General features: G+C 45.9%; 1 protein-coding gene across 2 annotated transcripts; it reads left to right on the forward strand.

The window, feature by feature from the left end:
• Positions 1-5,060: 5,060 nt before the first annotated feature.
• Positions 5,061-43,608, forward strand: LOC121272295 (polyunsaturated fatty acid 5-lipoxygenase-like). 2 transcript variants are annotated; one of them, XM_041178872.1, is made up of 14 exons: positions 5,061-5,279; positions 7,390-7,585; positions 12,234-12,315; positions 13,754-13,876; positions 19,474-19,580; positions 20,189-20,358; positions 34,055-34,198; positions 35,046-35,249; positions 36,445-36,531; positions 36,692-36,861; positions 38,148-38,269; positions 39,806-39,906; positions 41,570-41,740; positions 42,690-43,608. In XM_041178872.1, the coding sequence occupies exons 1-14, from the start codon at positions 5,130-5,132 to the stop codon at positions 42,864-42,866; spliced, it is 2,004 nt and encodes a 667-aa protein (XP_041034806.1). In that variant the 5' UTR covers positions 5,061-5,129; the 3' UTR covers positions 42,867-43,608. The 2 variants fall into 2 exon arrangements, with proteins under 2 accessions (XP_041034806.1, XP_041034807.1); XM_041178873.1 differs by lacking the exons at positions 5,061-5,279; positions 7,390-7,585; positions 12,234-12,315 and adding an exon at positions 12,821-12,927.
• The last annotated feature ends 8,866 nt before the right edge of the window (positions 43,609-52,474 follow it).

Here is a 52,474-nt window from a genome sequence, read left to right on the forward strand (position 1 = left end):
AGTGAGGGGGAGAGGGTTTAGGGTGAAGTACCTGGACAAGAGAGTTAAGGGGCAGGATGATGTATCTGGACAGGTGAGTGAGTGAGGGGTAATATCACACACACACTCAGACTCGCATCCGCAGAAATTCATTCTTTATTTCATATTTATTTTGCTCTATATCCTCGTGACAAAATCTGTATTGCCATTAACCATTATCATGGACAATTTACTCAGTCAAGTTGTAGTTTTACAGGAATATTGAAACAGGCACCCCTTCCCCAACACACAATAAATAAACAGAGGCTCAATCATACCCCAGTTATGTTTGGAAGTGTTAACTTCCAGAGAACACAAGGTGGTTAAAATGATTCTGTTGCCAAGGTGAAATGTGTTGCTGCTTTATAATCTCAATCTCACTCCAGTCAGCCAGGGAGTACATTAGTAAAATAACACAAGGAAAGTTAAAAGTCTTTGCAGGTTTCATTTTGAAATTAGAAAATGTAACTATATCACCATAGCACAGAGTCGAATTGCAATTGTTGACCCCAAAACAAATATTACATTTGACATATTATTTGGTTTTATTTTAGTATATAATGGTGTAAAGTATCTCACACCACAGTTGATGTGACAAAGGTGGAATACAGACTGGGAATGAGAGTGAAGCTGCCCTGCAGACTGAATGGTTCTTGTTGGTGAATTTAGAAGCTGAAGGTTACATTTGAAGAGGCTCCAAGAGCCTCTAACAACTGAACTGGCCTTTGGGAAGAGACTGTTCCTGCAGCTGTTTCCCCGCCTGTCCGCTAGGGGCTGCTCTAACTATCCTCAGAGCCTCCTCTCCCTCTGGTCCACCCAGATCACCTCTTGCCCATCCCCTACATTACCTGGAAAAACTTAGTGAATGAGAGGTAATCTAATTCAACAGGGTCATGAGGACTCGAAACGTCAACTCTTTTATTCTCCGCCGATGCTGTCAGACCTGCTGAGTTTTTCCAGGTAACTTTGTCTTTGTTTTGGATTTCCAACATCCGCAGTTTTTTGGTTTTTATCTTGCCCAGCTGCGGGTGAAGCTGCGCATGTGCGGAGGGTTCCCCATCCCAGAGTGCAGCGGGGCCCGTGTCATTGATAGAGTTTTTTCCAGCCGCGGGGGATTGTGGGAAACGGGGCCCGCCATTACTCCCTCGCCAATTGGGCCAACTGGGTTGCAGCCTGCAGGGGGAGTAATGAATGACATAAATGGGAGTTTGAGTTGGTTATTCGGCCCTTCGAGCCTGTCTGTCATTTAACAAAATCATTGCTGATCTTCTACCTCAACTCCACTTTCCTGAACTCTGCACCCAAATCCTTGGTTCCCTCAGTACCCAAACAGCACTGGATCTAGCATATAGTCAATAGCAGAGCATCCACAGCAAGGAACTTCAAAGACTCGTCACTCGTTGAGTGAAGAAATTTCTCCTCAGCTCAGTCCGAAATGGCCAACTCCTTATTCTGAGACTGTGACCCCCGCATTAGCTTCCCAGCTATAGGGGGGAAACATTCACCTAGCACCAACCTCGTCAAGCACCTTGAGAATTTTTAATATCTTGACTAGATTACCTCTCATTCACTAAACTTTAAAGAATTGAGGTCCATTCCACTCAACCTCTCATCATAGGATAATTCTCTCATCCCAGGAATCAGCTCTGTGAACCTTTATTACACTCCCTCTAAGGCATTTATATCCTCCATTAGGAAAGAAGACCAAAATTGTACACAGTACCCAAGATGTCATCTGAGCCAGACCCTATATAATTTCAATAAGACTTCTTTACTCTTGTACTCTAATCCTTCATAATGAAGGCTAAGATACAATTTGCTTTCCTACTTGCTTGCTGTACCTGCATGTTAACACATTGCAATTCATGCACCATAAGCTCCAAGACCTTCTAAATGACAACAATAAACAGTCTCTCAATTTTTACAAAATGTCCTGATTTTCCATTTTTCTCACAAAAATGGATGACTTCACATTTCCATACATTATCTATTCCATCTGCTACATTCTTCCCCACTCACTTAGCTTGGTCCATATCCCTTTGCAGCCTCTATGTATCTTCCTCACAGCTTACTTCTCTGACTTTGTATCAGCAGCAAACCTGGATATGTTACACTTAATCACGCCCCTCATCAAAGTCATTGATATAGTTTTTAAATAACTGAAGCCCCAGCACTGATCTATGTGGGATTCCACTCGTTGCAGCCTGCCAATCCAAAAATGATCCATTAATTCCTACTTTCTGTTCACCAAGCCCCAATGCCATGACCCCTAATTTTGTGTAACAGCCTCTTGTGTGGCAGCTTATCAAATACTTTCTGGAAATGTAAACGTGCTGCAACCCCTAGTTACCCTGCGAGTTATAACCTCAAAAAATCCCTAACAGAATTGTCAAGGTAAGTTTCCCTTTTATAAATCGCAGTTGACTTGGCCCAATCATATTATAAGTGCCCAGTTATCACAGCCATAATATTGGATCCTCACATCATCTCTACGACTGATGTTATGCTCACTGGCCTAGAACTCCCTGTTTTCTCTCTTTCTCCTTTCTTAACTAGCCCTCCATCCCATCAATATCTGTGTCCAGTGACAGTGTGGTCCTGAAAGGTTCAGCTCACAATGAATGCCATAGGATCAGGGAGAAGTTAAATGTTCCCCCCTGCATCTCCATGATATGACCTTGTTCACAGAGCGCAAGTGAAGTGCCATCAGCCAGACAGGAGTGAGACATTCACATTAGCTATGTGAGGATCTATGGTGTCTCCTCACTGCATGTTGTCATCATCCTCCAAAAATCTAACAGTTATGAGGGCCTGGTGTGGTGCTGTAGGTCAGATCTACCTTCAGGCAGAGAACTGAAGAAGAAGCCACTTGGTTATGGGTAATACCTTTGGGTCAAGGAACAGGTTGAGACTATTATGCTTCCTAATATTGTGAGACAATCAATTATTCAGAATGTGTAACAAGAAACTTTTTTTTAATCATGAGAAGTGATAGCCAAGCAAATTGTCTTATTTCTAAGCATCTTAGGTTAGTTAGTTTGAAAGATGACTTTACTGACACAATTATAGTTTAAAAAGGCAAAAAAACACGATAATTCAAAAATAGGTCCATGTTAATTTTGATTTTTTTTCTACTGATACAGAATTCAATACATATATTTCACTGATTATATATGCAAATTATGCATTCTACCAGAGACAATTGGCAACTTTTGTTTTAGAAATATTGAATTTTTATTTTGAGGTTCCCAATAGAATGTTTGTGGATGGGGTGCCAATCAAGTGGGCTGCTTTGTTCTGGATGGTGTCAAGCTGTCAAGTGTTGTTGGAGCTGCACTCATCCAGGCTAGTGGAGAGTGTTCCATCACACTCCTGACTTGTGCCTTGTAGGTGGTGGACACAAGTTTTGGGGAGTCAGGAGCCACAGGGCTCCTAGCTTCTGACCTGCTCTTGTAGCCACAGTATTTATATGGCTGGTCCAATTCAGTTACTGATCAATGGTAACCCCCAGGATGTTGATAGTGGGGGATTCAGCAATAGTAATGCCATTGAATGTCAAGGGGCACTGGTTAGATTCTCTCTTATTGGAGATGGCCATTTCCTGGTAGTTGTGTGGTGGGAATGTTACTTGCCACTTGTCAGCCCAAGTTTGGATATTATCCAGGTTTTGCTGCATTTGGACATGGATTCTCACCTCACTCCTGAAGTTCAGCTCTTTTGTCCATGTTTGAACGAAGGCTGTAATACGATCAGGGACAGCTGGGACATTGTTGTGTGCGAAGACAGCTGTGAGACTGAACAAAGTCGATAAACCTTCTCAGTAAAGAAAATCTCTGTGCCTTGGTCTTTGCTTCACCCACCAGCTTGGATTCTACTAACAATTAACATTTTGTAACCTTCTTTGGAAAACGGATCAGGTAAAGATTTGCTCTGACAAAATGTTCGCCGTGCTGACTGCTTCATTTTCACTGGTCGGAAACTCTTCAATCAACACACATCAACAACAACCATGATACCAACTAAGATAAGATGCTGCAGACAATGAGCCTCAATAATCAAAATACAATGTTTCCCCTGGACCATCCTTCAGGTGGGAGGTGTCTCCTGGGATCTGTCGCTTGGCTGGTGATGGAGTCATTGGAGCACAAATGAAACACAAGACTAGGTGATGCTGAACATCTGCCGCACCACTAACAACTGTAGAGCATCTCCATTACCCAAGAAATGAATGCCAGTCCCACCATTTGATGCATATGCAGAATCAGTTCATTTCTGAGACAGAGGGGGTTATCCTAAGGACATTAGAAATAGGAGTAGGAGTGGACCATTTGCCCTCTTGAGCCTGTTCCATCATTCAATACGATCATGGCCGATCACTAAGCTTAACTCCACTTTCTCGGCCTGTTCCCCAAATCCCTTAATTCCCTGAGAGACCAACAATCTGTCTATCCCAGCCTTAAATGTGTTCAACAACTGATCTTCCACAACCCTCTGGGGTAGAGAGTTCCAAAGATTCACAACCCTTTGAGTGAAGAAATTTATCCTCTCAGTCCTAAATGATCGTCCCTTTATCTTGAAACTATGGCCCCCATGTTTTAGATTCCCCAGCCAGATTCTCCATCATCACGGTACAAAATCCTTTCACGTGGGATGAGCGAGGCCTGACCCGGTGTAGAAAAGACAAAATGGCCTCTTTGGGGATTACCAGATAGGAACCCTGACATCAACAAACTTTATCGTTGGCTAGAGAATCACATAAGTGGCAAGTTTGGATGAAATTATTGGCAGGAGTTCAAGTTTCATTTCTCTATCTCATGCACCTTGTTATGCATGTAACCTTTGTATTTTAATTTAGTTTCTTTTAATAAGCATATATACATCAGACTGAGGTTACCTCTGGTCTCTAACTGGATTTACGATGAATTACTCAGACCTGTTTTAAACTCTAGATGTGTATTATAATCAGAATTTCCATCTGATTATGTGTCACCTGATTTCACAACAACTCCTCCCTTTTTTTAAAAATGTATATATCCTGCATCTGTGTTCCTGGACACTCAGTGTGTCAAGTGTTGCTACAGTTGGAGATCTACATTTCTCCCACCATCAAAATGACTACCTACAAAGTCACTATCAAGACTGGGGAAGCTCTGTTTGCGGGAGCCTGGAGTTATGTGTACTGTACCCTGATTGGAGAGAGGGGAAACAGCCACAAAACCAAAGTGAACAGATGGTTCTTTGGTGCCCTGGGCCAGGGATCTGTAAGTATATATATTGGCAGAGACATTGATTGAGGGAGGACTCGCTGCTCTTCTTCAAAATAGTGCCCTGGGATCTTTTAATTTCACCTGAGCAGGGAGATGGGGGCTTTGGTTTAACATCTCACCTGAAAGACAGCACTCCCTCAGTCCTGTAGTGAACCCGGATCCTTGATGTCACTCACTCAGCCAGCTGCAACATATGCTACAGTACTGAGAAAGACCAATTAAAAATCTACTTTCTTCTCTTACAATGCTAAACATAATTCATATTAATGATTGTGGCAATTCAATCTTAGTAACCTATTCCAATATGTATGCTAATCCTGAACTTTTGCCTTTGATTCTCTCGCCTATTTCTCCTCTCAAATTTTGTTCAGTGTTGGAAAGTCCGATCTCCTTTGAAGAATTGTGATCTGCATCAGTGGTTTTCAAACTTTAACTGTCAGAAGGAACCTGTAAACATGAACAATCACCAGGAGCTTTCTTGCCCCAGCTTATATGGTGTGAGCTACCCATAAGAAAGCTTGCAGAAATCATGTTTCTTTTCTTTTTAAATATACCAGCATCAAGTAAAACATGCTTGTAATTCAATAAATATCGAAATCTGGTGATCCCAGAGATCTCGGGAGATCCCCTTACAGAGCCAGTAACAGGACCAAAATTTCAAGGCCAGTATTCTGTCAAACACTGTTGTCTGTTTACTGATATCTATCTCTAATAATTACAGCTGAGTTTCTTAGTTAGTAAAGCACATCCCAAAGAAAGTTTGAACTGTGGAAAACAGTGAGGAGGTTAGTAACAGACTTCTGGAGGACGTCGTCTGGAGAAATGGCCAGACACATGACAGATTCAATTTAATGCAGAGAATTATGAAGTGAAGCTATTTGGAAGGATAAGTGGCAAGTTAAGTTCACCTCAGGCAATGACCATTTACAATAAGAGAGAATCTAACCATGTTCCCTTGATATTCAACAGCATTTCTATCTCTGAACCCCCACACCATCAACATCCTGGGGGTTACCATTGACCAGAAACTGGATATAAATACTGTGGCTACAAGAGCAGGTCAGAGGCTGGGAATTCTGCGGAGAGTAACTCACCTCCTGACTCTCCAAAGCCTGCCCACCATCTTCAAGGCACAAGTCAGGAATATGATGCAATACTCACCACTTGCCTGGATGAGTTCAACTCCAGCAATACTCAAGAAGCTTGACACCATACAGAACAAAGTAGGCTTTTGACTGACATCACAGTCACTACCTAAAATGTTCATTCCCTTCACCACCAAAGCACAGTGGCAGCAGTGTGTACCTCACACAAGATACACTGCAGCAACTGGCCAAGGTTCCTTCAACAGCACCTTCCAATCTCGCAACCTCTACCACCTCAGGAGGCGAGATCCACATTTAAATATTTTAATGAGATCATGTGTTGTTATAAAAATAAATATTTTGTTGCTTTCTTGAGTAGAAATGAAGTCAGCCAATGATTCAATCACTTTATTCCTGAACTTTAGCATGAGGACCAATTTACAGCAATACAGGATGCTGTATTGCAACTGCATACAACCAGACTTTACACACTGTCAATGGATCCTGTAAGTGGCAGTGTCCTTTTGGAGCATTTTATGTTTTCAAATTTCATCCTGACAGCTTAATTCTCAAACACACCAACAGTTGCCAGCCTGATCTCTCTACCTCTCTTTTTCTCTCTCTTTCTCTCTGACTGTTGCTAAGCAAGGTCACTTCTTTCTCATGAATCAACAGCTTGCTTCAGACTTTATCTCCATTTAACATCCAACCCTGGCTAGTCAGGTTTCTTCCCAGGAAACCCAGCAGATAAAGGTAGACAAGGACTGCTGAATGGATGAGGTAAATACCTTTCCAGCACTGCTTGTGGGCCAAGAGAAGCAGCCACCCAAGCTAATCTACTTCTCTCTCCTGTAATCAGAGCCAAACTCATGATTGGATACCAGCCCCATGATCAGAACCCTCTGCCCTGAGATTGTAGCCTCCCAGCCCCCACAACAGAACCCCTCACCTCAATTCCCCTGAATTCTTCTTTACCCATTGCAGTTTAACAAACCTTCATGATCTAATTTAATTTCCAGGTGATTCAGCATGAAATCACCAGTGACCAGGACCTTGGAACCATTCATTTTGTAGAGCTGACAGTATCTCCATTCTTCGTAAAAGATTACTGGTTCTGCTGTTCCGTGACAGTGGAGAACCCCGAGGGAAACTCTTTCCAATTCCCCTGCTATAAGTGGCTGGCTGACTGCACCATACGCCTCCGGGAAGGAACAGGTAAAATGGCAAAGCCAAGGGTCACTGAGGAATAGCAAAGCTGACCTGCAGCATTAACTTGTATTCATGCAGAGCCTTCACCCAAAGCACGTTAGAGTCAATGAAGCAATTTTGGAGTGTAATGTTGGAATGTAAGAAATAGGGCAGCCATTTTACACAGAATAAGTTCCCACAAACGCCAATGAGAGAATGAGCAGATAAGCTTTCATTTATCGATTCAGATCAAGGGATAAATAACGGCCAGGTTACCAGGGAGAGCTGCCCTGCTTTCCTTCAAAATAGTGCCATGGGATCTCTCACACCGTCATGCCACAGCTTTGGTTTAATGGGGGGCCTGGGGGATGGGTGCAGATGGTGCCAGCACCAGAGTCCAGGGGTTGGTAGGGATGGGGCCCAGGCTCGGTGTTTTAAACCGAGTTTCTCATTGTCCTTCAGACAAGCTTCAGACCTGAAGACCAGCTTTAAATCAAACTCAAAACTGTCAGTTCCAATTTTTTTTAAAGCCAGTCTGTCAGGTTAATTTCACTGGGTTGCTGTGCTGCTGCTGCTTCTGAACTTTGAAAAACCCGCTAGAGAACCACGAAGCTGCCTGAATGTCAACAGCAGCAGTGCAGCAACTGAGAGTGTTCCTGGTTAAAAAAATGATACGTGAAATCTCAGATTATTTTAGAACCAATTGGATGCTGGCAGGGGAGGGGGTTGGGGTTGTGGGAGGAGGGAGGGGGTGTATTGGAGGGGTTTGGGGGTGTGGTTGGGAGGAGGTTGGAAAAGTTGGGGGGAGTTGGTAGGGAAGTTGGAGATGTGGGCTGGGGAAAGTTTGGGGGATGTTGGTGGGGAAGTTGGGGATGCGAGGTGGGGTAGATGGGGGAGAGGTTGGCCGGGTGGAGTTGGTGGGGGGGAGTTTGGGGAAATCAGTTAGGGGTGGGATGGGGGGGAGTTAGAAGTGGTTGTGGGCCAGGGTGGGTGTGGGTGTGGGTAGGCTGGGGGAGTGTGGTGGAGAGAGGTTGGTGTTGGGTGGGATAGAAAATTTTAATACAAAACAAAAACAGAATTACCTGGAAAAACTCAGCAGGTCTGGCAGCATCGGCGGAGAAGAAAAGAGTTGACGTTTCGAGTCCTCATGACCCTTCGACAGAACTTGAGTTCGAGTCCAAGAAAGAGTTGAAATATAAGCTGGTTTAAGGTGTGTGTGTGGGTTTTTTAGACAATTTTAATGTTTGGAACCACAAAATTAAATACGTTACACTTCTCAAAATTCTCTTTTGAAATTAAACCAGCATATAAATAGCATTCTGACTTGTCATTATACCCTAAAGCAGACACAATTCTGATGAAATGCCATGTTGACTTGAGAACCTTGGGTCTCTGAAAAATAAATGTATGAAACTAAAAACGAGGAGTGATGCAAAGCAGGGTGTTGACTCATTGGGAACATAGGAACAGGAGTGGGCCATTCAGCCCATCGAGCCTGCTCCGCCATTCAATTAGATCATGGCTGATCATCTACCTCAATGCCACCTGCCTGCACTATCTCCATATCCCATTATGTCATTAGTCTCCAGCAATCTACTGATTTCTGTCTTGAACATGCTCAATGATTGAACTTAATTGTGATATTTGTAATATAGAATTGCAATATTTCCAAATTTGCTGATGACACCAAACTGGGTGGAAATGTAAGTTGTGTGGGGGATGCAAGGAGGCTTCAAGAGGACTTGAACAGGCTAAGTGAATGGGCTAGAACATGGCCGGTGGAATATAATGTGAATAAGTGTGGAGTTATTCACTTTGGTGGGGAAAACAGAAAAGCAGACTATTTCTTAAATGGTGAGAGGTTGGGATGTGCGAGTGCCCAAAGGGACCTGGGTGTCCTTGTTTATGAGTCGCTAAAAACTAGCAGGCAGGTGCAACAAGCAATTATGGAGGAAAATGATATGTTAGCCTTCCTCATGTGGGAATTTGAATGCAGGAGTAAGGAAGTCTTGTTGCAGTTATATAGAGCTTTGGTGAGACCTCCCCTGGAGTATTGACTCACTATTGCCTATTTGTTTAGTTTTGCAAAGTCTGGAAATGAAATCACTATTTGTCACTGAGAGATTACTTAAAGAAAGGTTTTACAAATCTCTGCTCCATCCTAGGTTCACCCCACCCTGCACCATCCTGTTTAAAATCTAGCAGAAGGTGGGATGAAAATTTCTCTGAGGACGGGGATTCCTGATCATCCATTGTAACTTGTCCTTCTGTCTGCTTACCTATTATCCCACTCTCTCTTGGTGCTTTTATGAGTTTTTTGAGGAATGAAATATCATGATGAAGTTGCACTGCATTGTAGATATTGAAAATATATTGTAGTGAGAAGCTACAACCAGTAGGGTGTTCAGACTTGGTGATCAAAAAAACACAGATACAATTGTGAACCATTCAGTCTTTATCCTCTGGCCTCTTAAAAGTTGTTACACAGAGACACCTGAGGGCTCCAATACTTCTCACAACAGTGAAGACCTATTTTGTTCAATCATTCCACTTTGTTGCTCATGAGTCATTTGATTTTTATACCCTTTAAGATTATTGATGAAATAGAATCCAATTACACTCCTTCTATGAAATAATTATATTCTTTAATATCTTGCACCCAGGCAGGAGAAAGTCTTCTAATTCTTCTATAGAGTGGAAACAATCTTGTGCAGTTTATCTGGGTTGCAAGTATTGAATCTTCCCGAAAAATGAAGTTACTGATACCATGTCCATATGGTGCAATGTGCAGAACATTTAATGAGGCAGAGGCAGCCACCGAAATCAGTGCTATCCCCTGCACAGTGTTATAAATAACTAATGGGATATTTTCCTGGCAAATTAACAGTATTGCATGATGCTGTTATGGTCAAATTTGTGCTTTCTGGTTTGTGTTATGATACGGTAGGAGATATTTGCCAGTCTTACCAAAGGGTAACTTGGCCAGGCTATCACAATAATTTTGCAATTTGTATTTATTACGAGAAAATATGTACATTGAAGTCAGAAGTAAAGAGCCCACGATTACCGTTAAACATTTTAAATATTAAATTAAAACATTTATTAATAAAAGGCAAAGTAAAGTTACACACACAAGATTACAGTTACATAGTTAAACTTAGTCTTATAATAATTCCCAAATGATTTCTATTTAATTAGACTCCTAACTACATACAGTTTTAGGCAACAGTCCAAATAGATTCTTAATCTATAAAACATCCAGCAAGATTACCACAAGCACTCACTGTCAATATAAGGGAGGTATTTCACAGCTTCTCTCTCCCTCTCACTCAACAATAGAACTCCAAGGCTTTTAACAAAACCTCGCACTCTGGGCCAGTTGTAAAATATCGTATCATGTCCCTTTGAAAATAAAACAACCTCTTTGATGATGCAAACCTCGCAGTCTGACCATCTTTAGTTTAATTAAATTAGTCACACATACACAAATATACACACACAAGTCTGCTTCAGTATCCCACAGTAATTTTAGAAAAAAAGTGAAATTTCCTTTACATTTGTTTAATAGTCATGGTGGGATCACCTATCAGGTGCTCACAAACTAATACTGCATTATATTGTTGCTGCTCTTAATATTAATGACTCATGCTACATATATATCAGGCAAAATTTGTAACCAGATGCCAACAATGGGCATTATTCTTTTACTAGGACCTTTTGGTGATTTTTTTTATTTGTTCATGGAATGTGGGCATTACTGGGTAGGCCAACATTTGTTGCCCATCCCTCGTTGCAGTTGTTCAGTGGGCACTTAAGAGTCAACCACATTGTTGTGGGTCAGGGAGTCACCAGCAGATTTCCTTCCCAAAAGACATTAGTGAACCAGATGGGTTTTTACAACAATTGACATTAGTTCCATGGTCATCATTAGACATTTCCACCATCTGCTGTGGTGGGATTTGAACCCAGGTCCCCAGAGAATTACCCTAGGTCTCTGGATTACTTATCCAGCAACAATACCACTATGCCATCATCTTCACATGCTTGCTTAGTGATTGATTAGTGAATCATGAAAGGTGAAAAATTATCATGCATGATTGAGGGGGTGGGGTTAAAGTGGGGGGAGGGGTGTGGAAGAAGGGCCCAGAAACAGGAGCAGCACCCCAGCCCATGATTTCTCTCCCTGGCCCTGGTTTAATGTCTTATGTGATAGGTGGCACCTTTCAGGCCAAATCTTCAATTTTGAGCACATTACTGGACATTTTCTTCACACCAGCCAAGGCTACAGGTTAAGCTCCTGTGCCCAAAGTGTAATCTAAAAAATGGATCAGCATTGCCTGTCAAAATTCAGTGCTGTCAATCCCCTCAGGTAGCAGTATGGATGCACTTGTACATTTAGTTAGTGTTCCATTGTTTGACTGAATCACAAAATCAGCGTTTATAAATACAGCCCATTCTGAACCCGTGATTAGATTCAGCCTGTGTTCATTCTCAGTATCTAATTATTCTTTCCATAATCAATCTAAACCCCTGGTTTAGATTTCAATTTGTAACTCGATCCCAGGTATCTATGATTCTAAATATATAAACCTTCAAAGTCCTCGATCAGATTCCAACCTGTAACTCAACCTCAGACATCACATTCTGTACTCAATTCTGGAATGTTCTGTTGCAGCTAAAAGAGCCTGTGATGATTGGTTGCCCATATTTCAGTCCCAACGCCAGGATGAACTGCGGGAGAGACAGCAGCTCTACAGGTAATCCCAGATACCTCAGCTTTCTGTATGGAGAGGCTCTGGGTCACACAGCTATGGCAGTGAGACTGTTAGCTAATATTCTGACCAGGTGTCTACCTGATGAAGCCGTGGAACATGAATGTCCCAAGGGGACTGTGGGTGCTCCACATGCACCTCTCTTTGTCCAGACTGAAGGAAAAGTCACTTTTCACAGTTAACAAACAGACAAGTTCCAAAAGACATTCAGCACTCAAAAAGTTAATTCTGTACCCTTTCATTTCGATGATGTCTGCCAGAAACAGTGACAGTGACCTGTTTTGCTGTGATTTATTGCAGTTCTTTCCAGAATCTTCACAAGTTAATCGACATTTTTGAAAAACTGCCAAGTATCACATGAGATTCACGGCACAGAAACCAGCCTAACTGGTTTCTGCTGATCATGCTTCATACAAACCTCCTCTCACCCACCAATTAACCCCATCAACATATCCTTTTATTCCTTTCTCTCTCATGTGTTTGTCCAACCTTCCCCTTAAATGCATCCAGGCTATTCACCTCAACTGTTCAACAACAACTTATGTTAATTTGGCGCCTCTAATGTAATGAAACGTCCTTAATGACTCCACTCTCTGGGTGAGCAAGTTTCTCTTGGTTCCTCAATTGGATTTATCATGACTGTCTTACATTTGTGGGCCTGTAGTTATGGTCTCCTCTACGGGTGAAAACAACCTCTGCCCTAGCTATCAAACCCTTTTATAATCTTAAAAACCTTTATCAGGTCATCCCTCAATCTTCTCTTTTCTAGAGAAAAGTGTCCCAGGTTAAACATCAGATTAACCCTCTCATTCATTTATTCTACCTGCTATTTTCTGTTTCCAACCTTGGAGGTGTCCTGCACTCTCAGTCTTAACTCAATATTAAACCAATCTTGTGAGTGTATTCATTCAAATTTGGTGAAGTGCATTCATATAAGGATCTCTTGTCATAAGCCATGTTCTCTGAAGCTCTTTCCTTAGAAAAGCAGTCTCTGACCCAGAGACCAGCACCCAATGGCTCCCAGGAAGAAAGTGACCCAAAGGAGAGAGAGAAGGACGTCTTAAATACAGGCAAACACATTGAAAGCTTAATGGCTGAACGGCCGTGGGAGCTTTGTTGTCAGAGGTGTTCAGGGTGTAGAATGTGTAACTGCAGAGAGATGAATGGAGGGACTGGGTGGGATGTGACTTTGCTGGGTGGCTGATGTCAGCAGAAATCAGAGCTTGAGAACTCTGACCTTACGTTGAAGAAACAATGTCCGGAATGTCCCCTCAGTAATTCCAGTTCCCTGTGAATCCCAGAGTGTATTTCAATTCAATTTTAAATCTTCATAGGTACAACCAAATCCAATTGAAAGATTTTAACTTTCACCCAGACTTGTCTTTCTCTCGCAATCTAACAGGGGCCTGTCTTTGTATTTTAGGTGGAAACTCTGGGCCCCCAATCTGCCAAGGTGTATTGATGCTGAGTCAGTGGATGACCTCCTTGTGGATTTGAGGTTTAGTTCCGAGAAAGAACGAAATTTCAAAATATCCATGGCAACAGCGTACGTATCACATTGGTAGCTGTGAAATGCCATCTGAACAAAGATCTATCAATCAATCTCAGAGTTAAAATCAGCAATTGCTGTTTGCAGAATAGAGTTCCAAAGTTCTTCCAATGCCCCGCCAAAAGCTCCGGCACTAATTTTTAGACTGTGCCCCCTAGTCCTAGACTGTGACTGGTCTACTGTGCTGAACTTAGCTTTGGAATCAACATTAATTAGTCCTGACTGTTGTTTTGTGTAGTTGGTGGGCACAGGACAAAGGCAAGAATGCCAAATTTCAAACGATCACAATCCTGAGTGCACTAATAGCTACAGTAACTGTCATAAAAGTATAATAATTCTCATAATATTATTGTGATTTATTGTAAAAGTAGGTTAATAGTGGGGTTTGGATAGTTTCTGGGTGTGTGTCTGTCTGTGGGATTTAATTGAGTTGGGGCAGCTGGTCTGGAGGCTTTGACTCATCAAAAGAAGCTAGGTTTGAAATGCTAAATATGTAAACATGGCTGAAGTTTTTGAATGTGAGGCGAGGAGAATTTGCATTTTTAGATAAATCAGGGTAGTTTGAATTTCAAAGAGATGGTAGGATGCTACACCTAGCCAGAGAAGCTAGGCCAAGCAGTGTGTTTATTTTTCCCAAGGGTTACTGATAATGTTAGCACCATGCAAAGATTTATATGATGAGGAAGGTAAAGTTCCAAAGACATATGGGAACAATACAATTTGCAATAAAAAGGAGAAACATGTATAAGGGAGAAGAGGCTTTGTGTCAGAGATGGAAGGCATTGTAAGATCTACCAGAAGTGTGAAAAGCCTCCAGTATTTGTGCATTAAGCTGCTGTCTACAGAAACAGAAGCTGGGGAAAGCCACTTTGAATTCTACTGCCCAGGATATTGTGTTAACTGGCTGGAATCTATTTAAAACGGACTTGTTACTATTGAATTAAGGGCATGCATCAAATAAATACAAATTGCAAAACCGTTGTGATAGCAGGGTTGAATTTCCCTCATGGATCCGATCCACTTGGCACATATCACCTGCTGCATCATAACACTAACAAAAGAATTTAAGATAATCAGTCGAGCTCATAACCTGGCTCATTTACACTTGCTGGAAGTGACATGCATTCATACTCAGGCACCCATATTCTACAAACAAAAGGGACGGGATTTTGAGGTCATTGGGCGGGCGCAGCGGGTGGGTTGGGAGCGGTCGGGAAATGGTCACCACTCGTGATCGGCCTCTGACCACGATTTCACATTGACAGGCCAATTAAGGCCCACCCAGCGTGGAATGTGGCTCCACAGTGGTCGGGAAGGGCTGACTGGGGCAAGGTCTTGTCAGCCATTAGGTGCAATGGCGACCTGACGGCCAGTTTAAAAGCGGCCCAGGCAGCCCCAGGAAGGCTACCATGGAAGGATGTCTCCTGTGCATCCCCAAACTAAAGTTATGGAGTTGAGTGTGGCTGGACACGGCAGGCGGGCGGGCAGGCCAAGTGGGCACTCGGCCCCCGGCTTTTCCGACGAATGCTTCGCCATCGTCCTGGAGGAGGTGGTCTCTTGTCCCCAGAGATGGGAGGAAGAGGTCACCTCACCTCACCAAGAGGTATGGGAGGATGTGGCAGCCCAGGTGAGCAGACAGGATGTGAAGCGGCGCACATGGGTGCAGTGACGGAAGCGCTTCAATGACCTGCTGCGCTCAGGAAGAGTGAGTACCGTGTTGGCATCGGTCAGTGTGCAGAAGTGTTAAGGTGTGGCCATTCCCTTGAGGGCCTCAGGGGCATTAAGAGTCTGAGTGCCAACTGTCAATGACGCTGGAGCTGGCCAAAGGGGTGAGCCCTGGCTGCTTGGACTGAGTACCTTGCAGCTCGAGGGCCACAACTCAGATGTGCCCTGGGAGGTGTTCCTCAGCTGGGGTTGGCCAGGCTGTAATGGCACTGCAGGTAGAGAGTGGACGAATCAATGCTGCTCTGTTCTTTCAGGAGAAGACAAACCATAACCAGAGCAGCAACCTCCTGCTGCTCAGCAGGTTTGAGCAAGAAGCCCTGAAACTTGAGAGCCGGCACACTCCCCGTGCAACGTGGGGGTGCCAGACAAAGGTAAGAGTGCAGTGCACAGAGGTGAGAGTTTTAGATTGTGCAACCATTCTAGTGTGGTGTCTTCATTGATGTGAGCCTCGAACCTGGAGTCTCCATTGATCATTGGAAGACAATGGCACCATTGTCTCACCAGGGTGCCCGGTATGCACAGCAACAGTGTGATGACTTTAACTAATGACATGCTCTTGTTGTCTCTTTTAGGTTCGCCAGCAGGTGTTCACTCTGCGGGCCCTGAAGGGTCACCCCTGACACTGGAGGACCACCGAGCTTCTGTTACACCTGCTTCACACCTGCTCCCTGAAGCAGGCACCAGCACAGATACCAGTACCTCGATGGGCATTAGATCGGCGGCTAGTATCTTGGCGCACATTGGTGAGGGCTTTACACTTGTTTGAGGTGCAGGCGGAGACAGAGAGTGCCCAGGGCACCGGCAGTAGGAGGGCTGCTGGAGACTAGGACGATGCTCAGTCGAAGGCAGATGATGGGCCTCTGGAGTCGTCCATTAGGCAGCAGGTGCTGGGTGTCCAGCAGGATGTGCGGGAGGATCTGGTGGAGATCTGTGAGGGTCTGTGTGCCATGGTCCCCATTATGGAGGAGTCCATGAGGATCATGAGCACTGCATTAACCCTCATGGCTGAGTGCACTGCCTCCTCCATTGAGAGAGTGGCGTCTCTCATGGAGAGGCAGCTCCAGGGACAGAATCAGGGGTTCCTGGGGCTGCACTCAGACCTGCAAGTCCTCACACAGGCACTGAACTCAGGTGGTCAGTGCCTGTGGGGCAGATGGATGATACTGGCACCCAGCATCCCAGTTAAGTGCCCATCCATCAATACTGAGCAGGGAGGTCCAAAGCGACCTCACATTGGCACACAAGCTGCTTGTTGTCTCTGCGGGCTCCTCTTAGGGCAGTTTAGATGATGGCAGCAGCTCCTCCGCCCCTCTACCAGTGACCAAGGGTGAGGCTGCGATGACTGGGGAGATGCCAGTCCTGGCACTGCCCGCTCCCTCCCGGGCAGGGCCAGCGCTGTCTCCACTGGCCAGAGGACGATCGCCAAGGTCATCAAGTCCAACAAGACAGCAGAGTCAGCAAGCTGCCTCCAATGCCGGTGCCAACGAAGGGGGCACCAAGTTGTAGCACTCACAAGTGTAAGTTGGAGGCATCATGAGCACAAGAGGGACAGGACACGGGTGATTTTATGTTTATTTATGTTTACTTTATCTATACTGGGCTGGGAATGAAGACCAGAGAAGTTTATGTAAATAGATTGGAATTGTCAAAATGAGATAGATTTTGTTTTTGTCTTCATGGCCTGAGTGTGCTTCACCTTTTTATTTTATGGATGCAGGGTACACCAGTATGTAATGCTGGATGTAAGTGGCTTTGAATTTCATTGCACAAGCACTGCATGTTCTTAATGTTCAAATGAAAGGGTTCTTTCAGACATCCAGGATGACGACAGCAGCTCTGGCATGCCGTTGAAGCTGATTTTTGGTAGCCTAGCTGAAGGAGCTTTGGATCAAGGCGTCCCTGGTGTCCTTGCTTCCCTAGAGGTTACCGAGGTCTCCCTCCATGCCCTCAGCGTTCTCCTCATCGCGGTCCTTTTCTGACTCACTACTGGACTCATCATCTGTGGCCTGTGCAGCTGGGTCATGACCCTATTCCTTCAGAGGGCACCCCCTTGCCAGTACCAGATTTTGGAGAGTGCAGCATGCAACCACTATCAATGACACCCACTCTGGGGGTAATGTAGTACACCCCCTAAATGGTCCAGGCATTGGAAGCTCATCTTGAGAAGAACTATGGTCCCCTTTTGGAGACATGATTCATATTGTAACACTTCTCTGCCTCTGTTCTTGGGTGGCGGAGAGGCAACACAGCCCTCGTCACCCACCAGCCATCCATCGAGTCGGGCTGGATCATTGAAGAGCCTCAGCACCTGGGAGTGTCTCAGGATGTAAGCATCATGGGACCTGCCAGGGTACCTTGCACAGACTTGCAGAATCAGCATCCTGTGATCACACACTATCTGTACGTTCATGGAGTGGAATCCCTTCCTGTTGACGAAGGCACCCGGCTGAGCCATTGGTCCCTTGATGGCCATATGTGTGCCGTCAATTGTACCCTGGACGTGGGGGAAGCCAGCAATCACTGCAAAGCCTCTGGCTCACTCAGCTTGGCTGGCCTCATCTGTACATTAAAGAATAAAGGTCAGTACCTGCCTGAACAGAGCTTCTGTCACCAACTTGATGCAACTGTGGATAGCTGATTGTGGAGTCTACGCACAGATCCCCCACTGACCCCTGGAAAGAGCCAGAGGTATGGATGTTAAGGGCCATTTTGACCTTCAGAGCCACTGGCATGAGGTGTCCACTCACACAGTCAGAGCTGATCTCAGGCCCAATTATCTGACAAATGGAGGTCACTGTCCCCTTGAGAGGCAGAGCCTCCTTCAGCGTTGCACCTCAGACACATTGAGGTAGCTGCATCGCCGCCTGTAAACCCTGGCAGCAGGCATCTTCTGTGGCCCCCTCTGCCTTGGACTTCCTGCTGGCCCTGCGGTCCTTGTGCCTGTACCTCTCCTCCCACAGGTCCCTCCCCTGGAAGCTGCATTGGGACAACTGGCCTCTCTTTCTCCTCAGTGGAAGTGCCACCAGTGGAGACCACAATCCTCATTACCAGGGTAACAGAAGGCTGTCTGATACCTGGAATGGTCCACACGGTCAGAATCCTCCAGGGGCCATGCGGATACCAAGGAGTCCTGAAATAAAACCTGGAAATGCAAAGAATGAAGCCCTGAACAGAGATGAAGCTGCCAAGTACCAACAAGTCACCAGCAGCAAACTATCTACCAAACTCCTCACTACTCACACTGGCAATACTGCTGACCATTTTTATCCCACCCTTGGATGAGGTTTTTGAAAACGTCGGCTGGTCACTTTCCGGTTTTGCCCGATTGATGAGCGCAAAATCAATTGGACAGTTAATGGCCTCAAGTGGCCTGTTAATTAATGGCAGGCGCGGCTCTGGCTCCCGCTTGTGCCTGCAGAGAGAAATATCGCACGACTGCGCGATGATGTCGGGACACTCGCCCGACGCCATTGTGCGCTATTTTACACCCCATCGGGTCAGGCACGCGCCAGCCCGTGGGATGTAAAGTCCTGCCCAGGGAATATGTTCAAGCCTTGCACCTTTTTTGAATTACCTGGGTGCTTGGGGGCCCTGCTGCTTCCGCCATGCTAACAGCTCAGCCAATCAGATTTGACTTGGCAACAGTTTCCTCCTGCGGTATAAATTGTTGTGATTGCTTGAAATTTGGCATTTTTTGCGTTTGTCCTGATGAGTGCAAGATGAAAAGCTTCAGCAACATTTCCCTTCTCGGCAATATTCAAAGCTAGGGGGTCAGCATTAATAGTCTGAGGATTCACTCACTGTTCAGAGAGTGAGAAAGGCCACAGTCTTTGTATAATGGCCCTCCCTTTGTGTGTTTATTTCTTTAGCTTTGGAGTCTTGCAAGTGAAGAGGTTTGTGAACATGTTTGGAGAATCGTGGACAACCATTGAAAACTTTGATAACATTTTTTGGAAAGTCAAAAGTTCCATTGCAGGTAATAAGTCAACAATTAGGAAGGGGGTGATTGGGTTCCGAATCAAATACAGCCCCACGAAAATATCAACAATGCAATATTTATCACCCTGGGGAGACCATCTAGAGGGAAAGATTCATTTTAAACATTCGTATAGCTTGGTACACCCCAAAGCTCTTTACAGCCATTGAAGTACTTTTGAAATATCATCACAGTTGTAATGTAGGAAACACAGCAGCTAACCTGCGCACAGCAAGATCCCACCAACAACAATGTGAGAGTAACGAGATCATTTTTTATTGATGTTGCTTGAGGGGTACATGTGTTGGCCCAGAACACCAGCAACAACCCCCATCCTCTTCTTTAAATAGTGTCCTTCTACAACCACCTGAGAGGGCAGTTGGGGCCTCAGTTTAATAACTCAGACAGCGTTTAATCCAGATGTCTTTGCCCGCACCATCTCCCCCCCCACCTTACTTTTCTTTCCTGCTCTTCTAACGGTCATGAGGAAATTCTCCTGTGCAGGGATTACCCGGCTCTGTGATGTTACTCCAGATTGGCTTTAAGTTAATGTTAACCCGATCTATGTGATTCCAAATGCTAATTTTTCCATTTTTTTTCTCTCCCAGTATATGTCAGGGAACACTGGATGGAGGACTGGCTTTTCGGATACCAGTTCCTGAATGGCTTCAACCCAGTCCTGATACAGAAATGTGGCAAAATGCCAGTGAATTTTCCCGTGACAGATGCCATGGTCAGGAATTCTCTTGGCTGCTCCACCCTGGAACAGGAAATGAAGGTCCAGTTGAAATTTAACCTTTCACCCTGCGAGCCAGAGGTCAAACTGGGACATGGGCAATCCCAGGGTCATTCTGTGCAGTTTCTGAGGGAATTTGTTTCAGTGAAGGATATTGGTGTTGGTATTTTTCAGAAAGGAGGTGTTGCAAAATCAGTAGCCGTTGTACACACAAACAAACAAAATAGAAGCGGAAGTAGGCCATCCGACCCCTCAAGCCTGCTCCACCATTCAATAAGATCATGGCTGATCGGTTTGTGTTTTAAGTTACAAATTCCCATCTATCCCCAATAACCTCTGATTCCTCTGCCTAACTAGAATCTATCTCCCTCTGCCTTAAAAATATTCAGTGACCCCACCTCCACCGCCTTCTGAGGCAGAGAGTTCAAAAGTCGCACAACTCTCTGAGAGAAAAAAAAATTCTCCTCATGTCTGTCCTAAAAGGGCAACCCCTAATTTTAACGCAGTGCCTCCTAGTTCTGGACTCACCCACAAGAGGAAACATCCTTTCTACATCCAGCTTGTCAAGACCATTCAGGGTCTGATATACCTTAATCAAGTCATCCCTCACTTTTTAAAATTCCAGTATAAACAAGCCCAGCTGTCCAACCTATCCTCACAAGACAACCTGTTCTTTCCAGGTATCAATCTAGTCAGCCTCCTTTGAACTGTCTCCAACTCATTTACACCCTTCCTTAAATAAGGAGACCAAAACACAGTATTTGAGATGCGGTCTCACCCATGCCCTGTATAACTGAAGCATAACATCTTTACTTTTATGTTCAATTTCTCTCATAATATAGGATAGCATTCCATGAACCTTCTTGATTACATGCTGTACCAGCTTACTAACTTTTTGTGACTCATGCACAAGGACACCTAGATCCCCCCTCACCTTGGAATTCTGCGGTCGTTCTCCATTTAAGTAATACTCTGCTTTTTTATACTTCCTGTCAAAGTGAACTTCACATTTTCTTACATTATACTCCATAAGACAGATTTTTGCCCTCTCACTCAACTTAATCTATATCCATCTGCAACCTCCTTATGTCTTCTTCACAACATACTTTCCCACCTATCTTTTTGTCGTCTGCAAATTTAGCTTGACTCCCCTCATCTAAGTCATTTATATAAATTGTAAAAAGTTGAGGCCCCAGCATAGACCTCTGCGGGACTCCACTTGTCACATCCTGCCAATCAGACAAAGACCCATTTATGCATACTCTTTGTTTTCTGCCAGCCAGCCAACCAATCTTCTATCCAGGTTAACATGTTACCCTCTATACTATGTGCTTTTATTTTCCTCAATAACTTTTGATGTGGCACCTTATCAAATGCCTTCTGGAAATCCAAGGTACAGTATGTCTACAGGGTCCCCTCTGTCCACCGCACATGTTATTCCTTCAAAAAACTCCAATAAATTGGTTAAACATGATTTTCCTTTCATAAAACTATGCTGACTCTTCCTGATTACCTTGAGCATTTCTAACTGCCCAGCCAAACCTCCTTAATGATCAACTCTAACACCTTACCCAAGTCAAGTTAACTGGCCTATAGTTTCCTGTTTTCTGCCCCTGTCCCTTCTTGAATAGAGGGGTTATATTTGCTACTTTCCAGTCTGATGGAACCTTTCCAGAATATAGGGAGTTTTCGAAAATTAACACTAGTACATCTATGACCTCATTAGCCACCTGTTTTAAGAACCTAGGATGAAGTCCATCTGGGGCCAAAGCTTATCAGCCTACAGCTCCATCAGTTTGCTCAGTACTCCTCCCCTAGTGATTGTAATTTCACCAACTTCCTCTCTCCCCTCCACTTCCCGTTTTATAGTTATTAAAGGGTCATATATACCCCATCCAGGGGTATTCACTATTTAGGAAGGACAGACAAAAAGGAAAAGGCGATGGAGTTGCATTGCTGGTTAAAGAGGAAATTAACGAAATAGTGAGGAAAGATATTAGCTCTGACGATGTGGAATCTGTATGGGTAGAGCTGAGAAACACTAAGGGGCAAAAAACGTTAGTGGGGGTTGTATATAGACTCCCAAATTGTAGGGGTGATGTTGGGAATGGCATTAAACAGGAAATTAGAGACGCATGTAATAAAGGAACATCTGTAATTATGGGTGACTTTAATCTGCATGTAGATTGGACAAATCAAATCAGTAACAATATCGTAGAGGAGGAATTCCTGGAGCGTATATGGGATGGTTGTCTGGACCAATACATTGAGGAACTAACTAGGGAACAGGCCACCCTAGACTGGGTATTGTGTAATGAGAAAGGAATAATTGGCAATCTAGTTGTGCAAGGCCCCTTGGGGATGAGTGACCATAATATGATAGAGTTTTTCATCAAGATGGAGGGTGATGTAGTTGATTCTGAGACTAGGGTCCTGAATCTTAATAAAGGAAACTACGATGGCTTGAGGTGCGAATTGGCTATGATGGATTGGGAAATGTTACTTAAGGGGATGACAGTGGATAGTCAATGGCAAACATTCAAAGAGCAGATGGGTGAACTGCAACAATTGTTTATTCCTGTCTGGTGCAAAAGTAAAACAGGAAAGGTGGCCAAACCATGGCTTAAGGGAAATTAGAGATAATATTAGATTCAAGGAAGAGGCATACAAATTGGCTAAAAAAAAACAGACCTGAGGACAGGGAGCAGTTTAGAATTCAGCAAAGGAGGACCAAGGGATTGATTAAGAAGGAGAAAATATACGTACGAGAGTAAGTTTGCAGAGAACATAAAAACTGACTGTAAAAGTTTCTATGGGTATGTGAAGAGAAAAAGATTAGTGAAGACAAGCATAGGTCCCTTACAGTCAGAAACAGGGGAGTTTATAATGGGGAACAAAAGAATGGCTGACCAGCTAAATACATACTTTGGTTCTATCTTCACAAAGGAGGACACAAATAACATACCAGAAATGTTGGGGAATACAGGATTTAGTGAGAGGGAGGAACTGTAAGAAATCAGTATTTGTAGGGAAATGGTGTTGGGGAAATTGATGGGATTGAAAGCCGATAAATCCCCAGGGCCTGATAATATACACCCCAGAGTACTTAAGGAAGTGGCCCTAGAAATAGTTGATGCATTGGTGGTCATCTTCCGAGATTCTAAAGACTCTGGAATGGTTCCTACAGATTGGAGGGTAGCTAATGTAACACCATTATTTAAAAAGGCAGGTAGAGAGTAAACAGGGAATTATAGATCATTCAGCCTGACGTCAGTAGTGGAGAAAATTCTAGAATCCATTATAAAAGATTTAATAGCTGAGCACTTGGAAACAGTGGCAGAATCAGACAGAGTCAGCACGGATTTACAAAAGGGAAATCATGCTTGACAAATCTACTGGAATTTTTCGAGCATGTAACTAGTAGAGTTGATGACAGGGAGTCAGTGGATGTGATTTATTTGGACTCGACAAAGTCCCACGTAAGAGATTAGCAATGTGCAACAAGACCTGGGTGTCCTCGTACACCAGTTGCTGAAGGTAAGCATGCAGGTGCAGCAGACGGTAAAGAAGGCAAATGGTATGTTGGCCTTCACAGCGAGAGGATTCGAGTACAGGAGCAGGATGTCTTGCTGCAATTATACAGGGCCTTGGTGAGACCATACCTGGAATATTTTCTGCAGTTTTGGTCTCCTTATCTGAGGAAGTATGTCCTTGCTATAGAGGGAGTGCAGCGAAGGTTTACCAGACCTACTCCTGGGATGGCGGCACTGACATATGAGGATAGATTGAGTTGGTTAGTATTATATTCGCTGGAGTTCAGAAGAATGAAGGGGGAATCTCATAGAAACCTATAAAATTCTAACGGGCCTAGACAGAGTAGATGCAGGAAGGATGCTCCCGATGGTGAGGGGAATCCAGAACTAGGGGTCACAGTCTGAGGATATGGGGTAGACCATTTAGGACTGAGATGAGGAGAAATTTCTTCACCCAGAGAGTGGTAAGCCTGTGGAATTCATTACCACAGAAAGTAGTTGAGGCCAAAACATTCAATGTTTTCAAGAGGAAGTTAGATGTAGCTCTTGGGGTGAAAGGGATCAAAGGATATGGGGAGAAAGCGGAAGCAGGCTATTGAGTTGGATGATCAGCCATGATCATGATGAATGGCGGAGCAGACTCAAAGGGCCGAATAGCCTGTTCCTGCTCCTATTTTCTATGTTTCTACGTTCCTATGTTTACTAGATTGTTTTTTGTATCCTCTATAGTAAAGGCAGAAGCAAAATATTTGAGTATTGCTGAGAAAAGAGACATGTCTAAACTTTTCATCTTTCACTCATCAGGGCACTTGCAAGAATATCTGTACAAGGGGAAAACAACAATTTATACTGTATGAGAAGAAAGTGTTGATTGGTTGGCAAGTGGGCTCTGATTGGTAGAGGCATTGCCATGGAGAATGCACCAATTGGTGGTGACTGACAGTTAACTGCCAAGCATTGTTTGAAATTTAAACAGGCAACTTGACCCTGATTGATCAAGGCATTGCCCTGATGAATGAGTCAGCGAATGGCTGTCATTTATTTTGTTTAGCTGAAATAGTCACATTGTATGTACATTTTCTTTCTGCCTGCAAAGAACAGGGCCCTGCGTATTAACATATGTAGATTCCAGTACACACAAATGTGTACAAATGTACCACAGGCGAGCCCGACTGACAATCTTAAATTGGTTGTCAGCGTAATTCTTAGCACACTGAGGATTATTCAGCAAATATTGTCCAATCACATCTAATATTGGAAGCTGTGTTTTGAGCTTTGCGAGCACGGGCTGGTTAGCTACGGTCTGTATCCTGACTGTTGTGAACAGCAGCTGGGACATGCTGTTTGATATGGTCTGCCAGTCTTTAGCCTGCTCATGGGTTTGCGTGATATACAGCCCAAAATGATCTGATCAGGGTAGCCATTACCCCACAGGATGTCTTTGATGTGTCCTATTTTGGCATCAAGCTTGCAAGGTGAGCAAATGGCTAGGGGCCTACTTACAAGGTTGCCGATAAGACCAATCTTATAGCGCATGGAACTGTAAGAATCTCAATGTGTACATTGACCAGTGAAGGTAGGCTTGAGGTAGACCATGGTAGAGAATCCACTGGCAGATTTCTCAACTAGTACCTCAAGGAAGGGGAAGTTCATTTGACTGCTCCACTTCATTGGTGAATTTGAGTGCAGGATGGAGCCAATTAAGGCATGTAAAGCAATTATTACAGGCAGCTGCGGATTTAAATATAGCAAAAATATCATCTACATATCGCAAACATGCAAGGGGTAGGAGATTAGGTGTCATTCCATCAAAGACACGTTTCTCATGGAACCCAACAAAGATGTTTTTGAGAACGGGGTCTAGAGGGATTCCATGGCAACACTAGCTATTTGGGCATACATGGTGTCATTAAAACTCAACTCAACTGCACGAATGCCGAGTTCATAAGTTCAATGAATACTGATTCAAGCAATGGTGGCAGGTCTAGATCCCTGTATATAGTGCTGCAGTGAAAATATCTATGGCTTCCTTAAATTGTTGAATTTGCTAGCAATAAGTTAGCCAATGAGCACATGGTCACAGCATTGCTATCGATAGCCTTCCTAAATGTGAAGGAGTCCTTCACCTTGTATGTGGAAAACTTGGTCAAAGCTGGTTGTAACAATTCACCCAACCATTTGGCCAATTCATTTTGCGCAGAAACAGTCATAGATAAGATGGAGTGTAAAGGGACATCACTTTTATGTGTCTTGGGCAGCCCATACATAAGCAGAGGCAGCAAACTGTGAGAACTAACCCTGTCATATATTTCACATGGCAGCTCATCACTCTTACACAAGTCCGGCAAGTGTTTTTTTAGCTTAGTTTCAGCAAGGCTGTCCAGTCATGTTGAGTGGCAGGTCCGATGGAGGTGAATTTGGACCTGTCATTAAGAATTGCGTGCATTTTGTTGATATGTTCATGTTTGTTAAGGATGACTATTCCTGTCTCTTTGTTGGGTTGACTGATGTGAATGTCTGGGTCGGTCTAAAGGCCTCGCAATGCTGTAAGACATTCGCATTGCATGTGAAAGTTGGACAGATTGTTTGGAATCCCGTAACATGCATGCGTTAGATCAGCTAGACGCGCTTTCAAGTATTCAGCATCTTCAGTGGACACTGGTTTCTGTCTGCAAAGAACAATGAATCATAGCGAACGGCAGCTGGGGCATGCTGTTCGAAACGGGCAGGGTATAGATCATACACAACCAGCCCATGCTTGCAGAACTCAAAAAAGTGTCCAGTATTAGATGTGATTCCGCGACTGGACAATATTTACTGAATAATCCTCAGCGTGCTAAGAATTACACTGACAACCAATTTAAGGTTGCCAATCAGGCTCACATTATGGTGCATTTGAGTGCACTGGAAGCTACGTACATTAATTCACAGGGCCCTGTTCTTTGCAGGCGTAAAGAACATGTACACACATTGTGCTTGTTTCAGCTAAACAAAATAAATGACGGCCACTCACTGACTCATTCCTCGGGGCAATGCCTTGACCAATTAGGGTCAAGCTGTCTGGTTTAAATTTTAAACAATGCTTGGCAGTTAACTGTCAGACAACATCAGTGGTGCATCCTCCATGGTTGTCAAGTGGCATTACCAATCAGCACTCTCTTCACATACAGTATAAATTGTTGTCTTCCCCTTACATTGGTATTCTTGCGAGTGCCCTGCTAACTGCAAAACGAAAAGCTTCGACATGTCTCTTTTTTCAATAATACCAAGTTCTGTATTACGAAGCAAAATGTTTGTTCACTTCATCAACTATTTCCTTATAATCTACTCTTATGTCCCCATTTTCACCCTCTAGAGGACCAACACTCACTTTACCTACTCTTTTCCTATTTAAATACCTGTAGAAACTCTTGCTATCCATTTTTACATTTCTAGCTAGCTTCCTCTCCAACTCTAATTTCTTTCTCCAGATTAACCTTTTAGTCATTTGCTGCTATTCTTTATATTCTGACCAATCAACTGACCTGCCATTCATCTTTGCGTAGTTATATACTTTTTCCTTAAGTTTGATGTTTTCCCTAACTTCTTTAGTTAACCATGGATGGTGGGTCCTCCTTTTACAATTTTTCTTTATAGTAGGAATATACTTAATCTGAGTATTCTGAAATATCCCCTTAAATGTCTGCCACTGCTTTTCTACTGATCTATCCCCTAGCCTAGTATCCCAGTTCACTGCAGCTAGCTCAGCTTTCATGTCCACATAGTTGCCCTTATTTAAGTTTAAGATACTAGTCTTAGACCCACTCTTCTCCCTTTCAAACTGGATGTAAAACTCAATCATATTGTGGCCGTTGCCTTTAATCTGAGGTCAATAATTAATCTTGTCACATTACATAATACCAAATCTAATATAACCTGCTCTCTGGTTGGTTCCAGAACATGCTGCTTTAAGAAACTAACTCGAAAGCATTCTATGAACTATTCACCCAGGCTACTACTGCCAATCTGATTTTTTCCAGTTTAAAATCACCCATGATTATTGCCGTGTCTTTATCACAAGCACCCAATATTTCTTCTTGTATAGTTTGTCCTACATTGTGGTTACTGTCAGGGCCTGTAGACCACTCTCATTAGTGACTTCTTTCCCCTACTATTACTCATCTCCACACAAACTGATTCTACACCCTGATCTCCTCAACCAAGGTCACCTATAACTATTGCACTAATGCCATCCTTGATTGACAGTGCTCCTCCTCCACCTTTACGTAGCTTCCTATTCTTCCTGAATGTCATATGCCCCTCAATATTCAGGATCGAATCCTTGTAATGTTGCAGCCAGGTCTCCTTAATGGCTATCAGATCATATTTATTTACGTCATATTTACTTCAGATACAGAGCCTTAGGCCTGAATTTTCTGTTTGTCAGTTGGGTGGGCCAGACCAACTCGGCAGCAGGCAGGCGGCTGATTACCGCTGGAGAAATGGGCTGCGCCACCATTTTCCGCGGGCAGGCCAATTAAGGCCTGGCCAGAGGGTTAATAACTCCCGTGGAGAACGGGAATGTAGTCACGGGGGTGGGCAGCCTCAGACTGCCTGTTCCAAAGGGGAGCCAGCATCCTGTGTAAAGAGTGGCCAGGCAGCCTGCTTGAGGCAGTGCACCATAGCCACTAGTGGAGAGAGGGAGGGAGGAACGAGTGGACAGCAGCATGAGCAGGAGGAGGGGGAGGTGTCAGGCTGCAGGAGAGGCCAGCGGGGGGCCACTGTGCCCCCTGATTTTCAGATAGCCATGTGGTTATGGTACTGGGTTTGTAACCCCAAGATCAAGAGTTCAAATCTCACAATGGCAAACTATGAAACAATGTAACTTCATCTGAATAGGAACAGATGGAAACGTGTTTGTACTCGAAAGAGTTACATGCTTTGCTGTCTTCCTGCAAGAGGTGTCTATCTGTCGGCACATTCTGTATCCGGAGAATAGGAGGAGGAGGGCCCCCCCATGTCACCAGCCAGGTGTGGAAGGAGGTGGGTGACGCTGTAAGTGCCCATGATGATGTGTGGCGCACTGGCACCCAGTGCAGGAAAAGATTCAATGATTTGCTGCGCTCTGGACGGGTGAGTACCATGTCAGTCTTGGCCATTTGACCCAGAAGGCAGCCTTAGCCTTTGAGCCCCCACCATGTCTTGCTGTTGTTACTACATAGGGCATCTGGCACACGCTAGGTGGGCAAATGGGTACTGCCCATGCTTACATCAGCCTTAGTGGTTGAGGAGAATAAGGGTTCTCCCCACAGCGTTTGTTGGTCTTTGTGGCATTTGAGTAGTCTGGGGGCAACCTGCAGGGGAGGCAGCTAGACACATACTCAGAACTCCAACACATGTCATATTGATGGTGATGAGAAGGTGCAAGGGGTGCCTCAAGCTGTTTTGGCCAAGTGGCATCTGCTGGCATTGGCCCCCCACCTAGTTGCGCCTCTTTGCCATGGGCGCTAAGACCCGTGTGCTATTCAAAGTGATGGACGCCGAATTTGTCCAAGGTGGCCGTTGGGGGAGGGGGTTGGGACCAGCTGTACTATCTTCTGGGGACTGATCACCAGTAGTGTGGACAGGAGCCACTTGAGGCCTCAGATGGACCACAGTGGTTAGGGTGCAGCGTGCGCGTGCAGAGTACATGAGCGATCAGCCCCAATAAATCTTCTCTGTTTTGCAGGCAAAAAGTCACCACAATGCCCGGGAGCGCCAGAGGACTGGAGGTGGGCACGCCCTCCTCCAGCGCCTCACACTCTTTGAAGAGCAGGCCATGGAGCTGGGCAGGAGGCAGGAGGCCTGGGGCGGCGAGGCTGGGGTCCAACAGCCAGGTATTTGAGGTCCACAGTCTCATGCACTCTGTCTGCCCACCATCCAACCCACTGACGGCTGCTGCAATCGTTAATGCTGAAACAATGCTCATTCACAGACTGAGACATTCTGACGTGTGGGTCATACAGAAGGGACCCTCGTCCCCTTGAGGAATCGCATCTCCATCACCTTCTAAAGTCAACTTATCCCATTTGTGACCACTATCCCCAAGGTCTAACACGCCATTGGATCGCTGCTGCACAGCCAAAGACTTATTCCATCTGAGGGGGTTTGGGACCTCCAGCACCCTTTCAGCCAGTGCGCCCCACATTACTCTGTCCAAAAGGTCCCCAGCACCTCAGCTGTGAACCTCATGGCTCAACTTAGATAAATGCCACCATGTTACTCATCCCTGCGCCAAGGGGAAACGTTGCCTTCTGCCCACCTGGTCTATGCCCCTCCTAACAGAATGAAGGCCAATTATGTCTCAATCTCCTGTGATCGACGACAAATGTCGCAACTGTTTGCGATGTTTCCTCAGCCCCGCAACTATCCAGGCCACAATGCATCCAGGTCAGGTACCTCTGCGCTCTCCCCACTCTCCCCAATCCTATGGTTCATAACATGCCATGTGGCACTCCTGAGGCCATTTGACCAGCCTGTCTGCATGTGCCTTTAATGATTGGGGCTCCTCTTGACTCTTCCACCTCACCAATATTCATCTCCTTAGGGTCTTGAAGGGTGAGCGACTTATGAGGCTGGGGGTGAAAGGGATGAAAGGTTGATCTGAATGTACACTAACTGATGCACTGTCCTAGTTGTTAATTTCACCAGAGCGACCCGCACCTCGACACCGCTCCCCCTCCATACCTGAGGACCAACAAGTGCAACTTGCGGCACAACATTTCAGCCAGCCAGGCACCAGCGCAGACACACACATCTCAGTGGGGACTTTACCGTCAGCTAGTGTCCCGGGTCACAGTGGAGAGGGCACATCACAATCACTGGAGGAGATGGTAGGGGTAGAGAGTGCCGATGGCTCCAGCAGCCGGAGGGCTGCATGGGTCGAGGCACATACTGAGTCCGGCACTGATGACGTGCCTCTGGAGTTGTCCCTAATGCAGCAGCTGCAGGATGGGCAGCAGGAAGTGCATTTGCATCTGGCAGGGTTGCATGAGGGAATGCTTCAGCTGCTCTCTGCAACGGAGGAGTCTAGGCAGAGAGCACGTGAAGGTTTGGCCTTTAGGGCACAGCTTCAGACTTCCTCCAGTGAGAGATTGGCGACTCTCATAGAGAGGGACTTCAATCGAATGGAACATTTAATGATTGGGATATGCTCTGATCTGCAAGCCCTCACAGTGGTACTGGCCATGGGTGGTCATTCCCAATGTGGGAGATGTTGTGGACACCAAGCATCGGCACTCGGTGTCCATGCATCTGCGGTGAGCAGGGAGGTCGAAAGGGAGCTCACTTCGATGCAGCAGCTGTTTGTCGTCGCTGTGAGCTCCTCTCAGGGCGCTCCGCATGAGGGCAGCAGCTCCTCTGCCCCTCTGCCAGTTAATGTTTCTTCCATTGAAGCTGCAACAACTGGGGACGTGCCAGTTGAAGAATGAGCCACTCCCTCCCAGCCGGAGCCATCACAGGCTCCACGGGCCAGAGGACGCCCGCCAAGGTCATCGAGACCAATAGGACAGCAGAGTCAGCAGGCTGTCTCACAAGTTACTCCGAGCGATGGGGTGGCACCTAGACGTAGCACCTGCAAACGTAAGCATAAGCCACGTTAGGCACTCCACGGGTATGTCACTGGTGATTTTTTGTTGCCCTTAGAATAGAGACTCAAATTTTTCTTATTGCAGGGAGTGTTGTTTGCTTTTCTTTTAGACAGAATAAAGTCCACCTTTGTTACCATGGCTGAGGGTCTTTTGTTTGTGGTGCATTTTTCTTTTTCACATATTTATCATGAGTGTTTGAATGGACATTGATGTTTCTGTACTAAGCTCTTAGTTGCAGCTGAATGGATGGAAGATGTGGCACCTAAGTGTCAAGTGTGGAAGTGCCAGCAACGTGTTCCTGCTGATCCATGAGTGTGGAGCTAGCTGAAGGTTCTTTGGATTAAAGTGTCCCGGGTGTCCCTGCCTCCTTGGTGTAATTACAGGTCGGTGTGTTGCCCCTCATCATCGCCCTGTGTTTCCTCATCCTCTGAGGCACTGCTGGATTCATCATGTGCAGCCTCATCCAGGGCGTCAAGGTCTTCATCGTCAACTGCATCCCCCCTTTCCAGCGAAAGATTGTGCAGGGCGCAGCAGACTACCACTATCAGAGAGACGTGATTTTGGGATACTGGAGTGCGCCCCCTGAGCGGTCCAGCCTTCATGGTGCCCTGGCTCCTATTGTACTGCTGCTCAGCTTCTGTTTTTGGATGACGTAGTGGCATCATGAGCCACCTTCTGAGGAGATAGTCCTTGTCAACCAGCAGCCAACCAACCAGCCGAGCCGGAGCACTGAAGAGCCCCGGCACCTGGGAGTGTCTGAAGATGTAGGCGTCGTGGGAGCTGCCTGGGTACCTTGCACAGACTTGTAAAATCTGCATCCTGTGATCACACGCTATCTGCATGTTCATGGAGTGGAAGCCCTTCCTGTTGTTCAAGGCACTGGGCTCACCTGCTGGCGCCTTGATGGCCACATGAGTACAGTCTATAGCACCCTGGACACAGGGGAAGCCAGCAATGGCCACAAAGCCTCTGGTTCGCTGTGCCTGACTTGTCTGGTCGCAGCGGAAGTGGATGAAGGTCAATGCACGTCTGAACAGAGCGTCTATGACCTGCTTGACATAAGTGTGCACTGCTGATTGGGAGACACCGCAAAGATCACCCCCCAAGCCCTGGAAGGAGCCAGGGGCATGGAAGTGGAGGGCAACTGTGAGCTTCAGAGCCGCTGGCATGGGGTGTCCACCCACACAGTTAGGGGAGATCTCAGGGCCAATCATCTGACAGGTTTAGTTGATTGTCTCCCTTGAGTGTTGGAGCCTCCTTCGGCACAGCACCTCAGTCATATTTGAGGTAGCTGCTTCGCCACCTGTATACCCTGATAGCAGGATAGTGGTGTCTTCTGTGGCCCATTGCACCTTGGACAACCTCTTGGCCCTGCACCCCTTGTGCCTGCACCTGGCCTCCCAAAGGTGGCTCCCCTGGAGGCTGATTGTCCTGTCCTGGCCTCCTCCTTATTTTATCCCTCCCTTCCTCCTCAGGGGAGCTGTCTCCAGTGGAGAGGTCAGAACCCACACCCCCAGACTAAATGGAGGGCTCCGGAAAGCTGCAGGCCTGATAAACATTACTGTCTGCAGACTGGTTTCAAAGTACACAGGAAGCTCTTGGAAATCGATGAGAACTGCCAACAATCACACAGGCAACTTTTAAACACTTTCAGCAATTAAAACTTTGTGTAAAACATGAACATTTTAAGCGATGACATGGGGCTCCCCCACCCGCATGTCAGCCGGAAAATTAGTTTAGTCTTTGATATCTTTGTGATATCTAGTCTTGATTCTTAGGTTATTTTCTCTTTGTCCCTTCCTGCCATTCTCTGACCCTCATTCCTCATATTATTATTTTCCTCTCTTACCTTGTCTCTACGCTTTGATATACCACATCTTTCCACATTTGATCTCTTGCCCCCACTATTTAGTTTAAAACCCTCTCTACTTCCCTAGTTATGCAGTTCGCAAGAACTCCAATCCCAGCACCGTTCAGGTGTGGACCGTCCCAATGGTACAGCCTTCACTTTCTCCAGTGCTGGTGCCAGTGCCCCACAAACCAGAACCCACTTCCCCAACACCAGTCTTTGAGCCACATTATCATCTCTCTAATTTTATGTAGCCGGTGCCGATTTGCATGCAACTGAGGTAATAATACAGGGATTATTGTCTTTGAGCTCCTGCTTTTCAGCTTAGTGTCTAGCTCTCCACCCCCCTCATTACTCATCACCACCCCCCTACCCGCCATGCTTGCTGACCTACATTGTCTCAACTTCAAAATTCTCATCCTTGTTTTCAACTCTCTACAAAGAACCTCTTTCCTAGTTCCACCTATGTCATTGGTACCTAGGTCGACCACGACAACTGGATCTTTCCGCCTCCTACTTCAAGTTCCTCTCTAGCCCTGAGCAGAGGTCCTGAACCCCAGCACCATAAGTGAATGGAACTTGATGCGTGTTAGGATATGGGTTAGCAGCATGATCCAAAATTTGTGTGGGTAGACGATGAGGCGAACAGAGACACCATTGGAATCCTGTGGTTATAAAGGATACGGTATTCGGACAATATCTGACTATTGAACTATTTCTGTTGTTTCCCTCTCTCCATGTTTGTACAGGATGGGAACATCTTCATTGTGAATTATGAGATGTTGGATGGGATTCCTGCCAATGTCATTAAAGGCGTCCAGCAGTACCTGGCAGCACCCATTTGTCTGCTCCACCTTAACAAACAGAACCAGATGATGCCTATTGCTATCCAGGTAGGAGCTGTAACCCCACATTGGTTCCTAGTTCATATCCTTCCCACCACCCCCCTCCCTATCACTGTTACCTCCTCCAGCCCTACAATCCTCCGAGATCTCTGCACTCCTCCAATTCAGTCCTCTTGTACATTCCCCATTCTACTTTCTGTATTATATCCTATCCATGTGAATTTGTATCTGGTTCAAGCATTGTGACAATTTAAAGCTGATTTTCCTTGAGCAGTTTGTGAGTCGGGGTTGGGTATGAAACACATTGCTCCATTTAAGGTATCCGATGTAGCCTCGGAGGAATGTAACTGCTTCCTATTTATATAAAATAAATACCTAGCAGGGCAGAATGCTTCCTTTACATGTTGCAGGCCACCTCTATCCAAGTCCCATTCACTCACCACCCCACTGTGCTCGCTGACTTACATTGTCTCAATTTCAAAATTCTCATCCTTGTTTTCAAATCCCTCTATGGCCGTAGCCCCTCTTTATCTCTGTAATCTCCTCCAGCCGTAATAGCCTTTGAGATCACTATGATATCTGCGATCCTCCAACTCTGGCCTCTTAGTGCACCACCCCAATTTTAATTGCTTCACCATAGTGTATACCCCATGCTCTGGAATTCCCTCCCTAAACCTCTCCACCTTTCTCTCCTCTTTATCGAACCTCCTTTAAGCCTACCGCTTTTGGGCATCTGCCACATATCTCCCTACATGGTTTGTCGTCACATTTTAATTGATAACCCTCCTATGAAATGCCTTGAGATGTTTTAGTACATTGGAGGAGCTATATAAATGCAGCTTGTTGTTGCATGATAGATGGGGTTCATAATGTTCCGTATTAATGTTCCTTACAGCTGAAGCAAACCCCAGGAGAAGACAATCCCATTTTCCTTCCCTCGGACTCTGAACTCGACTGGCTGCTGGCTAAGATCTGGGTGCGGAGTTCAGATACCCAGCACTTTGAGCTGATCTCCCACCTTCTGAAGACTCACCTGATCGCCGAGTCATTCAGCGTCGCCACCCTCAGACAGCTGCCCTCCGTGCATCCCATTTACAAGGTACGAAACACGAGACCGAATGTAGTTCCCATTTTAACTTGGGGCATTTGCAGCCGGTAGCTGTGGCCATGTCTCATTTGATCCCAGTCTGTGCACATCAAGGAGGGTCCCCGCCACTCTCCGGCAGGTTCCCGTTCCGACTGCTGGGCAAAACAGGTTAAAATCACAGCCTCTGGAACATCAGCAATTTTAACTGCCTGCCCAGTTCCCAGTTCCCATGGACAGCAGGGTTAAAATCGTCCCTTGTTCCTTTGGTTAAAGATGATAGATGGTTTCAGCTTTGAACAAGCTGAAGCAGTAATCACCTGGAATCTGGCAAGGGGAAGATTGCGTGCAAGATTCTTTCTATATTTCATCAATGCAACAGTTACAATTAAGAATCTGCATCATCGCATTACAAAGCACATTTACATGGTAATGCAGTTAGAAGAATATAAGAGGCAGGAGAAGGTCATGTGGCCCCTCGAACCTGCTCAGCCTTTCAATAAAATCACGACTGATCTTCTGTCTCAACAACTCCACTTTCCCGCCTTCTCCAGCCATCTCTTGATTTCCATGTTGCCCCCAAAGACTATCGATCTCAGTCTTTAACAACTGAGCATCCACAACCCTCTGGGGCAGAGAATTCCAATGATTCGCAACTGGATCTGACTATCACTGTTTCACAGGTGGACATACATTAACCAAATCAGGCAGCAGCGGATGTTCTGTGATTCATAACTGTTTTATTGTTAAAGTACAGTTTGGTATATATACCAAATCCCACTCTTCCCTTCTGGATCTTATACTACTCCAGAAGCAGCCCCTTACTGGGGAAATCCCAACTCTTAAACACAGGCTTCAGTAAGCATCACATGCACTCAGCTCACTCTGAAACTTGTCCTGGTTTACTCTTAAAGGGCCCTGCATTTCTAACATTGTCAATTACCACGTCGGTCACCAGCATTTTGTGGGGGGTACGGGGGATTAGCGCTGTACTTTTCTTCAAACAGTGTCATAACTTGTGAAAGATGGGATGTGAATGGAAAATAGTATGATCTTTTGAGATTCTGCACAAAATTGATTGGTTTAAATGGCAGCAATTCATCACGTGTCCTGAGTGTCCTTGGACCTCACCGTAATCTCCAGTTTAATATTTCAACATGAGTCACATTTTACCTGCTTCCAATTTCAATAATCTATGTTTGGGTTTTAGCTTCTGGCTCCTCATGTGAGATATACGATGCACGTAAACACCAATGCCAGAAAGGATCTGATGAGTTCAGATGGAATTATCGCCAAAGTGAGTCTTGCTTTACATCATCTTTATCCTGTCTTCTTGATTGCACTTAAAATATATTTTGTGCTTGCTAAAGTGAGAAATATTAATGCTGGGATGTTAAAATGCTTTCAGTACAGTGTCCATCCAATCTCTGAACAAGTCTCTTACGTTTACTCCAAAGGCTTTTGGTATTGGAGCTGAGGGTCTCCTTGTGCTATCTCAGAAAGAGTTCCAAGCCTTGACCTACCAATCATTGTGTCTACCAGAACGTCTGGAGCACCATGGAGTCAAAGACATAAAGGGCTACTGTTATAAGGATGATGGCTTGTTGGTATGGTCAGCGATTCACAGGTAAATGATAAGTTAGGGTTCATCCAGTGAGACGTTTGAGAGTTTAAAGCTCTCAGGACCCTGTGTATAAGCAATACTCACTGATTGAATTAGAAGATGAATGGAATGTTAATTTCACCACACAAGGGATTGGCATACAAAGGGTTGGAAGTTAGTTTATAGTTGTATAAAGCTCTGGTTAAACTATATTTGGAGTAACTGCATTCAATTCCAGGCACTGCACCAGACCTCAGGAAGGATATATTGGAGTGGGTGCAGCATAGATTTGTCAGAATGATACTGGGGCTAAAACGGTTAAATTATGTGGATAATTTGCATTGAATTATTTTGCACTTCCTTAAGTATCGAAGGTACAGGCTGATCTATTTGAGGTGTTCACAAGGATTAAAACATTTGATCAGGTGGATAGAGAGAAACTGTTTCCTTTAGTGCGTGTGGTGGGGAAGGGATGGGAAGTCCACAACAAAGGGGAAAACAGTTAAAATTTAAGCTCTGCCATTCAGCACCATCATGAAGAACTCCTCAACACATAATGGTGAAAATCTGGAGCTCCCTCCCCAAAAACGCACATGAGACTGGAGGTCAATTGGAAATTTCAAAGCAGCGATTGCTGGACTTTTGTTGGACCAGGATATTATGTGTTGTAGAATCAAGATGGGTAAATGGAATCACAATACAGATCAAACATGATCCAATTGAATGGTGGAACACCCTCGAGGGGCTGAATGGCCTCCTCCTGCTCTCATGTTCCTATTCCTGTGATGGAATACTGTCCATTTGCGTGGATAGATGAGGTTGTAGCAGCACTCACCATCCAAGACAAAGCAGCCCACATGATTGGCACCTCATCACCGAATCACAAACACTCACCCCTCCACTGCCCACAGGATTCACTGCAGCAACTTACAAAGGCTTCTGTGGTATGACCTCTTAAAGCCGTGACCTCTACCACCCAGAAGGACAAGGGCAGCGGACGCACAGCAACTTCCAAATCCCCCTCCAATTCGCATACCATCTCGAATTGGGACATGTACTGGCCGTTCATTCATGGTCACTGGATTAAAACCCTGGAACTCCCTAACAGCACTGTGAAAGCACCATCACTCTATGGTGACTCAAGAAGGCAGTCCACCACCTTCTTGTGGAAACTAGGGATCCAAAGCCAGTGGCTGGCCTTTCCATGAATGCTCACATCCCTCGAAGGAATTAAACAAAACCCTGAAGACTATGCATTGCATGTTTTGCACTCATCACTGATCATTAACACATCTGAATATGATCTTCAGTTTCGTCTCCAACATTGTGACATTCTACTATGAGAACGACCAGCTAGTAAAGAACGATCCTGAGCTTCAGGCCTGGATTCAGGATCTGACTGAAGTTGGATTACAAGACCTTAAAAACTCTGGTAAGTGAATGAAAACTTGTTCGTGATCCAAAAAGTTAATCTGTTCTTCTCCCTATGAAATCAGAGGGTGTGATTTTCCAGCCTCTCCCACCAGCGGGAGCTCGGAGTCCTGCTGAAGTCATCGGAGGTTTGAAAGGCTCGCTGCCGGTGCCGCAGGGAAACCTGCCACAATGGGGCCGGAAAATCCCGGCCATAGAATCTTGCAGCACAGAAAGAGGCCATTCAACCCATCATGTCTGTACGGGCTCTTTGAAAGAGCTATCCGAATTAGCCTCAAAGCCCAGCCTCCACGACATAACCCTGCTAATTATTCCTCTTCAAGTACTTATCCAACAGCCTATCTTCCTGATTCCATCACCATTTCAGGTCATGCGCTAAAGATCTTAACAACTTTGAGTGAGGAGATTTCTCCTCATTTTCCCTGCAGCTTATTTTGACGCCTGGTTATCACTTGCCAGATTAAATAATTTCTCCCTACTTGTTCTATCAGAAACCCTTATAATTTAATGATCCATTATCATTAGAGCACATCAGGAGCAATGATGGATGACCTTCCCCTGGATGAGAGCATTTAACGGGGACAGTATAGAGGGAGCTTCACTCTGTATCTAACCCCATGCTGTACCTGCCCTGGGAGTGTTTCATGGGGACAGTGTAGACGGAGCTTTACTCTGTATCTAACCCCGTGCTGTATCTGCCCTGGGAGTGTTTAATGGGGACAGTGTAGACGGAGTTTTACTCTGTATCTAACCCCTTGCTGTACCTGTCCTGGGAGTGTTTGATGGGACAGTGTAGAGGGAGCTTTACTCTGTATCTAACCCCGTGCTGTACCTGTCCTGGGAGGTTTGATGGGGACAGTGTAGAGGGAGCTTTACTCTGTATCTAACCCCATGCTGTACCTGTCCTGGGAGTGTTTGATGGGGACAGTGTAGAGGGAGCTTTACTCTGTATCTAACCCCGTGCTGTACCTGTCCTGGGAGTGTTTGATGGGCTAGTGAGGAGGAAGTTTTATTCTGTATTTTACCCAAATATTAATTTGTTTCTTTACCATTTAATTTGGTGTTGACCATTTTTCAGTGTAAAACCTGTTGAGCTTGTTGAGGATTTAGGGGTGGATTTCAAAGAGGGTCAGCCAGTTTGGACTGAGATCAGAAGAAATTCCTTCACTGAAAGCAATGTGACTTCTTGTAATTCTGTAAGCTGGACAACTGTGGATACTCAGGCATTGACTTTATTCAAGGTTTTTGGGCGCCAAGGGAATGAAGGCATGTGGGGATAGGACGGGCAAATAGAGTTTAGGTAGATCAGCCATTTTGAGTGGTGAGACAGACTTGAGGCCTGTGGCCTACTGCTGCTCTTTCTCGCATTGTTAAGGGAAGTTTGACTTGTCCTCGTAAAAGTGATGGTGACCCCGGTGAATGGAACATCCATCCTCTGAGCACTCCCAGTGCACGTACAGCCCAGGCGACTGCAGAATAAAGCTCCCTCGATCTGGTCTCCTGTTGGCTTTATTACCCAAAGATGCCTATCTTTCAGGATTCCCGACATCGTTGAGTACGAGGGTGGAACTCTGCAAATTCCTCACCGTGGTAATCTTCACCTGCAGTGCCCAGCATGCAGCCATAAATAACGGACAGGTAACTCTTTCAGATCGCTCAGGTGCTCTGTGCAGTTTTGTTGTTGGTTTATCGGGTTCTACTTCTGTCGTTTCTCTTGCCATGATCTTTCCTTTTGGGTGAATTATATTTCCCCAGACCTTGGTACTCTTTCGTCGCTAACTCAGTCAGCAGACATACCTCATGTGTGAGCCTCAACGTGCAGTGCTGACAGTCCATTGAGCTGCAGAGTCTCTCAACAGAGCTCAAAACTAATGCTGGAAAACATTCAAATATGCAGATCGATGGAGAGAGAGAGAGCAAGAGAGACAGGGTTTGGGAGAATTCTTCCATTGCCTAGTGGTCGATGAGTCAGACAGATCATGTGTTTCCATCCATTTCCATGGCCAGTTTTTCCTGGAACAGGTTACTAGTTGTTAACACAGGCTCTGGCTTGAGGGGCTCCATCCTGCATGACTGATCATGAGGCTCTCTCACTCTTACCGCCTGCCATTGGTGTATTGGAAGGATTTACAGGTTGATAATCAACCTGTTTGGCCACATTATAAACCCACCTTCCATGGTCGCTCAGTCCTGAAGCAGGTCATGAACCCCAAGTTTCTGGCTCAGAGGCAGGGACACTATCTACTGCACCACAAGGCCTCCACAGTGATAATGTTCCTGGACTAGTGATCAGCGTCCCCTCTAAATAAATTTCAAGGTGCATGGCCTTTTGAGTTCAGTGTGTGGTACTTTGAATTTGTTTGTTGCTATCTTAAAGGGCACTGCTTGCCAGTGGCCTGCAAGTTACTCTCTAGGCTGCTGCTTAGTTGTGAAAATGTACAAATACAGCCTATGGGACCTTTGACCAGGTCTAATGATTTGGAGACATGAGTTCAAATCCCACCAGAGTAGCTGGGGGAGTTTCCCCCTGGGAACATAGGAACACAGGAGCAGGGGGAGGCCATTTGACCCTTCAAATCCGCTCCACCATTCAACAAGATCATGTCTGATCTGGTTGTGGTCTCAGCTCCATTTCCCTGTCTGCCCCCAATAACCCTTGACTCCCTTAGCCTAACAAAAATCTGTCCAACTCTACCTCGAATAAATTCAAAGATCCAGCCTCCACTACATTCTGGGGAAGAGAATTCCACAACAACCAATGACCTTGTGGGAGAAAAAGCTTCTCCTCATCTCTGCCTTAAAAGGAAGATCTCTTATTTTTAAACTATGACCCCTAGTTTTAGTCTCCCCAACAATAAGAAACATCCTCTGGGTATCCACCCTACCAAGTCCCCTCAGGATCTTATATGTTCCTATAACATCGCCTCTCATTCTTCTAAACTCCAATGGGTGTAGGCCCAACCTGTTCAATCTTTCTTCATTAGAAAACCCCTTCACCCAGGAATGAGTCCAGTGAACATTCTCTAAATTGCTTCTAACGCAATTATATCCTTTTTCGAATAAGGAGACCAAAACTGCACACAGTACTCCAGATGTGGTCTCAGTAAGACCCTGAACACCTGTAGTAAATGCAGTGATGTGAGCAGCAGTACCTGGGAGATTAGTCACCCAATCCGGAGAGAGTCCTGGACAATCAGAGAAGCTGCAAAGCTCTTTGAGATTGGGAAAGATGGTCTGTAAATGAAAGTTCTTTCTGTCTTTCTACCTGACTGAAATTGATTTTCCTTCCTTTGTTAAACAGTATGACTGGGGTGCCTGGGTCCCCAACTCGCCTATCTCAATGCGGAAGCCTCCCCCAACCAACAAGGGGATCGTGACGATGGAGCACATCATGGAATCACTCCTGGATGTCACCCAGTCCTGCACCCAGATGGCATTTTCCTGGATCATTAGCCCTCCACAGCCTGGAATGGTAAGGAATTGACTAATCGACTCAGAAGCATCAACCTGCATTTATATAGTGCCTTTATTGATATAACATCCCGAGGTCCTTCACAGCAACAATTAAGAAAAACAACATTTGACACAGCGACATATAATAAGCTATTAGGGCAGATGACCACAAGCTTGGTCCAAGAGATAGGTTTTAAGGAGTGTCTTGGAGGAGTGGGAGGCGGAGAGGTTTAGGGAGGGAATTCCAGAGTTTTGGACCTGAAGACACGGCGGCCAATGGTGCAGGCATTAAAATCGGTGATGCTCATGATGGCCAGTATTGGAGGAGTGCAGTGATCTCAGGGCGTTGTAGGGATGGAGGAGATTACTGAGATAGGGAGGGGCAGAGGCCATGGAGAGATTTGAAAATAAGTATTAAAGTTTTAAAATCGAGGCCTTATTTAACCAGTAGCCAATGTGGGTCAGCGACACAGGGTTATTGGGTGAACAAGACTTGGTGCGAGTCTGCATGGGCGGCAGAGTTTTGGATCAACCTCAAGTTTGCCAAGGGTGGGAATCTGAGAGACCAGCCCGGAGTGCGTTGGAATAGTCGAGTCCGGAGGCAACAAAGGCATGTTACGAGGACTTCCGCAGCAGATGAGCTGAGACAGGGCCAGAGTTGGACGACGTTAAGGGGGAGGAACAGCACAGATTTGTGGCTAGAAGCGCACCTTGTGGGTCAGATATGATGCAGAGTTTGGGAACAGTCTGGTTCAGGTTCAGACAGTTCCCAGGGACAAGACCGGGTAGAGTGAGTTAACAGTCAGATTGTGGGGATGAACATAACCTCAGTCTGCTGGATGTGAGGACCTTGAATGGAATGAGTTTCCAATTCCCCTTGGGTGTGGCTCCTACAGCATGAAGATGCCCCAGTTTATAACTGGACGTGCCCACATCTGATTGAATACCAACCATTCATTTCCCTGCAGAAAAAACTTGGCGATTACGAGGAATATTTCACCGAAGAGGCGGTGAAGGAAACCATCCAGAAATTTCAGGAAGAACTGAAAACGATCAATCACATGATCCAGGAGCGTAACAAGGGCCTGGATCTGAAATACGAGTACCTCTGTCCTGAGAACATCGAGAACAGCATCACCATCTAAAGGGCAGAGTGGCCTGGCTCTGAGAAAAGTGTAGTGGATCCCTCCCAGGCCCCTGATGGTTACCTGAATGCTTTTAGAGATATTGGATAATTATTTACTAAGGTGGTGGGTTGGGGCAGGAGTTTTGAGTAATTTTTTGGCTGGAAGTGCCACCCTCAGTGTGTTTTCAATCACTGTGTTCAGGTAATTGTGGTGTAATTATAGTTTCTGTGTGTCCTCAAGCTTGGGTTGGACAATCTGCTGCTACATTTTCACTTCCAGTATTTCTGGAAAATCTGGAATGGTGACAAACATAGTCTTATCTTGTATTTACGGCACAGGGAAAGGCTGTTTGGCCCAACTGCTCTATGCTGGTCTCCATCTCCATCTGACCTTCCTTATGCCCCTCTTCATCTAACCCCATCAACATACCTTCTTATTCCTTTCTCACTTTTGTTTACCTAACTTCTCCTTAAAAGAATCTAAGCTATTCACGTCAACCACTCCCTGTGGTGGTGAGTTCCATATTCTCATTTCCTGGAGTTAAGAAGTTTCTCTTGAATTCTCTATCAGGTTTATTAATGACTATCTTAGATGTGTGGGCTGTTAACTATTAATGGTGTATTTTTTATGTTAAGATACAGAGGTGTAGGGTGTTGTTCATTAAGTACCTGGAGCACTTATAAAGGAAGACAGCAGGGAATAGGTAGGGGACAGACATTTGGAATGCTGCAGCCTGTGAATAAACCAACTATCACTAAAAGGATTTGTGTCCAGTTTCATACTTCACCAACTTGCTTTGTCTCCAGTTTATCAGTAATGACAATCTTCTTACTGTGATGTCAATGGGAGGATAAATATTGGCCAGAACACCAGGGAGAATTACCCTCCTCTCCTTCAAAATAGTAGCTACTGGAATCATTTATGTCCACCTGAAAGAGTGGATGGCGCCTCGTTTTAATGTCTCATCCGAAGGATGGCACCTCCGACAGTGCAGCCCTCCCTCAGTACTGACCCTCCAAAGTGCAGCTATCCTTCAGTACTGACCCTCCGACAGTGCAGCCCTCCCTCAGTACTGACCCTGTGACAGTGCAGCACTCCCTCAGTACTGACCCTGTGACAGTGCAGCACTCCCTCAGTACTGACCCTCCGACAGTGCAGCCCTCTCTCAGTACTGACCCTCCAACAGTGCAGCCCTCTCTCAGTACTGACCCTCTGACAGTGCAGCACTCCCTCAGTACTGACCCTCTGACAGTGCAGCACTCTCTCAGTACTGACCCTCTGACAGTGCAGCACTCCCTCAGTACTGACCCTCTGACAGTGCAGCACTCCCTCAGTACTGACCCTCTGACAGTGCAGCACTCCCTCAGTACTGACCCTCTGACAGTGCAGCCCTCCCTCAGTACTGACCCTGTAACAGTGCAGCACTCCCTCAGTACTGACCCTCCGACAGTGCAGCATTCTCACAGTACTGACCCTCTGACAATGCAGCACTCCCTCAGTACTGACCCTCTGACAGTGCAGCACTCCCTCAGTACTGAGCCTCTGACAGTGCAGCACTCCCTCAGTACTGACCCTCTGACAGTGCAGCACTCCCTCAGTACTGACCCTCTGACAGTGCAGCATTCTCACAGTACTGACCCTCTGACAATGCAGCACTCCCTCAGTACTGACCCTCTGACAGTGCAGCACTCCCTCAGTACTGAGCCTCTGACAGTGCAGCACTCCCTCAGTACTGAGCCTCTGACAGTGCAGCACTCCCTCAGTACTGACCCTCCGACAGTGCAGCATTCTCACAGTACTGACCCTCTGACAATGCAGCACTCCCTCAGTACTGACCCTCTGACAGAGCAGCACTCCCTCAGTACTGACCCTCTGACAGTGCAGCACTCCCTCAGTACTGACCCTCCAAAGGTGTAGCCATCCCTCAGTACTGACCCTCTGACAGTGCAGCCCTCCCTCAGTACTGACCCTCCAAAGGTGCAGCCCTCCCTCAGTACTGACCCTGTAACAGTGCAGCACTCCCTCAGTACTGACCCTCCGACAGTGCAGCCCTCCCTCAGTACTGACCCTCCAACGATGCAGCCTGCCCTCAGTACTGACCCTCTGACAGTGCAGCACTCCCTCAGTTCTGACCCTTTTTAAGTGCAGCACACCCTCAGTACTGACCCTCTGACAGTGCAGCATTCCCGCAGTACTGACCCTCTGACAGTGCAGCACTCCCTCAGTTCTGAGCCTCTATCAGTGCAGCACACCCTCAGTACTGACCCTCTGACAATGCAGCATTCTCACAGTACTGACCCTCTGACAATGCAGCACTCCCTCAGTACTGACCCTCTGACAGAGCAGCACTCCCTCAGTACTGACCCTCCAACAGTGCAGCTCCCTCTCAGTACTGACCATCCAATGGTGCAGCTCTCCCTCAGTATTGACCCTCTGATAGTGCAGCCCTCCGTCAGTACTGACCCTCTGACAGTGCAGCACTCCCTCAGTACTGACCCACCGACAGTGCAGCACTCCCTCAGTACTGACCCTCCAACAGTGCAGCCTGCCCTCAGTACTGACCCTCTGACAGTGCAGCACACCCTCAGTTCTGACCCTCTGACAGTGCAGCACTCCCTCAGTACTGACCCTCTGACAGTGCAGCATTCCCTCAGTACTGACCCTCTGACAGTGCAGCATTCCCTCAGTACTGATCCTTTGACAGTGCAGCACTCCCTCAGTACTGACCTTCCAACGGTGCAGCCCTCCCTCAGTATTGACCCTCTGATAGTGCAGCACTCCATCAGTACTGACCCTCTGACAGTGCAGCACTCCCTCAGTACTGACCCACCGACAGTGCAGCACTCCCTCAGTACTGACCCTCCGACAGTTCAGCACACCCTCAGTACTGACCCTCCGACAGTGCAGCACTCCCTCAGTACTGACCCTCTGACAATGCAGCACTCCCTCAATACTGAACCTCCGACCGTGCAGCACTCCGTCAATACTGACCCTTTGACAGTGCAGCATGCCCTTAGTACTGACCCTCTGACAGTGCAGCACTCCCTCAGTGCTGACCCTCCAACATTGCAGCACTCCCTCTGTACTGACTCTCCAACAGTGCAACACTCCCACAGTACTGACCCTCTGACAGTGCAGCACTCCATCAGTACTGACCCTCTGACAGTGCAGCACTCCCTCAGTGCTGATCCTCCGACAGTGCAGCCCTCCCTCAGTACTGACCCTCCAACAGTGCAGCACTCTCTCATTACTGACCCTTTGACAGCGCAGCACTCTCTCAGTACTGACCCTCTGACAGTGTAGCACTCTCTCAATACTGACCCTCTGACAATGCAGCACTCCCTCAGTACTGACCCTGTGACAGTGCAGCATTCCCTCAGTACTCACCCTCCAATAGTGCAGCACTCCTTCAGTACTAACCCTCCAACAGTTCAGCACTCCCTCAGTACTGACCTTCTGATAGTGTAGCACTCCCTCAGTACTGACCCTCCAACAGTGCAGCACTCCCTCAGTACTGACCCTCTGACAGTGCAGCACTCCCTCAGTACTGACCCTCTGACAGTGAAAGCACTCCCTCAGTACTGACCCTCCAACAGTGCAGCGCTCCCTCAGTGCTGACCCTCCAACAGTGCAGGGACTTCAGTTACGTGGATCGATTAAATAGGTAGAAACTGTTCCCATTGGTGGAACGGTCGAGAACTAGAGGACGCCGAGTTAACACAATTGGCAAAGGAACCAAAGGTGACATGAGAAAAAAGGTTTCACGCAGTAAGTGGTTAGGATTCAGAATGCACTGCCCACAGAGTGGTGGAGGAAGATTCAATTTAAGTTCAACGTGGATGACCTCACTGTTGTAATATGCCTTTTTGGCCGGCTTGCCCAACCTCTGGCCCGTGGGCCACAACTCGACCCCCCCGAAGCCTATGTATCTGGCCCGTGGACTCATTCTTCAAACAACGGGTAAGTTGAATGAAAGAGCTGCAAGGCTCTACTCCTCCAATCAGAGACTGGTTCTCTCCTGTGTTTGCGGCTGATAGGTGACACACACACACACACACACACACACAGACACACACACACACGGTTCCATCACACAGGACACATGTAATATTCCAGCAATGTTTGTAAACCTAGAGGTGAAATGGCAGTGAGGATATTAAAACAATTCCAACTACCAGGGAATGGGCACTGAGAAAATTATTACAACGGAAAGCTGACAAATCCCAAGGCCATTTTTTTCTCTTCGTTCTTTCAAGAGATGTGGGCATCATTGGCAAAGTCAGCATTTACTGCCTGTCCCTAACTTGCCCTCGAATGTAGTGGCTTGTTTGGCCATTAGGGAGGGCAGTTAAGAGTTAACCACATTGCCGTGGGTGTGGAGTCACATGTAGGCTAGAATGGGTAAGGATGGCAGAATTCCTTTAATAAAGGACAATAGTGAACCAGATGGGATTTTATGGCAATCAATGATAGCTAGCTTTTGATTCCAGATTTAGTAATTGAATTTAAATTCCACCAACTGCCGTGGTGGGATTTGAACCTGTGACCAGAGCATTAGCCTGAGCCTCTGCTGAGATAGTAGATGCATTGGTTTTAATTTTCCAAATTTCCCTTGATTCTGCAAAGGTCCCATCAGATTGGAAAATAGCCAATGTGATTCCTCTACTCAACAAAGGAGAGAGACTGCAAACGGGAAACCACAGGCCAGTTAGCTTAAAATTTATCAGAGGGAAATTGCTGGAATGTATTATTAAGGAGGTTATGGACCTTGTAATATGTCAGTTTGTAACGCTTGGCTGGGGACAACTCTTTGCACTGGAAGACCAACAAGTTTCAGGCAGACCAAAGAATGTCTTACATCGAGCTGATGATCCTTCAGCTGCAGTTGATGTTTGTGTTAGTGTGTGTCCCTGGGAACACAGAGTCCTGTGGCATGGAGCTGATCAGGATGAACCTTGACAAAAACCACTGCATCTCTCTCCAGACCTTCCTTGCAAAGGCACATTCCAGGAGGTGGACAACGGTCTCTTCCCCAACACAGCCACCTCGACGGTAATGTGTGGAGGGGGAGCCATTAACCATTATCATAGACAAATTACCAAGTTAAGTTGCAGAGTTGTACAGGAATATTGAAACAGGTGACTCTTCCCCAATGCACAGTAAACTCAGAATTTAAATCACACATCAATTATTTTTGAAAGTGTTATCATCCAGAGCAGGGTGGTTAAAGTGATTCTGTTCCAAAGGTGAAATGTGTTGCTGCTTTATAATCTCAATCTCACTCCAGTCAACATTAGAAGAATGACAAAAGCAAAGTTGAAAATCTTTGTGGGTTTCACTCTGAAATTAGATACTGTAAATATATCACCATAGCACAGAGTCGAAGTGCAATTGGTGACTTAACTTCTCTCTGACCCCAAATCAAATGTTAAATGTGACATATCATTAGGTTTGATTTTAATATATATTGGTGTAAAGTGTCTCACACCCCAGTTGATGTGAAAATACAGGCTGGGAATGAAGCTGCACTGCAGAGTGAATGGTTTTTGTTGTTGGTGAATTTAGAAGCTGAAGTTTATATTTGAAGAGGTTCCCAGAGCCTCTAACTGAACTGGCCTTTGGAAAGAGACTGTGCCTGCTGCTGTTTCCCCTCCTGTCCGCTAGGGGCCGGTATAACTCTCCTTAGACCCTCCTCTCCCACTGGTTCTCCTCGGTCACCTCTTGCCCAACCCCCGACCCGGCCGCTACTCCTTGTCTAACGCTAGCCATAGAAGGCCGCCATGTTGGCGTGACGTCACCGCCACTTCCGTTTATTTTAAATCGAATGGCGAATTGAAGAAACGACTCTTCAGAATCGAGAGGGAACAGAAAATCTGACCGTCGAGGAGGTGACTAATAATAAAAAAAACTAATAAAAAGCAGCTTCGGGTTAAGCGGGTGAAGAAGCTGCGCATGTGCGGAAGGTTCCGCAACCCAGAGTGCAACGCGGCCCATGTCACTGATAGAGGCCTTTCCCAGCCGCGGGGAATTGTGGGGAAAGGAGCTTACGTAACATTCGCGCCACACGAGTGCCAGGCAATAACCATCTCCAACAAGAGAGAATCTAACTATCGCCCCATAACTTTCAATGGCATTAACATCGCTGAATCCCCCACTGTCAACATCCTGGGGGTTTCCATTGACCAGAAACTGAACTGGACCAGCCATATAAATACTGTGGCTACAAGAGCAGGTCAGAGGCTGGAAATCCTGTGATGAGTAACTCACCTTCTGACTCCCCCCAAAGCCTGTCCACTATCTACAAGGCACAAAGCAGGAGTGTTTTGCAGCTCCAACAACACCCGGGAAACTCAATATCATCCAGGACAAAGCAGCCCACTTGATTGACACCACATCTACAAACATTCATTCCCTCCACCACCGATGCACAGTGTGTGTACCATCTACAAGATGCACTGCAGGAATTCACCAAGGCTCCTTAAACAGCACCTTTCAAACCCATGACCTCTGCTATCTAGAAGGACAAGGGCAGCAGACACATGGGAACACCACCACCTGGAAGTTCCCCTCCAAGCCATTTACCATCCTGACTTAGAAATATATCGGCTGTTCCTTCACTGTTGCTGGGTCAAAATCCTGGAACTCCCTTCCTAACAGCACTGTGGGTGTATCTACACCACATGGACTGCAGCGATTCAAGAAGGCAGCTCACCACCACATTTTCAAGGGCAACTAGGGATGGGCAATAAGTGCTGGCCCAGCCAATGCAGCCCACATCCTGTGAATGAATAAAAAAAACACACACACAGCATATGCACAGGTGCACACACACACACACATATAACATGTGCACACATGCACATACACAAGCATGCACACACACTTGGAAGGCAGATACAGCAAGGGGTTAGACAGAGAATAAAGCTCACTCTACAATCTTCCAATCAAACGCTCCCAGGGCAGGTTCAGTACGGGGTTAGATACAGTGTAAAGCTCCCTCAATACTGTCACCATCAAATGCTCCCTAGACAGGTGGAGGGAGATTTACTCTATCTAACCCTGTTCTGGACCTGCCCTGGAACTGTTTGATGGGGAGAGACTAGTAGGTGCTTTATTCTGTATCTAACCCAGTGCTGCACCTCTACTGGGACTGTTTGACTGTGACAGTATAAAGGGATTATTTAATCTATATCTAATCCCATGGTGTCTGAGCCCTGCGAGTGCTTGAGGAGACAGTGTAAAGGAGTTATAAAAACAAAAATTGCTGGAAAAACTCAGCAGGTCTGACAGCATCTGTGGAGAGAAAGACAGAGTTAATGTTTCAAGTCCGTATGACTCTTCTGCAGAAGGAAAGAGAAGTAAAAATGCGGTGAAATATATAATGTTTAAGGGGGGTGGGACAGATGAAGCTGGATAGAAGGCCAGTGATAAGTGAGGGGAAAGGAGAGATTGCAAAAGTTGTTATAAACAAAAGGTCGAAGGGGTGTTGATGGTGGTGATACTGGCTAAAGAAGGTGCTAATTGTGACATTAAGAGTAGAAAACAGGATTAGCAAGTGACAGAAGGCCCCTAGTGGGAGTGGGGCGGGGGGAGGGGACGGTGTGGGAAAAAGATCAAAGTGGCTAAAAGGTGGGGATGAAACAATGAATGGAAATAAATTTTTAAAATAATAATAATAAAAATAGGTGGAAAAAAATATATAAATTCAAAAGAAAACATTTGAAAAAAAAGGGATCAAAAAGGGGTGATGATGGAGCAGAGAGTTCATAATCTGAAATTGTTGAACTCAGTATTCAGTCCGGAAGGCTGTAAAGTGGCTAGTCGGAAGATGAGGCGCTGTTCCTCCAGTTTGCGTTGAGCTTCACTGGAACAATACAGCAGGTCAAGGCCGGACATGTGGGCATGAGAGCAGGGTGGAGTGTTGAAATGGCAAGCGACAGGGAGGTCTGGGTCATGCTTGTGGACAGACCAAAGGTGTTCCGCAAAGCGGTCTCCCAGTCTGCGTTTGGTCTCTCAATGTAGAGGAGACTGCATTGGGAGCAGCGAATGCAGTAGACCAAATTGAGGGAAGTGCAAGTAAAGCACTGCTTCACTTGAAAGGAGTGTTTGGGTCTTTGGACAGTGAGGAGGGAGGAAGTAAAGGGGCAGGTGTTGCACCTTCTGCGGTTGCATGGTAAGGTGCTGTGGGAGGGGGTTGAGGTGTTGGGGATGATGGAGGAGTGGACTAGGGTGTCCCGGAGGGAACTGTCCCTTTGAGCAGGGGATATACTCTGTATCTAGCCCCGGAGTGTACCTGCCCTTGGAGTGTTTGATGGAGACATTGTAGAGGGACCTTTGCTGTGCATCTGGCACTGTGCTGTATCTACCATGGGACTGTTTGATGGGCAGAATGTAGGGGGAGCTTTTATTCTGTATCTAAATCTGTGGTGTGTCTATCCTGGGAGCGTTTGATAGAAACAGTGTAAAGGGAGATTTACTCTGTATCTAACCCCGTGCTGTACCTGCCTGGGAGTGTTTGATGGGGATGGTTTAGACAAAAATTGAATTTGTATGTAATGCTGTACCTGTCCTTGGGATACACACACACACACGCTCACTCACCTGTCCAGGTACATCATCCTGTCCCCACTCCCCCTCACTCACCTGTCCAGATACATCATCCTGCCCCCACTCCCCCTCACTCACCTGTCCAGGTACAATTTCCTGCCCCCACTCCCCCTCACTTACCTGTCCAGGTACATCATCCTGCCCCCTCTCCCCCTCACTCACCTGTCCAGGTACATCATCCTGTCCCCCCCTCCCCCTTACTCACCTGTCCAGGTACATCATCCTGTCCCCTCCTCCCCCTCACTCATTCTGTGAATCAGCTGCTGTCAATATTAACTTTCAATTGGAAATTAGATCAATACCTAAAGGAAAAGATCATTACAGGGAGAAAAAAGGAAAAGATCAGTTCAGGAACTGATTTGGCATTGGGTGTGGAAAAGCCTAAAATTCATTTCAGACGCAGCTGGAGCTGCTGAAATGGGAGATTTTTTTTTGTCCGTGGGTGAATGAATTTTAAAAAGGGTCAAAGTGTCTCTTCCTCAAACCTGTTTCTCTCTCTTGTGATCGCCCTCTGCTGGCGGATGGACGCTACTGCACCAACAGACGGGAAACCATCAGGAATTCAACAAGAGGGAGTAAGCATCACACAGCATTTATCCCAAATGACAGGAACATCAAGAAAGACACAAGTTCAGCATGGAGAGAGTGAGGTGTTCCGTGTTTAACGTAAATCTGAGAAAGGCTTTGATAAATATTGAAGCCATTTCAAAAAACTTTGTCAATATATGACAAAATGCTGTAAAATAGTTTTTCAAAAGGATATTTCTTATCTCAGTTCAGGTAAAGTGTCCGGTGATAAAAGGGCGAATGCACCACCTGGGCTCCCGCTACAAACTTCAATCCGTTACAATATTGTTCAATATTCACACTTCATCAATCTGTCTCCAGATGCATCCACCCAGTTCTGAACTTCTCTGAGACTCAAAGATCAGCGCCTGTAGTACCTGTGCTCCACCAGCAGAGGGTGGGGTTGTATCACTTTAAAGACGAGGAAGTGAAGCAGGTTTGTGGAGGAGAGA

The sequence above is a fragment of the Carcharodon carcharias genome, chromosome 33 (assembly GCF_017639515.1).
Source record: "Carcharodon carcharias isolate sCarCar2 chromosome 33, sCarCar2.pri, whole genome shotgun sequence".
Classification (NCBI taxonomy): Eukaryota; Metazoa; Chordata; class Chondrichthyes; order Lamniformes; family Lamnidae; genus Carcharodon; species Carcharodon carcharias.

What these genes read in the sequence shown, in the direction of transcription:
- LOC121272295 (XM_041178872.1), top strand. Translation starts at nt 5,130, where the DNA reads ATGACTACCTACAAAGTCACTATCAAGACTGGGGAAGCTCTGTTTGCG. An exon ending in CCGTGCATCCCATTTACAAG is followed by an intron (nt 35,250 to 36,444) that starts GTACGAAACACG and finishes TTTGGGTTTTAG; the next exon opens with CTTCTGGCTCCTCATGTGAG. An exon ending in CAGCCATAAATAACGGACAG is followed by an intron (nt 39,907 to 41,569) that starts GTAACTCTTTCA and finishes TTTGTTAAACAG; the next exon opens with TATGACTGGGGTGCCTGGGT.